Source organism: Procambarus clarkii, chromosome 23, assembly GCF_040958095.1.
Source record: "Procambarus clarkii isolate CNS0578487 chromosome 23, FALCON_Pclarkii_2.0, whole genome shotgun sequence".
Lineage (NCBI taxonomy): Eukaryota > Metazoa > Arthropoda > Malacostraca > Decapoda > Cambaridae > Procambarus > Procambarus clarkii.
The window spans coordinates 31,064,168-31,125,115 of NC_091172.1; the positions used below are offsets into that span (position 1 = coordinate 31,064,168).

A 60,948-nucleotide genomic window follows, 5' to 3' on the forward strand; every position below is an offset into this window, starting at 1 on the left:
GTAAAGGATAATATCCAGAGGTTGAAAATGAGAAACAGATTCACAGAAAATTAAAAAGAAATGCGTGAAACATTAAACAAAAAGTTCCAAAATGTGTTTGTACAAAATGAAATCTTCAGAGAACCAGACACAATAACAATTCCAGAGAACAACAGAGTGTATAGCGGTGCCTTGAGATGGAGTGGAAAATATGCTAAAAAGAGCTCAGTAAGAACAAAGCAGTTGGTCCAGATGGAGTTTCACCATGGGTTCTGAGAGAATGTGCATCTGAGCTCAGCATTCCAATTCACCTGATCTTCCAGGCATCCCTGTGTACAAGAGTCATAGCACAAGTGTAGAAACAGGCTAACATAGTTCCAATCTACAAAAGTGGCAGCAGGGAAGACCCCCCTCAATTATAGACCTGCATCATTGACAAGTGTAATAGTGAAAGTATTGGGAAAAACTAATAAAAACTAAACAGGTAGAACACCTCGAGAGAAATGATATAATTATCAGACAGTATGGTTTTTGATCTGGAAGATCCTGTGTATTGAATTTACTCAGTTTTTATGATCGAGCCACAGAGATTTTACAGGAAAGAGATGGTTGGGTTGACTGCATCTATCTGGACCTAAAAACGGCTTTGGACAGTTCCACATAAGAGGTTGTTCTGGAAACTAGAAAATATTGAAGAGGTGACAGGTAAGCTAACATGGATGAAAATTTTTCCAACTGATAGAAAAATGAGGGCAGTAATCAGAGGCAAAGTATCGGACTGGAGAAATGTCACAAGTGGAGTACCACAGGGTTCAGTTCTGTCACCAGTGATGTTTATTGTCTACATAAATGATCTACCAGTTGGTATACAGAATTATATGAACATGTTTGCTGATGATGCTAAGATAATAGGAAGGATAAGAAACTTAGATGATTGTCATGCCCTTCAAGAAGACCTGGACAAAATAAGTATATGAAGCACCACTTGGCAAATGGAATTTAATGTTAATAAATGCCTTGTTATGGAATGTGGAATAGGAGAACATAGACCCCACACAACCTATAAATTATGTGAGAAATCTTTAAAGAATTCTGATAGAGAGATCTAGGGGGTGGTTCTAGATTGAAAACTATCACCTGAGGACCACAAAGAACGTTGCGCGAGCGGCCTATGCTACCCTAACTAACTTCAGAATAGCTTTTAAATACATGGATGGCGATATACTAAAGAAATTGTTCACGACCTTTGTTAGGCCAAAGCTAGAATATGCAGCAGTTGTGTGGTGCCCATATCTTAAGAAGCACATGAACAAACTGGAAAAGGTGCAAAGACATGCTACTAAGTGGCTCCCAGAAATGAAGGGCAAGAGCTACGAGGAGAGGTTAGAGTCATTAAATATGCCAAAATTAGAAGACAGAAGAAAAAGAGGTGATATGATCACTACGTACAAAATAGTAAGGGAAGATTTCCCGAGACCTGGAACTTCAAGAACAAGGTCAAAGATTTAAGCTAGCTAAACACATGCCAAAAAAATATAAGAAAATTCACTTTCGCAAACAGTGGTAGACGGTTGGAACAAGTTAGGTGAGAAGGTGGAGGAGGCCAAGACCGTCAGTAGTTTCAAAGCATTATATAACAAATAAGCAAAATCAAATCAAAATAAGCACCTTTAGAATGCGCACAATTTGATACCAAAATGAAAGATGTAACAAGAATTTATGGCAGAACACTGGAAAGATATAAATAATTTTGTGATGATGAGCTTCCAGAATTAAAATATTTGTTAAAATTCCAGTTACTGCTCTATTATTATGGGACTAGTTTTAAAATACGCGCCTTTTTATTGCGAACAATTTGATACCAAAATGAAAGACGTAACATGAAAATTGATTTTATCAAACTGAACGAGTATCTACATTAGGTTGCAGTGTACAAATTGGTGCTCGTTAACGGGTAACTTGGCCAACTTTAGGCTTTGCTGTGGGGCAGTCACGCCGGGCTTTTAAACCTTGTATGCATATACCCCTGTAGGGAATTCTATTGCGAACACACACATACCAAAACGAACGACGTAGCACGAGAAATAAAGTGAGAAAACTGAAACGAGTATACACATTTTACTGATTTTGCACGCTCATTTGTAACTTTGCCGACTTTAAGCTTTGCTGTGGGGAGTCACGGCGGGCTTTTGGACCTTATATGCACATACCCCCGTAGGAATTCTATTGTGAACACAATGATACCAAAACGAACGACGTAGCACGAGAATTAAGGCGAGAAAGCTGAAACAAGTATACGCGTTTCGGTACTGCCGTCATGCTCGCCCGCACCGAATGGCACACGACGTCATTTCTGCAGCGCGCCCACACGGATTGCGAGTGTGTTAAGGTCGGCAATTTTCTTATCAAGGACCTCATCAATAGCTTTCAACCCCAGGGGGTTCTCCTAGGAGTGTGCTGTCTTCAGGTTTAGTTATATGGATATTTGGCAGAACGCACACTATTCTCTCTATGATGCCCTGGTTGGAACATATTTCACACGTAGAAGAATTCAGAGTTAGGCCTATAATTGCCCCTTGCTCCTGGATTTATCTGATGTCCTCCAGGAGGGAGTCTTGGTAACCTGCTAGGGTACCATCATCCAAGAACCAGATGTTAAGCTCGCTGGACAGGACTTCTGTGACTTGTTTGATGATTAAGCAGAAAAGGAGAGGAGCAAGCTTTGGAATCAAGTTCCAATCAAAAAATGTTCCAACTATATTAGTCCATACATATTTAAGTTAAAATAGTATAAAAAAAAAACTTTCATCCAAATTTAATGTGAAACATTGTGAAGACAGGATATGAAAGGCTGCAACTAAACCAAGTAAGTAGAATCAAGTCCTAAATAAAAACTTCTTACCTTGCAGGTAGAATCTTTTCAAGCCTAGAAATACGATCAAGTGGGATGTGTGTGGGGAAGTCCACCAAAAACTGCAAGAGCAATCTTCCCTTCTCGAAGGGATTCTTGTACTGTGGCATACCTTCACCTAATACTGCTTTTATTTCTCCATTCTTCACTACCTCACCTGTTGAAAAAAAATGAAAAGTACATTAATGTAAGGCTATATTTTTACAAGGATAACAGAACAACTTGTCCTGTATATTAGGAAAGTAACAATATTGGATATTTAAATATAGACCATTTAAACTTAAGCATAAAATACCTAATGCAGCCTCTTGGCACATGCCAGGCAGCTCTTTTTGTATCCAAAATACAAAATCCACTTAAATTTATACTTTAAATCTCTCTCTCTCCACTAATAAAATTATCCATTTGTATAAATCAATAATGTTTTTCCTTTTTCTACACCTCTAGAGAATGCAAATTTAAGTTTTTTCTGTAGGGGTTGAATGGTGAACCTTTGTAGCCAAGATAGAGCCACACACACATAATGAAGATCATCACCCCACACTGAACATCCTGGAAATCAGCAAAGCAAAACAGACAACTGTAAGGTTCACAGTAAAGAAATGAAGCAGTAAACAACTCTTCAACCCACACAGTAGTTAGATCAACATTCTTCAGCCCATCATTTTATGTCCCAACAGTTTGAACACCAGCCTTCAGATTCAGACTACTTCTAGACGAAGTATTGGCCATCTTTGAGATGCCCTGTGTTGGAAAAGAGGGGGGGGGGGAAGAATTTGCTTGTGTTTGCTTCACATGCACGTGTTTACAAGCCTCACTTGTGTGAACTTTTGTAACCATTACTTCGAGCTGCATGTGGGGTGCCCTTCTCTGTGCCTTTATAATTTTTGTTTGAAGTGTGTGCCACCCCCACTGTGCTGGCTGCTCCTTGAATGGGACCATAATTCTCCTTGTGTGAATGAAGAATTTGTTTTATATAAGAGCCACCACTCCTGATTTCTAAGGTTGAGTGACACTTCGTGCAATCCCAGAACATTAAATAATAATAATTATTATTATTATTATTATTATTAGTATTAATTATTATAAAATACATTAAGATTACTGTACACTTTCACATACAATGCACCCCCGAATCAGCAAAACTCGGTTCGGCAAATCTCCAGCTAGGATGCCAACTTTTCATATCGGATTTATTTGCCGGAAAGCACTAGTGTCTTAAAAAGTATCATTGGTATGGTATCCCTCGTTTAGAAGGTCCACGTTACCCAACCTGTGTGTGGCATCCCTTGTTTGGAAGGTCCTTGTTATCCAGCCTGTGTGTGGCATCCCTTGTTTGGAAGGTCCTTGCTACCCAACCTGTCATTTTTCTTGCAGTCGTGACAACTACTTTATAGTGTTCTGTAAAGGTAAGGTCTTCTGACATGATTACTCCAAGATCCTTTACATTACTTTTTCATTCTACAGTGTGATTTGATTTCGCTTTATATGTGGTTTCCGTTTTTAAATTTTCATGATTTTCCATGGCGCAGGAGCTGGAACTTATTATTACTAATCATATCTGTGGTCCATTGAAAGACCCGGTTTACATCTAATTGGAGGTCTGCCGTGTCCTCTGTGTTGTCTATTCGCATGAAAATACTAGTGTCATTTGCAAATGATGATAGTGCTGTAGTTTGTATCTTTGTCTATGTCTGATGTTAGGATGAGAATAAGTACCGGAACAAGTACGGTACCTTGGGGGACTGAGCTTTTCACAGTAATGATCCGGATTTTACTGTGTTGACTATTACACTCTGCATTCTGTTTGTTACGAAGTTGAAGATCCATCTCAGTACTTTGCCAGTACAATGTAATCTAGATTCGACGTACCTCGATCCGGTGAATCTCCAGCTAGGTCGCACACTTTTCAGGCCAGATTTACTCACCCGGTTCGGTGTACTCTGGTTCGCCAAAGTGGGGGATGTGTGGATTTGCTTACGATGTTGGGACAGTTCACAGAATGATGGAAAACTTTTCTATTCTATCATAGGTTACAACTAATAATTCCTTCATATGACAAGTTGGATCACAAAAGTAGATCACACAAGTGAATCATATGAACCAAACACCAGCCAGAATGGCCCAAACAAATGTGTTTCCATGATTTTCGTTCACCGATTTGTGGCACATGTATCTTTGTAGCTTAATTTAAAGACTGAAGCATGAATAACTAGCTAATATGTTGAAATCCTCTTATATACATTTTTTTATAGATAAAACAAGATGAGTGAGGATGAACAGATAGGGAATACTGTACTGTAAACCTCACTAATTTGTGTCATCATAGTTCAGTGACCCATGACTTTGAAAGTTTCAGATTAATAAATCATTTCTAAAACCGGTGTTTTAACACTTTTGGATCCTTCCAACACCGCTGGCATCTACAATTTTTCTCTCGAGTCAGAGTAGGTGACGCGAGCAGCATCCACATTTTTATTTATTTTTTTAATTTAAATTTTATCCAATCAATCTGGGAGTGGTTTTAAAACGAGCGCTTTTAGAGTGCGCACAATTTGATACCAAAATGAAAGATGTAACATGAAAATTTATGACAGAACACTGGAAAGATTATAAAAACTTTTCTGGTCCAAATTTTTAAAATATTTGTTAAAATTCTGTACTGTACTATATAGAAACAATTTTGTCAAGAAATTTATGTTGGCTCCTTTAAAAAAAATACACTTATAATCAAGTTATATTTTTTCACCCTTTCATTACCTTACATAACCTATAAATGAATCCAGGTAGACTGACCTGGTCAATTTGATTTTTTTTCTAAGTTAAATATTTAAATATATGCATCACTAAAAAACAAACTCCCCAAGATAGGAAACATGCACCTTGGCTCACTTTTGACTGAAATACAACATCTAACCCAAATATAACTCCAACTTACCAGGAATAGTGCTTATTACGATAGTTCTATCATCTAACGTTTTTATTGGTTTCTGGAAGCCACACAAAGCTTCCACTAAGGATATGTGCATCTGCATGGTCAGGTCGTTGTTTACCCGTCTGCAGGGAAGAAACAAACTTACTTTAGAAATTCTACGTGGCAAGTAACATCAAAGTTTTACCAGGAACAGAATTCAATAGCTATAATGTTATATGTAACAATGGTAATTCTAACACTAACAAACATAAAATACAAGTTACTACAACTGCATAATCATTGCTTAGAACAAGCAGTAAACCTCACTCGGAATTATATCGGAAAAACGGAATTAAATGCAAAATACCCAATTAATTTGCTACAAATTTAATAATCCACTGCCCTAATTACTATATTTAATAGACAAAGAGGGATTACTAGAAACATTACTTGCCTAAAAACTGCATGTTCTTTCTCATCCAACACAATGATTATGTCACCAGGTTCCAATCCTGGCTCCTGGTCTCCTTCTCCAGAGAACACCACCTTCTGACCATCTTCCATACCCTTGTCAACATGTACCTCAAGAATTTTCCTGTCTTTAACAACCTGAAATATAAAGTCAGAAAAAGCTGCTTAGCTAAAATCATTTTATATAAATCCATAAGTACTTATACAGTATCCGTGAGCAGAGCTCACAGATATACCTTTCAGTTTAACATTGAATTTGTCACCTGTCAACTTGGACACCCACACATCGGAAATCTCACCTTTTTGCCTTCACAGTTTTTACATCTGTCTCTGGGATTAATACGTTCTCCTTGACCTCTGCACTCGCCACACATGCTCTGAACTTGGGACACCATACCCGGTCCAAGTTGCTGGATTCGCACCTAAGAATTAATAAAATTATTAAGTATGTAAATAACCAATCACATTACTTCAATTTGACATTTGTATGAACTAAAATAATCTGATTAGCAGCAAAATTTCCATCCATTTTCAGCTAATTCTATCAAACAAAATTTTATCCCATTACCAGAAAATGATACAATTACTCAGAATGGGGATTTCCAATTTGAACTAATTATAAACTCAAAAAACTATTTTTAAACAAATAATACAGTATTAGTCACTTTGGAAAATGAAATAGATTTTCATCAATTTGATATGCTAAATTTGGTTTGGTAAATCCTTAAAAAAATTTGTTTAATGTAAACATTATGCATTGGTGTGTGTCTCTCTACCATTCAATGCAAAAAATATTAAATCTTGCAAAACTCAATATTAACAATACCTGTTATATGAAATATGGCCCTGTTAAATGAAATATGGATATACTATATCCACATCCAATAGACATGATTCTCCTGTTTTGTAAATATGTTCCAGTACAACCACATGGATGCACATTCCTCATCACTATGCTATTCATTTAGGATAAAGACATACCTATTCCTTAGAATGCAGTTATACTAATTTGCCGATTCATGGGTAATGCAGTTATCGTCATATGACGATTTAAATTATTGTCAGGGGTTTTACATGCATGAAGCGAATATGGATATAATAGCTCTATGTGGATGTAATGGAGTTTATCCTGACCCACGAAAAAATCCTGGTACTATTTCATGGTTATGTGTACAAGGCGAATGTGGTTATCGTGAATATTACTAGGGGAATGCCACCATCGCCACATGACAATTTAATCAAATTACAGTCTAGATTTCACATGTATGATGCATATATGGATATAATAGCTCTCTGCGAATGTAATGAAGTCTACCTTGACCATGAAAGAAATGCTGCTACCATTTCATGATTACATGTAGGAGGAGGAGCCTGTCATCACGTGTGTCAAATTGGTAGTTTACGCCTTTCTTTCAATCTACACGTCCATATGGTGTCAATTAGGCCATGTGTCATCACCAAGAGCCCAACACCATTGAATATTATAGCTTTTCACTACTCCCTATGGTTGTAATGGAGTATACCAGGTAAACTAATCAACTGAAACACATTATTGAATTATTATTTTTAACTCGAGATAAATAACTTAGAAAATGCAAAATGTTTTAAACATTTCATGCATTTCTGAGCAAGGCCTGCAAGGTTTACAGTCAGTAATGTGCAGAGGATAACAAACTGCCAAAGGGTTAAAAAGCTATTAATGTGACCATACAGCAATTCCAACATTAACTCAACATTATCAAAATTAAAGGAAATTAAATCACATGATGCAATGCAAACTACCTTTTTGGAGGGAGAATGACTTGGTTATCTAGGCAAATAATGTATACGAGAGTAGCGAAGCCAAACAAACCATACCTGCATGCCTGTCCCTCTACAACTGGGACACTTCTCTGGGGGCTTCTTGCCTCCCTGACCGTCACATTTGTTGCAGATTACATGTTTCTGGAGAGCCAGCTTTCTAACAGCACCATTATACAGCTCCTCCAAGGTCACATTCATTTGATGGACTACATCCTTCACCCTGGGTAACAGAAAACGAGTTTTATAATACAATCAAAACTTGTCCAACATATATATATATATATATGTCGTACCTAGTAGCCAGAATGCACTTCTCAGCCTACTATGCAAGGCCCAATTTGCCTAATAAGCCAAGTTTTCCTGAATTAATATATTTTCTCTAATTTTTTTCTTATGAAATGATAAAGCTACCCATTTCATTATGTTTGAGGTCAATTTTTTTTATTGGAGTTAAAATTAACTTAGAACCTAAAATGACCGAACCTAACCAACCCTACCTAACCTAACCTATCTTTATAGGTTAGGTTGCCGAAAAAACATTAATTCATGAAAACTTGGCTTATTAGGCAAATTGGGCCTTGCATAGTAGGCTGAGAAGTGCATTCTGGCTACTAGGTACGACATATATATTTATATTTATATATATATATATATATATATATATATATATATATATATATATATATATATATATATATATATATATATATATATATATATATATATATATATATATACAAGATATCAAAACATTAATGAAGGTATTCATGGTTCCTATGTTGGGCATTTCTATAAACCCATAGTTCAAAATGTAAATGTTTCCTGCATAATTTGATTTCAAAATATGAATAAAAAAGGATAGGGAATGAGTGGGCAAAATATATAGGTGGTAGGGGCAGGTAGGTACATGGAGGTTTTTTGGGTGTGGATGATGTACTATATACATGGGTGATGAGGTGGTTAGAGTCGAATGCATGTTGGATGTGCTTTCTTGTCTATAAATAAAATCTGCTGGTAGGAAAGATTACAGGACATCTTCAGGCCTGCCTCTTCACTTTTATGCACCTGCTTCAACCCATACTCAATTGCATACATACCTGTTATATATATCTAGTCTAACTTAGGTACATAGCACCATGCTGCTACCCTAATCCAATTGAGTAGTGCAGAGTAGAGGCAAAAAGCTATATATATTCATCCAATATTGGCATCTTGCTGGATGGATTGCCATGCAACCCTACACTAACAAACTTGTAGATGATGAGGGTATCTTCTAGTGTACACTAGAAATTTTGGATTAGTAAGCTAAGTCTACACCTTCCTTCAGGTTTTGCCATGTGCTCGCTACTTCTATACTCAAGTAGTATACTCAAGTACTCAAAAACATTTCCCTCAGTACAATCTGCCTTTGCCTACTTTATCGGTAAATTATATTGACACTATGAATCATCATGTCTGGTGTTTGTAGGTTCAGTTCCGAGCCTGTTCACATATCTTTGTGAAACCTATGTCAACTGCATTGCACTTGTTTGCAACCCACACTGTATATTTCATTCACCACACTGTACTTATTTTCACTTAGTATTAAACCGTAGTCATATATATTGACCACGACCTAACCTAACCACCTTAGTTTTTGAAGATAAGAATTTTATTGCTTCTTAATTACAATTAGTACTTAACCTATAGCTATACTGATATTAGTTTTATAAAAAAATAAAACAAAACTAAAATACTCCAGTAAATCAATAAATTATAAAGTAACTCTGATTATTTTCAAATTTTGTATAAGATCTCTATTATTTAATAAAACTGAAAAAGAAATTCCTATTATTTAAAAACTTGTGTATAGCACTTCATCCTAAAATTCTGAGTGTCGTAATAGAAAACGAGGAGAATAAATGGGGAGGTAAATGTAACAGCCCCATAAGTGCAATTATGTACTATGTATGACAGTTAGGAAATGTACTTATTACACTTAGTATTAAACCGTACTGTCAATTCGGAGGATGGGTTGAGAAAACCACGACCACAGACGACCTTGGGACAAGCATGTACATAGCATTTATTGCTTCTTAATTACAATTAGTACCTAACCTATAGCTATTTTGGTATTACAATTTTATAAAACTAATAAAACAAAACTAAAATCTTTCAATTATAAACTCAGGATATTTTCAAATTTGTATAAAATCTATATTGTTAAATAAAACTGAAAAATAAATTCTTTATATTTAAAACTTGTGTATATAGAATTGAACACAAACTTCAACCTAAAATTTTTGAGTATCAACACAAAATTAGGAAATATATGGGGAGGTATATGTAAGGGCACAATTAAGTTTATTTATGTACTATGCAGACAGTCAGAAATATACTTATTACATTTAGTATTAAAAAGAACTGTCTATTCGGAGGAAGGGTTGCACAAGGGTTAAGTAAAAGTTATCCTGAAAGGCTATTGCATATATTTACTTGTACCAAACAATTGGCCAACTGTTGATGTCAATACCCTAGTAAACTACATTAAAAAAATACAAGTAAAACAACAAATATATAAAGCAGTAGAATATTTACTTCTTTTCACGGCCTCGTCTCATGCCGCCTCCGAAGAACATGTCGAAAATGTCCATTGGTGAAGTGAAGGACCCACCTCCAGAGCCCCCTTCCTTAAGTGCCTGCTCACCTCCCTGGTCATAAATTTTTCTCTTCTCCTCATTGCTCAACACTTCGTATGCTTGAGAGATGAGCTTAAACTATTTGGGGGAAAAAAATTAAATCAATATACAAGACAATTTCATAGTGCTATAAACTACATTTCCTACTTTCATAGGATGAGGAGGGAAGCATGAGAAAATAATTAAGTGAAGAAACCAGTAAAGAAAAAATGCATCAAAATGTTCATAACGTATTTTCCAAGGTGAGAATGAGTAAATAACACACATCATAGGGTGTGAGAGAGTGTGACACATGGTAGCAACACTGCACATCCATACAGCCTCCTCCAGGCCTGTCCCAAGTTGGTAAACACCCACGGTCAACCCCCAACGGTCAACACCCCACCTTGTAAGCCCCACCACCATTGAACATAAGTGTTCAACAAAAATGTCTTTGATAAAAACGTGCATAGAATGCAACATGAAGGTAGATTACCAACAGAGCTTTCAATGCCAACTCTGTGCATAAAACCTGTGCATAGAATGCAACATGAAGGTAGATTACCAACAGAGCTTTCAATGCCAACTCTGTTCAGCAGCCACACACAAAAAATGTGCCAACATGACTAATAATCCAAGGAGAAATGGTCTCAGTGAGCACTCTGTGTACTGGCTCTGCAAAAAGGATGATGTAACTTTTTTGAAGATGATCGAAATCCTGGATAAAACTCCTGCTGAAAACATAGAATCACTAATAAATGCCTGCATAGCAATTTCTAATGTCTTCAAACAAACTGTACATGACACCAAGGTACAACCAGACGCGGTGCAGAGCGCGGAGTTGGGGACGCCACAGCAGAGTGGGGTGTCGCGGGCACCGGAGCAGAGCGCGGTGTCGATGGCACCAGAGCAGAGCACAGTGTCGGGGGCGCCGCAGCAGAGTGCGGTCCCTGGCAAAGGGGGAAAAAAAAAAAAAGGGGGGGGGGGGACCCAAAATCTGTTGGTATTACAAATGTAAGTACCTGTAAGCATGGGATATCGGGAAGAACAAATGGAACATGTAAGTACGATCACCCTAGAAAGTGCAGAAACCTCCTCAGTACAGGTAAATGTACCAAAAGCTGCAAATTATTTCACCCAGAAGTTTGCAGGAACTCTTTAGACAGGAAAGTGCTTCAATGCTGAATGTCCAGCTTTTCATAGAGGTACCAGGCAAATAAAACCGAGAGACCGCCACTATGAAAAAAGCCACAACTCCATCAACTGGGATGATTTTTTAGCAAGAGAGAAAAAGGAGAATGGCTAAAAATGACCAGACTCTACCATCATCTAGATCAAATGCTAGAGGACGCAAACACAGTGGCCTCCCTACCAGAGCCAAAGATATTAACACCAAGGAAAGCATCCAGCACTTCCACTAACACTATAACATCATTTATATTTGCCAACATCCATGGTATAAAAACACACAAATCCAACAAAGTTTATTTTATAGATGGTCTCCTATATGAGGCAAATGCAGTGTTTGCAGCCCTAACGGAAATTCACACACAGGACTACCATGGTGAAATATGGATCTCAGAGTACAATTTTTTTCAGATGTGATAGGAAACACCGGATAAAAGGGTGGGGGGAGGGGGGGGGAGGGTGTCAGCCTGTAAATCAGACACACACATCTATACTGAGCTGCTAAACACCTCAAATGATATGGTGGAAATGCTGATAATCAAAATAGAGATCCTAAATGTAGCTATTGTCCTTGTATATAAGTCACCGGAGGCAAACCCTCAGCAGTTTAAAGACCAACTAATGAAAATAGAACACTGCTTGGAAAACCTCACAAATCCAGCTCCGATCATCATCCTGCTTGAGGACTTCAACCTACGGCACCTGAGATGGAAGCACCTGGCTAATACAGTAATATCAAAGAATACCAGGAAGTAGCCTAAATGAACAGGCACGTGCAAATGACCTGCTATGGATGTGCGACAGGTTTGCCTTAAACTAGCAAATAGTAGAACCAACTAGGAAGGAGAACACTCTGGACCTCATTTTCACCAACAATGATGAATTGATCAGGAACAATGATTACAAATACCTGTTACTCAGATCACAACTTAATTGAAGTTCTGACATGCATGGGGAATAGACCTTCAAAACCAGTCCCAATTCCCAGTGGAGGAGATTTCAGCAAATTCAACTTCAATAATACACAGATAAACTGGGAGCAAATAAACCAGGACTTCACAGAAATAAACTGGGAAGAACTGCTAGAAAATACAAACCTGAACCAGTGCCTGGAAAAAATAAGCTCAGAAGCACTAGAAATATGTTCAAACTGCATACACCTAAGAAAAAAAGAGGAAGAGATACAGATTGGAATGGGAACGTCGTTCCCTCTATAGGCGAAGAAAACGAATCGCGGATGCTATGGGCAATGATATAAAACTAATAAATGATATAAAATGCTGTGGGCAATGATATAAAACTAACAAAACCACAAAAACTTGCAAATGTTTAAACGTTTGCTTACCTTCTCACCCTCATTTGGGTTTTTATCAGGATGGTACTTCAGAGCGAGCTTTCGGTATGCTTTTTTCAGTTCATCTGCAGTAGCTGTGGGTTTAACCCCAAGCACATCATAATATCCTGTTTCCTTAACCATCCTGTAGTCTAGAAAGGAAGAGTTTTAACATTTAATAGGATTCTTATTAGTTTCCAAGAAGAATTGAAATGAGAGCATGCATTTACATTGTAACTTATGTCTTGGAAAATTCAAATTTCAATCATCGGCAACTGTGATTTACCACTCGCCTTTATACTGTATTTACAGAAAAGCAGTTTTTGTTATATGGAGTGTCATATGCCCCCTCCCTCACTCCTCCAGTGCTATAGTGTTATTAGTAAAGTTTAATTACGTAGGTGTAGTTACAGGATGCGAGCTATGCTCATGGTGTCCCATCCTCCCAGTACTGTCATGATGCTTTGAAACCACTGACGGTTTTGGCATATACCATCTTCTCACATCTCGCATACTATCGCTCTCTTTGGACATGGCTCGCGTCCAATTTTTTCTCTCTCGAGTCCTAGCTTACGACACGACTCGCATCCACACAAAAATTTGTATAAAATTAATTTTTTATCCAATCGACTTTGGGATAGTTTCAAAATGAGCGCCATAAAATTCCCGTTCTCCTTTAAAGCCTATCGGCCTCATGGGCTGTCGGCACACGGTGTCGACCTCGTGTGTTGTTGACATCCCTCGTGACCTGACTGCTCTCGCCTCGCGTCCACAACGCGTGCAGTTTTGTGCATTTATACCTCTTCTCGTGTGTTCTCCAACCTCTCTATACATTCCACGATGGATCCTGGTCAAGGGCCAAGTAGTTCTATGCCAATAAAAGCGAAGGATTCATACAAAAAGGACAAGATAAGTATGTTGTATAAAAAGTACAATCAAGTGAAGCTTACACCCTCAAAGATACCTGGGTTATGTGATGAGTTATCCGATATTGCGTCTGATGTTGAAGGTGAAGAAGAAGAGAGTGACTCCAATAGTGATAACTTAGATTCTGAAACAGGTAATTACGATGTTTCTACGAGTGAGGAAAGTGACGACAGTGAGGATAGTGAACCAATTGCCCCGCCACCTCGTACCCAAAATTGTACAGGTCCTGAACACACCACACAGCCAGATCCGGCTAGTGCCTGGTCCACCGACAACAATCCACCAATTGTCGATGATTTCACTGCAACACCAGGCCTAACCATTCCGCCACCCATCACTGCATTGCAATTTATTCAACTATTTCTGACTAACGCTCATTGAATATTTTACCTATGAAACTAACCTGTATGCCACACAAATAATGCAGCATGCTACCGAGAGCGTAAGGAGGATGTGGGTGCCAGTCACTGTCAAGGAAATGGCCAGATATATAGGTCTGTGCATGTTGATGGGGGTTTCCAGGCTACCAACCATGAGAATGTACTGGCAGACAAGCAGGCTTTGGCACGCCCGTTTCTTCAATACTTTCATGTCGTCGAAACAGTTTCAGCATATTACAAAGTTTTTTCACTCGTATAATAACAATTCCATGCCCATAAACAGTAAAGACAGGTTGTTAAAAATTCAAGCATTGATGGAATATCTGAAAACGAAATTTGCTACAATCTACGTTCCACAGAAACAATCGAGTCTGGATGAAAGCACGAGGGCATGGCGTAGACGGTTATACCTGGTTGATGGGGTTCTGGGAGTTCTACTTCCCAAGCCCGGCCAGAGGCTAAGCTTAAAGTGAGTTTGATCCACTAGGCTGTTGCTTGAAGCAGCCCACAAACCCACCACAGCCCGGTTGGTCCGGCACTCCTTGGAGGAAACAATCTAGTTTCCTCTGAAGATGTCCACGGTTGTTCCGGCAATATTCCTTATGCTCGCTGGGAAGGTGTTGAACAACCGTGGACCTCTGATGTTTATACAGTGTTCTCTGATTGTGCCTATGGCACCCCTGCTCTTCAATGGTTCTATTCTGCATTTTCTTCCATATCGTTCACTCCAGTACGTTGTTATTTTACTGTGTAGATTTGGTACTTGGCCCTCCTGCCAGTATCTTCCACGTGTATATCATTTGATCTCTCTCTCTCTCTCTCCTTTCTAGTGAGTAAATTTGGAGGGCTTTGAGACGATCCCAATAATTTAGGTGTTCTATCGTGTCTATGTTCTCTGTATTCCCTCTTCTTCAACAACCTCTCCTGCTCTGAAGGGGGAAGTGAGTACTGAGCAATACAAGGACAATTGAAGAGTACAACCATTGTGATGGTGTCCCTGGATTTGAAAGTTCTCGTAATCCATCCGATCATTTTTCTGAATGACGCAATATTTGCTTGGTTATGCTCCCTAAATGTTAGGTCATCAGACATCATTATTCCCAAATCCTTTACATGCTTGTTTCCTACTATGGGCACATTTGATTGTTTTTTGTACCCTGTACAGTATTATGTTTAACTCTTTAACTGCGCAACGCACCTGCACTTAGTACTGATGTGCTCACACCCGGGAATGTTACCCACTATATTTTTTTTAAATGGCATCTGTTTACAGGAATCCTGAGACACAGGACGTAAGGACTGAGTACTCGCAGGAGTTTTAAATCACTCCCTATACCTAAAAATGACACATGGAGCTCTGTGCACCCTCGATCTAGCGCCACAAAGTGCTCTGCGCAGTACAGTGGTTAAAGTGGATGAAAGCATGGTAGCTGCCATTTAATATTGACAAATCCAGGCGTTCTAAGACTAGGCTGCAATCGAGTAACTGCATATAAATACTGAAATTGCCAAATGTAAATGCAAAAAAATATCGGTAATGATTAGGCATTTCAAGCCAAAATATCATTATAGAAATATTTTAAATAGTTAATAGACTGGTTAATTTATACGGGAACTCTATTAATATTTGTGTGTCAGTGTTAAGACACATTTTTATTCTTCAGCTTCATCTTGCCCTCATTGGGCCTCATTTAATATCAAGGCATATAGGGCAGTGTACTTTAGAATGGATAGAAGTTCACACGAGTGTGCAGAGTAGGATGGTCAAATTGATCCCATGAATTAGCTACTACCAATACGGAAAGATTAAGCATACTTTATGCTGTCTAGATAGGCTAAGAACAAGTGAGAAAATTATTGATGTACTTAGATTGATGAGGGAAATATACAGTACCTAGTCTATATTGCTTGCCCAATGTTTAAAAAAATAAAATAAAAAAATAATTTTATCTTTATTTATTTATATATAAGAAGTTACATTGGGGGTTAACAGAGAATATAGAAAATAAGTTGAATTAACATTCTTGTAAAGCCACTAGCACGCATAGCGTTTCGGGCAAGAGAGCAATAATATTGGGTTGGAAATAGGGTTGTTCATTTAGGAACAAATTGCTGGTTAATACGATAGGTATTGGAACTCTAGATGATTCAAGCAGAGGTTAAATACATGTATGTCCAAGTGAGTTTGAATAGGCATAATAATCTTTCTGCAATTTCCTTTGATAGTTTAAAGCTTCCCATGTCCCTTATCCTTAGTACTGACAGTACTGCACTTGGCTATTGCCAGATTTATATCCCCACAGATGTGTTTGTTGAGAGTTCTTGCAAGTTACCTTCTTGTATTAATGTGAACACAGTTTTAAAGCATCCTCGCACATCTATACCAAGTTAACACATCCACGCTCTACACTACTACAGTGGCACAATGGATCAAATACTATCAGACAAATGGTCCAGAGTATAAATGTTACCAAAACAAAAAATAAATAAAAAAAAGTGAAAATGGTGATGGGTTAGCCATCACCATTTTCTAGTAAAATATATCTAATATATTATAATGTTATAAAATATATAAAAAATAGTAAAATATATCTAATATAAAAAATATAGTAAACATATCTAGTAAATTCGGGTAAAATATTGAGGTGCGAGAGAAGAGAAGCGGTGTGGTGTGGTGGGGAGGGGAGGGGGGGGGGCTACGTTACAAAGGATCTGGTGCTCCTGGTCACCTACACCCACTTACACACGCTCAAGACACACAATACACACCTCACAACACTAGCAAGAGCCACACGAGGTGCCGGTGGAGGAAGATGGTGAGGTGGTAGACAATGTTTCCTGGAGGCGAGGCATCGACCAGGCCTCACCATGTTCCTCACCTCACCACCGTCCTCCTGCCTCGCCTCTCTTCCTTTACCCTGCCTCCACTACCTTACCTCTTGCTGCCTGGCTCCCTGCTAATGCTTGTGTGCCGGTAGAGTAGAGGTGGGTGAGAGAAAGGACGGTCGGGCGGGCGCGTCAGGGGAAGCTTCCAGACCACACTGGCCACGACGGGTCGACGCGGGCGCCGCCTGCCGGCCCTTCCACACACCCTCCTACACCACCTCAATATTTTACCCGAATTTACCTAAGGCCCACTATCTTTCTAGTGGCCTTTACGAGGATAGGAAGCCGGTGACACATTATACCAAATTCCAAGTGTACATATGCAATACTACCGTCAATACTATAGTTGCAAAATAATTCATATATTAAACGTGTTGCAATTATAGGTTATTTTAATTAAGACCTGTATTTTGTTATCCTAAAATAATAATAATAATATTATTATATTCATGCAAGAGTACATATATATGATACATGACCAGCGGAGAATTCACAGGTAAGAGAAGTACAATAAATAGTCACTATAATACGCAGAGCGTTTCGGTTCCACATATATTTACCTTTTTTTATTCAATTTGATTTTTTATTCAGGTAAAAGTACATGCATTGAAGATGAGTTACAAACATAATGTTGGATTTAATTATAGAGCTAGTACATACAATACCTAAAGCCACTAGTACACATAGCGTTTCAGGCAAGGGCATTCGGGCATTAATAAACACTTTCGCGCAGTGGTGGCGAGTGAGCGCGTCAAAATTTGTTATCACGTTTCCGCATAAGGGACACGGTCACGAGAAAAAATATTTGTATAAATTCCATTTTCTGTCCGATTTTCTTGGGGATACTTTTATAATAGCCCCTGCCAGATGCAACTATTAGTCTCCTTGATATGATTTACTCAGCCCTTGACAAAAATGAGTTTCCGATTGGACTCTTCATTGACCTGAGAAAGGCCTTTGATACTGTTAATCACAATTACCTCTTACGTAAACTCCATCATTATGGAATCCGAGGCCATACACTGGACTATATCCAATCCTATCTTAGTGATAGATACCAATGTGTAGCCATCAATAATATAACCTCTCCCACTCTACCAATAACCGTTGGAGTGCCACAGGGCAGCATTTTGGGACTTCTCTTATTTCTTATTGTTACGAACCCGGATCCGACGTCCGAGCACGGAGCAGTGACGACCGCGCCATCTGTGGGTCAGCTCCCGAAACCCCCGCCAAACGGACGACGACACCTGGTGAGGACGGCGAATACCGGCCACAAGGGCCAGTTTCCAGTCCCGTGCAGCTCACAACACAGCCGCTGCTGACCTCTGGTGAGGTGCTGCTCAGACACCAGCGCCATCTATGGAGTGGATAGGTGGGCGTTTGTATCTGAGCCTGTAAGTGAGGTGTTTTAGTGTCCCTGTTATTGATGACGTGTCTGCTTAGAGTCGACCTGGGACTGCTGTGTTGGAAGTTGAGTCAGTCTACCCAAGGCAGCCGTCTCCATACCTTGTGCTTTGCTGCAGCAGTTGTGAAGTCGTCTCCCCGGAAGAACACTGTGGTGTGTTACCCTGCCAGTGGAGTGGCAGAAGAAGGATTACCCGGGACCGACTGTTGGAGACGATCATCCACTGGGGTACTGAGGACAGGAGAGTGATTTGTGGTGTCACACGAGGCTCCTGTCTAGGGCGTTCCCCTTATATCATTCGTGGAGTGGCCTGACCAGCCTTGCTGATCCGGAACCTGCCAGCAGACCAGCTGGACGTGTGGTTGACGGCCTCCACGGCGGTGCCCCCAGTGGACCTGTGTTTTGGCTGACCTGTGGCCAGGGTAGACTCAACTTCTTAGAGGATTCGTTGTGTGGCCACGAAAGCACCGAGGACTCGGCACCGAGAGAGTTGAACCAGAGTCTTCAGGAGAAGACGATTGTGCGATTCTTCAGTATGAAGACAATTCCCTTGTACAGTGTTAATACCCCTCCCCCTGTGTACTCTTTTATATATTATTTATTGGTGATGGGAATAATTATAATCTTAAGTTCTTAACTTTATTTCCCTTCCCCTTTAAGTTTCTTGCGTCACGGATCACATCCCTTGAAAGCCACTACTGGCTTGGGGTCGGATACAACTTCCTCTAACATCAGAGTAAGAACCCCGTTGCGTCCCGAGAGGGCCGTAACACTTGTATACATCAATGATCTGCCTAATGTGTCTAACATTCTGAAATCTATTTTGTTTGCTGATGATACTACCCTCATCTACTCTAACCCCAACCCACATACACTAAATAATGTTGTTAATAATGAACTAAAAAAAGTCCACTTATGGATGTCAACCAACAAACTAACACTTAACATAGAAAAGACCTACTACATCCTATTTGGAAGCAAATCTACAAATGCAATTCAGCTTCAGATAGACAATGTAACCATTAGCAATAAAAATGATGGAAAGTTTCATGGCCTATTCCTAGACAAGAGACTCAACTTCAGTACCCACATAGAACACATAACTAAGAAAGTCTCTAAAACAGTTGGTATACTCTCCAAAATCAGATATTATGTACCTAACTCTGCTCTCATCTCTCTATATTATGCACTAATCTATCCCTATCTTAATTATGGTATCTGTGCATGGGGTTCAACCAGTGCAAACCACCTCAAGTCCATCACCCAGCAAAAATCTGCCATCAGAATAACAAATTCTGCTTTCAGACAACACTCAGCCCCCTTGTTTAACTCCCTAAACATGCTAAACATAATCTCACTCCACAAATTCTCTTGTGTCACCTACATTTACAAAACCCTGTTTTTAAATGCAAATCCTGCTCTGAAACTCTCCCTGGACAGATGTAATAGGACCCATTATCACCACACCAGAATTATGGAATTACCAGAATCATTATGGAATCAGAGTTCCCTGCTCAGTTCTATGTTCTCTGTTCTGGTCTGTTCTATTCTACTCAGTTCTTTCCTCTCTTCTGTTCTTGGTTCTCTGTTGTGTTCTTTTGTCTGTTCTCTGTTGTGTTCTTTTGTCTGTTCTCTGTGTTGTTCTTTGCTCTGTTCTGTTACGTTAGGAGAGGAAAATAACATGATATAATGAGGATTGAAGCACGAGTTGGCGTTATTGCGTAAGACACTAGACATAGTTGCTAGTTTTCAATTATTATCATTATTCAAAATAGATATGTTATATAGAGATTGATTGATTGATGAAGATTAAGCCACCCAAAAGGTGGTACGGGTATGAATAGCCCGTAAGCGGTGGCCCTCTGGAGCCATTACCAGTATCAAGAGGCAGTATTGTTTCTACCGCAGAGGGGCCTGGGTTAGGTTCTCAACGAAATCTGCAGAATTTTTTTATTTAGGTATGAGAGACCGTTGTTGCAACATATATATGATATATGATATATATGATACAACATATATGATACATATATATGATACATATGATATATATGCTTCTAACACCAGCGCTTCTAACACCAGTGCTTCTAACACCAGCGCTTCTAACGCCAGTGCTTCTAACGCCACCTTTACTAAAAGGTGGCGTTAACCACCAATTCTAACTAAATTCCACCTTTACGTTTTCTAGCTATTATTAACATTAAGAAAGTACTTCTGTACTATTGCTAGAATTACAGATTCCATAATGTATTAATCTATGTCTGTCATCATTATCACCTTTATATTGTATATCATTTCTAATATTTCTTGAACATTCTCACCTATGTTAGCTTGGCGGAGTAGTGATTTTTTTATATGCATACCGCACGTCCCTATAGTTACCCCTTCAACTTGTGTTCTTTAAACACCCATTCTTATGAATAAAATTATTATAATCGGTGGGCCAGGTTCTGTTGTGTTGGCTGTTTCATCAGAGGAAGATGAACCACCATGCTTAATGGGAAAATTGGTAGAAAATGTCAATGTAAAAAACTGGCAATTGCAACCGAAAAGAGAGATTGTTTTGTCCTATACATTACATAGAAAACATATACAACCCTCTGAACAGCATATTGCTATTCAGTTACTAATTACAAAACAAGATTGTCTGTATTTGTTATAGATTTGAGTGGTGCAATATTTAATTGGAAGGCTTCGTTTATATATTTATTAATGTTGCATAGCCTTTGCTTTTTGAGTGAATATGGAATCACGAAAATTCATTATTTAACAATTGAGTGCAGCGGTGCGTGAAGCGATACGCCAGTCAGAAAACATTTGATTTAATAATACATTTATGACCAAATTAATAAATAAGTTAAATAATATAAATGAAATATTGGAGTGTATACTAAGTATTAAACGACACGTGGTCGAAACAATTTTTTATATAGGGTTGTAGGTTTGATGATGAGTGATCCGATGAGTGATCCTTTCCGATGAGTGTGTTGAAGCTAGGAGAGACAGATTCTATTAGTGCTCCTGTGATCTACCTCACTGAAGAAGCTGGAGGAGGCAGAGATCCTAAGCACTCCTTGCTTTATCTTAGAAACAAACGACTGCTGACTCCTGTTAACAAGCTGAGAGCTTTCCCAACCCATAGCTCATGGTAAGCCTTATCCGCTAGTTTCCCTGAAATACAGCCCGCCAAATCGTTTAACAACTAGGCACCCAGTCTCTGCTGGATGAACAGTGGCGTACAGTTAAGAAATGACGCCTAGTCAATCTTCCCTGTCCAGAATAAAAACATAGCCCAAATAGGAAGCGAGGGACGAGTGTGTTACCATTGTGCCATCGAGGGTCTGTGATCAGAAGCAGCTTGGTGAAGCAGGAAAGATCCCAGTTGATCTTCCTTCTCCACTGTATATGGCAAGTTGGGTGATTAGGCTACCGAAATTCATGGTCCGGCTGGGTCTTAGGAGAATAAACACAACAAGAATAACTAAATGATGTATTATATGCACAACGTCTCGTTCCTGCCTGGAACATCTTCATGTGAGATATGGTGCTGCGCATGTATGGTAAGAGGGATATATACTCGTAAGAGGGCTATATACTCGTAGGAGGGATATATACTCGTAAGAAGGATATATATACTCGGGTAGAATGTGTTTCTGAATTCGGCAATCATGGTAGAAATAAATGCGAGATGTTATTGCAGTTAAAATGTATGTGTACGAAGGTCAATGATTAGCTGGGCAGTCATGATAAGACACACCTGCAGTGGTGAGACTCCTGCTGCAGTGGGCGAGACTCCTGCAGGGGGGCGAGACTCCTGGAGGGGGCGAGACTCCTGCAGTGGGCGAGACTCCTGCAGGGGATGAGACTCCTGCAGGGGGGCGAGACTCCTGCAGGGGGCGAGACTCCTGCAGGGGATGAGACTCCTGCAGGGGGCGAGACTCCTGCAGTGGTGAGACTCCTGCAGGGGGCGAGACTCCTGCAGGGGGCGAGACTCCTGCAGGGGGTGAGACTCCTGCAGGGAGTCCTCTGTCGCAAACAATTTAGGGAATTTTCGCAAAACTCCTCTCAGTGGCTTCCTATCCGCCTGTGTAACATGTTGTAAATCAAGTGCTGAAATTAATTTATCTACCTGTTCTACGTTACGTGCAACATTTCTCGTCTCATACTGTACTTTGGATGGTGTTTTATTTTCTGTCATGTTCAATGCCCTACATTGTGCAGTGACGGTTGGTGTCTCAGCTGACTCATGGTGAAAGATTTCTGTGTCCTCCACCATGGTTCCCTGAGATACCATGGTGGAGGTATCAGGGTGGGTGATACCCTATCACTCGCCCTGAAGCGAAACGTCTTATGTAAAAGATTGACAACTGGGATGAATGCACCTTTATCGAGCACTATAATTAAATGATGAGGAATTAATAAACTATCACATCTCCCAGCCACCTGAAGGGTGGTACCTGGTTGTATGTGACGTCCCACGGCTACTTTAATAAATTTAACAGAATGTGGTGGGCAACTCTGTTTGGTCAATGCATGCAATGCACATGGTCTCTTGACGGTGTCTAGAAGAGACTTAAAAATCAATTTTGGATAGTGCATATTATATTTTTGCTTCCTCTTAATTGAAGCTACGACTGGGGGATGGTCGATCATCTCCACTGGGTAGGAAGTCTGTCCCAACTGCAACCTGCAGTTCCTAGCCCCTTTTAGAGCAGACAAGGAATAATCAAATTGCGACAGAAAATCAGTCCCCATTAAGATGTGACCAGGAAAATCAAGGCTCTCTACGATCGTACAGGTGTGAGGCTGCAATTCCCCACCAATTTCAAAATTAACTGTACCTTGACCCACGATCTCAATCTTTTCCCCATTGACCGCTGTTAATGTCTTTGCGCTATGTTTAAAACGTGCATACTTAAAATCGCTGAAGGCTGACTATTTAACTAGAGTTGCCTGGCTTCTAGTATCAACAAAGGCTGTCAATCTTACACCTTCCACTTTCACTTCAAAAGTAGGCCTACCATCACTAGGGGCCTTGTTTCAATCTTTCGAACTAACAACTGGACAATCCCTCTGTAGGTGTCCACGCTTCCCGCAGGAGTAACACGTCCGCGGTTCCCTGTTGGTACCCCGCGCAGGGTGGCTCGAACGTGCAGCTGTGGTCTGCTTCCCGCCTGACGAACCCGCGCCACAATTATTCGTCTTTTCCCCCTCGCCTTTGCTTAACGCCTCAACGTATGGGGACGACTGTGCCCCAGTCTTCTCCGTGCGCATCTCTATATCTAATACTGTGGCGGCATGTTGGACTAGATCCTTAAAGCTCAACAACGTTCCCTCTGCAGATATAAATGGCCCCATAGCAGGAGGTAACGCTCTGCAGAACAACTGTTTAGCTAATCGCTCTGCCTGACTCTCATTGTACCCCAGCTCCTGGGTAAGATCGTCAACCCTACTCATTATCAATGTCCCGAAATCTTTGATAGTGCTGCAAGCATCCCTCTTAACACTCTGATGCACCCGGTACCCGCGAAAAAACTCTGCGCATTGTGTGCGCGGCGTTTTTTTCTCATGAGCGTAAACACCAAACAGTGTGTAATCTTTTCACTCTCCTGACACCAATTCTCGAGCTACGTATTTCTTTTTGGTATCAATGTGTTGGCAATAAAATTCTCTACAAGATCATATGTATAAAATGTAACCAAAGCATTAGCTATTCCACCACGAAATAAATAAAAACGTAGATCACTTGCCGTCTCGCTGTACGCCCAAACAGCTACAAAATGTTCATACTCTTTTGTTTGTTGTCAGCTCCACATTAGTCCTACAGCGTTAAATTTTATATCACTGAACTCGCAATAAAATTCTCTACACAGACATATGCATATAAATGTAGAACCATGATCGCGGCCAACACAAGAGTGTGTGGAGTGAGCAATTAACCTCGTTGTGTTACCAACTCAATAGTCTCTCCTCTAAGTTACAATACAATGCCGTTTTCTGAAATAGGCACTGTGCCTATTAGAGAAAACGAAAATTTAATGGCAAACATATTCATACAAACCCCAAGTCGATCGCGTAGTATATACCCACTATAACACGGACCGTAAATGTACGTCGTGACCCCACAAGCGCTTAAATAAACCGCCCGTACATCCAAGTGCAGATGGCATGAAAGTGTTTAAGTGACTGGAGGTAAACCTGAACTTCATCTGCCGACACTTTCTCCTTATATCTGTCCCTTATCGCTTGGACAAATTGAGGCCATGTCGTCAGGGGCCGAAAGTCTGTTAACCTCGCCAGTGGACCGGCTACGTCCACGCAAGCCCCCATAGCGAGAGTAATCTTCAGACCATCATTTGGGACAGCCTCCAGCATCGCACTAATCTGCCAAAGCCAGTCTTCCACTCGGCGGTTGCGTTCCACCTTGTTGGACGGCAACTCCGTACCTCTGAGTGTGGGCAAAGTCATCTTGGGAATCAGACTCATAATTCCCTGCGTGTGTGAAGCAAGGCTACTGGAAGTGGGTGGCCCCTGGGGTTGGTATAGGGGTTGAGGCTGGGGTTGGGGCGCCTGGGGTTGAAATAGGTATGGGGTGGTCTGGGGTTGGGGAAGAAGGTTGGGGTAGGGTGTGGGTGGCCTGGGGTTGGGAAAGAAGGTTGGGGTTGGGTGTGGGTGGCCTGGGGTTGGGAAAGAAGGTTGGGGTTGGGTGTGGGTGGCCTGGGGTTGGAGAAGAAGGTTGGGGTTGGGTGTGGGTGGCCTGGGGTTGGAGTAGGTATTGGGTGGCCTGGGGTTGAGGTATGGTGTGGTTGGCTTGGGGTTCGGGTATGAATTGGGTGGCCTGGGGTTGGAGTGGGTATTGGGTGGTCTGGGGTTGGGGAAGAGGTTGGGGTAGAGTGTGGGTGGCCTGGGGTTGGAGTAGGTATTGGGTGACCTGGGGTTGAGGTATGGTGTGGGTGGCTTGGGGTTGGGGTATGAATTGGGTGGCCTGGGGTTGGAGTGGGTATTGGGTGGCCTGGGGTTGGGGAAGAGGTTGGGGTAGGGTGTGGGGTGGCCTGGGGTTGGAGTAGGTATTGGGTGGCCTGGGGTTGAGGTTGGGATTGGGTGGGTTGGGGTTGTTGTAGTGACGGGTCATGTTCCCTACTTAACAGAGTGGGACATCCTACCACGCTAACTGATGCCCCCCCGTCCAGCACTCTGTAGCCCCAGTTGGTATAGGGTCGATGTTGTAGCCGGGACTGCCAAGGGCTAGTCCCGGCTAGTGACGTCACTGATGGTGATTTACTCAGTAATCTGACAATTGAGATTACTCTTGATACTTTAAACAGGAATATGACAAGGGGGGATATTAATAGTCTATTATAAGTATCAACACGAGACAGAACACGAAACAATGGGTATTAATTAGATAAGTTTTAGACGTAGGAAAAACACCTGGGTAAATACTGGTTTGTTAACAGGGGTGAACTCTAAGATACATGTTAGTTCACGCTCTGTGTTGCTCCCCTTTGTTTCATATAAATAGATTTCATTCATGCCTATGCTCAATAAACCATCATCGACCGAACATTAAATATAAAGCTTCCAGATAAGTAAGGGGAAATAAATAGAACCTTCTGAATATTAATGGAGTTACATTATGGATGTGTATAAATGGAGAAAAAAGGGGATATTAATTGGGAATGGACCTACTGAAGTTCATCTAATAGCGACAGTTGGTGTTCTGGTTAACATAGATTGGAAGTAAATAGGAGGTTTAAAATAGACCAGGAATGACGTTATTATACCTTCGGTTTCAGGGTCACTGGGCTAACGCAAAACACACGACTCATAGACCGGCTTTTTAATCCCCTTGAGCGGAATGCTAAGACCTGGAGACGAGTAATCGCTGCGGTAACGAAAATTACCTAGGACTATGCCAGGCAGGGGACCAAACGTCACCGGGGTAACGAAAATTTATGAGGACTATGCCCGGCAGGGAAAAAAGGCAAAATTGTCGGGCATAGTCCTAAATCCCACTACTCGTGTACGTTAGCCGTCCATTCGTGTACGTCAGTCGTTCATTCTTGTGTACATAAATACGGTTCCATGATACATTAACATAATTCTAAACTAGTTTACTTTATCTTTTGATTGCATAGTATTTTTAGTTTAAGAGAGAGAGAGAGAGAGAGAGAGAGAGAGAGAGAGAGAGAGAGAGAGAGAGAGAGACAGAGACAGCAGAGAGAGCGTTAATTTAATCTTCCTCATGCTCCGGTACACAAAACATGACTTAATATACCATTTCAGAAACCTTTGATGTCGTTCGCGTAAATGTTTTATCTCTGGGCTCAGAATACAAGCGTTTGTAAGATCGTAATTTCATTTCTCTTAAATCTCCACAAAAGAAAGATTTTTAATTTTTTACCTTTGATACATATTCATCAGTTTGTGACACGTTTGGACGTTTGTGAGTTGTAGAGTTTAAGCATAAATTCCTCCCTTCTGATTGGTTGATGCAGCCATTCCTCGTCAGTGATTGGTTCTTTTATCACTGGCAGTCGTGTTCATCAAAGTATGTTGTAATCAATATATATGCTTTCATAAATAAAGAGAAAAATTCCTTGTGCTTTATTCAGGCCAAAGTTTAAAGTCTCAAGCCCAGAACATTATATGTTGTGATACTTCTTGCCTCAAAATATGCAATCTTATATTCGTCCTGCCTTCTGAACGAGGTGCCTTCATGAAGGGATTTTATCTCTAACCCCGGTCGTGTTGGTCGAGTGGTTAAGGTGTCCTGTACGCTAGATGCTGAGTGCTCCTAGCAGTATGGGTTCGAGTCACTTCTGGGGTGTGAGTTTTCAGTTGCATATATGCCTGGAGACCGTTCAGACTAGTTCGCATATATATATATATATATATATATATATATATATATATATATATATATTGTGACGGTAACGCGTTGGTGTTCGGCTGTTTAAGGCTAGGGGTATGGCCTCGTCACATAGTTATAAAAAAAAATAGAAAAACTGGAACTTCGTCTGTGGTAAGGTAAGGAGAAGACACACAAAACACAAGTAAACTTTAACAATGAAATTTTAATTACGTTAAATAAATCAAAACATGAAAATAATGCACAAACAAATTCTTATAATAAAATCAATGAATCAAAATAATAAGAATAATTAAATGACACAATGAAAAGTTACGTTAAGGCAAAATAACAAGAAGTGCAATACAACAGTAAATGGGAGGTGCTGGAATATTGGCTTAAAGCCACCACCTCTCTCAGTACACTCTAGAGTCTAGCTGGGAGGTGTGCTGGCTACGAAAGCACGGAACATTCTGAAGACTGATGTTGGGGCGACCCCAGACATCGGGTAGTATTGGGGGGCGAGTGCAGGTGCAGCCAGACCGGCGACCAATCAGCGGAGCCGTAGCGATCAACGGGTAGTTTGGTGATTTGGGTCCGAACAGGTGGCGGGCTGCATACGTTTCTGCTCACCCTTGCAAGCCTTGCTGGTGTTGTTGTCGTTGTTGGACATTTCTTCCATAGTCTTTTTATATAATTGTGAAGACGTAATTTTGGAGGGAAGAGCAGGCTCAATCTCTTGAAGGAGATTATCGTCACAACTCTCCCCCGAAGCCTGCGGTTCTGGAAGAAGTACGTCGTTATGTGGTGGAGTAATGGATGGAGTCGCTTCTACTTCATAAACTCTGGAGAGGGCATCGGCTATGGTGTTGTCAGAACCCTTGATATAGCGGATCTCCAGGTTGAAGTCTTGTAAATACAGAGCCCATCGTAGAAGACGCTGGTTGGTGAATTGGGCTTGATGTAGGAAGCGGAGAGGGTTGTGGTCTGAGAAGATGGTGGTAGACCTGGCGCCTTGTAGGTACGGAGCGAAGTGTTGGAGGTTCAGGACGATGGATAGTAGCTCCTTTTCAATAGTGCTGTAGTTCCTCTGGTGTGGTTTCAGTTTGTAGCTGTAGTAGCTGACAGGTAGAACTTCCTCGCCTCGTTGTTGCATCAGGACACCACCAACGCCGGTACCACTGGCGTCGACATGAAGGACGAAAGGCTTGGTGATATCTGGAGAGGCGAGAATGGGGTTAGAACAGAGGAGGAATTTGAGTTGTTCGAAAGCAACGGTTTGCTGCATGGTCCAATTATACCGTTGCTTGGGACTGGTTAATAGAATTAGAGGTGTGGCGACTGTACTGAAATTCCTCACAAACCTACGGTAGTAAGAGGCAAGACCTAGGAAGCGCAGGAGCTGCTTCCTGGTGGTAGGCTGTGGATACTGTAGGATGGCTTGAGTGTGTGAGTCTAACGGAGCTATGCTGCCACTCCCAATAACATGACCCAGATAACGCACTTTACCTTTCGCGAAAGTGGACTTGCCCAGGTTGATGGTGAGGCCGGCTGTCAGGAGCTTGGAGAACAGACGTCGCAGCTGGAGCAGATGTTCACTCCAGGAGTTGGAGGCTACGACGATATCGTCCAGGTAGGCGTATGTGTTATCCAAGCCCTGGATGACACGGTTGACAGCTCTTTGAAAGGTGGCCGGGGCATTACATAGTCCGAAAGGAAGGCGTTCATATCTGAAAAGTCCAAAAGGAGTGATGAAGGCAGATATCTCTTTAGCGCGCTCCGTTAGACACACTTGATAGTACCCCTTAAGCAAGTCCACTTGGGACAAGTACTGGGCACTACCAATGGCATCAAGGATGTCATCTATCCTTGGCAAGGGGTAAGCATCCTTGACAGTGACAGAGTTCAGTTTTCGATAGTCAGTGCACAACCGCACCTTACCTTGGGGTTTGGGCACCAAGATACAAGGTGAGGCCCAGGGGGACTCACAAGGTGTAGCCAGTCCATGGTCCAAGAGGTACTGCACCTCAGCACGCATGACTTCCTTCTTGCTCGGGCTGATTCGGTAGAAGGGTTGACGAATCGGCCGGGTGTCGGGGAGCAGTTGGATGTCGTGCTGGGTAACATTACACTCTTGGGGATCATCTCTGAACAACTCTTGATGTTCTCTGAAGATCTTGACGAGAGGTGCACTATGATTATCCTGAAAGTATTTGGGAAGATCATTAAGGATTTCGGAATTAGAAAGCGCTGACTCCTTGTCAGTGCTTTCGGGAGGAGAAGCTGGGAAGGTCTCACTGTGGATGTAGGGTTCTGTGAATGTGGAATAGTTAATCAAGACAGTGGGAGGAGTACCATTATATTGCTTCAGGAGGTTGACGTGGCACAGCTGGGTCTTCCGCCGCCTATCTGGAGTCTCTATCACATAATTATTATTATTCCTGCACTCTTTGACGCAGTAGGGTCCTGAAAATCTGTTTTGTAAAGGTGAACCTGGGATAGGGAAATAAGCAAGGACGAAGTCTCCCGGCTTGAATTTTCTTACTTTGCTGGTCTGGTCGTAATGAGTCTTCATTCTCACCTGGGCTTTCAATAGATTATCATGGGCAAAGCGGTGGACTCTCTCTAGAATGTGCTGAAGGTTTTGAAGAAACTGGGGCACATTCTGATGCTCACTGAAGGTGGCATCTCTGAGAGAGTCTTTGAAAGCCTTAAGGGGAGTACGGCACTTACGGCCGTAGAGCATCTCATAAGGAGATACTCCTAGGGACTCATTGGGGAGACTTCTGAAAATACACATTATTAGGTCAATCTGCTTATCCCAATCCTTTGAGGTTTCACTACAAAACTTTTTCAAGAGTGCTTTGATGGTCTGATGACTACGTTCAAGAGAACCCTGTGAAGCAGGATGATAGGGGCTGGACAATACCTGTTTGATGTTGAACTCCTCCAGTGTCCTTTTGAAGAGATCACTGGTGAAGTTGGTGCCACAGTCACTTTGAATCTCCCTGGGAAATCCGTATTGAGTGAAGATCTTCAATAGATGTTTGATAACCGTAGCAGCCGTGATGTTCTTCACTGGAACTGCTATGGGAAATCTGGTGGTAGGACACAGGATGGTTAGGATGTAGGCGTTACCTGAACTGGTCCGAGGTAAAGGACCAACACAGTCTATTATGAGTCTGTGGAAAGGTTCCGCAGGCACCTGTATGGGAATCAGTGGTGCTCTGGGAATGGAGACGTTCGGTTTGCCTGCCATCTGACATGTATGACACTGTTTTACGTACTGTTTGACGTTATTTACCATACCTGGCCAGTAGTAGTCTTGACGAATCCCATGGTAAGTCTTGTTGAAGCCGTAGTGGGAGAATGATCCGTGGGCCAGGTGTAGAATAGTGGGCCGCAGGCTGGTGGGAATCACAAGTTGTTCGGTGTTGGCCCAATCGTCCTCCTCCTTCAGTTTACTGGGTCTATATCTGCGGTAGAGCAAGTCGTTCTCTAGGAAGAACCCAGGAATACTGTCGGGTTGAGTCTCAGCCTGGAAAAACAATGGTGTTAAAGTAAGATCTTCCCTCTGCAACTTACGGAACTCCAACTTGGTCAGATGCGGGGGTAGTTTCTGAGGGTCTTGAGGGACAGCGGTAGCAGTAGAGTCAGCTGGCTTTGGACGTGCGGCTTGTGCACGGGTGGTCACGAGAACCGGAGGAGAAACTTCACTCTCTTGAACCTCTGCTGGAACATACTCAAGAATAGGGTTACTTGGCACAGAGTTACACACCTGGGGTTTGTCCATGACGATCAGGTTGGTTGGTTGCAGGTCTTCTGCCAAGTCGTTGCCTAGGAGAAGTTGCACTCCAGGCATGGGAAAAGGCTTTTCCCTGACGGCGACTTGGACTTCCCCGTTCACGTAGGGACAATCCAGGTGGACTCTGGCGAGAGGGTATGGAGTAGTAGCAGTGAGGTCAGTGATGAAGACCGTTTCCCCGGTGTAGACTATGTTGGGCACAGCCGACTTCAAGATGATCGATTGTAGAGCCGCTGTGTCCCTCAAGATCTTCAATTTGAAACGTCCCTCCGGATTTGAACCGTTGGCAGAGACAGTTCCAGTATACAGGTGGTTACTGAAAAGAGAAAGATCATTAACATCAACACCAACATTCATCACAGGCTTACCGGACTTAGGAGGAGTTGGTTTGGGTCGTTGTTGGTCAGTGGTTCCCTTGTATTGAGACTTACCACACTTGTCTATGGTATGTCCATAGAGTCTACAATATTTGCAGTACAGTTGTGAACCAGCTTGATCGGGGCTCACCTTCTCGTAACTGTACCACGACTTCTTACTGGAGGATGGTTCAGGTGTCAGCCGGTGGATGAGGCTGTAAGTGTCAGCCGACTTAGCACACTTCAGGTAGTCGGTTTCTTCTTTATCTGCTAAGTAGAGGCGGACAGGAGGCGGCACACGTCTCAAGAATTCTTCAACAAGCATCAGGTTGACGAGTTCTGTAAAAGTAGAGACATGTGCTGCTTCCAGCCATTTCATGAAATACCTCCGTTTCGTGTTAGCAAACTCGAGGAAGGTAGTGGTACTTGCCTTCAGGTGGTCACGGAATTTCCTTCTATAACTTTCGGTGGAAAGTAGGTAGGCGTCTAACACTGCTTGTTTCAGAGTGTAGTAGTCATTCTCAGACGCCAAAGTACTGAGTGTGACTGCAGCTCTACCTGTAAGATGGACTCTGAGAAGTGTTGCCCATTGGTCGACAGGCCAACTGAGTTGATTAGCAAGGGTTTCAAAGGTGGTAAAGAACACATCAACTTCTGCTTCTACAAAGGATGGCATTAACTTACTTGCATGTGATATATTAAAACTGACGGGAAGATTTGCAGTAGCTTGCTGGCGTTGAGTGAAGTGTGAAGTTTCCAGGGCGATTTCACGTTGACGACACTCTAGAGCCAGAGTTGCTTGTTGCTTGTCATGTTCGCGTTGTATTTCCAACTCGCGTTGTTTGGTTTCAAGCTGTACTCTTTCACGTTCACGGAGTAATGCGACCTCGCGTTCGTGTTCTTCTCTCCTCAAGGCAGCTTCGCGTTCTTGTTCGTCTCTCCTCAAGGCAGCTTCACGTTCTTGTTCGTCTCTCCTCAAAGCAGCTTCGCGTTCGTGCTCTTCCCTTCGTATGGCAGCTGCTCGTTCTTGTTGTTCGAGGGCTTCCCTTTGCTGCTCACGTTCAATCTTGGCCAGCTCTAGTTTAAGTTTCATCGTTGCCAAGTCAGTTTTATCTGCAATATAGTAAGTTTCATGAGTTTCAGAGTCTATCTTACCTTGCTCTAAATAGTAATCCAGCAACAGGTTGTGTAGGTCATTTTTGTTGGCTTGGTAGGGAACTTCTAGTTGATACTCATGTGCAAGAGTTTGTAGTTCAGTCCTCTTGGCACGACTTAAAGTCCCTATTTCACCTGCTGGATTTGCACGGAAAGTTTGGAGACGAAACATGGTGAAATTAGCAAATAAAGGTACACGAATGTTCAATAATGAAATGTCAGAAACAGGACAACGTGGCAACTGGCACCTATCCTGTGTGATCTTTAACAATTAACGTTAAGTGAAAGATATTAAATGATTAAATTAAATCAAGGGCGCAGGAAATCTTGTACCCGGTACTCATGTAAGAGAATAAGGGCAAGAAAATCCTACTAACAAATGAAACAAAGTTTCGAAAACAAATGAAACAGTTAAATGCTTCAAAAGTAAAATTGGTAGTCCAAGGATGTAGGCATACCTTGCCAAGTCTCTATAGGACATAAAGCAAGTTTTTCCTACTGAATTTAATATGATACTTACAGAATTAGCGAACTTTTGTGCTCTGAAAAAATAAGCTAATTCCCTACCGTTGTATGTATCATCATCTCTGACTGACGTGTAGGGGTGCGAGGTGTCAACTGGTGACGAGAACTGCTGCTGAGGTCCCAATTCAGCAACTAAAGTTCGAGCTAGAGGAACTATGGCCCTCTTTGTCCTCCTACAGTCAGATTGCAGAAGATTGGGTACTCTTGACCCGGGGCAGACCACAGTACCAGGGTACCAATATGATGATCTGTCAGAATGAGAAATATTCAAGGGACATAGATGGTAAATACGAGTAATAACATGGAGGGAGAGATGACCAATTAAGAGTATGACTGCGGCCTACAGTCACCACGTAATCCAAAGTTGTCTCACCTTCACTATATGTTACTCTCGTAATGCACAATACACCGCACCTTATAAAAAATGAAATTGAATGAAAAATAGTAAAGCTACGTTAACAGAGTTAAATACGCTTACCATAAATTACCACTTGGCACCAGTACCTGAGTGAGGCTCCTAGGACAGGCCCCCATATAACTTGTGACGGTAACGCGTTGGTGTTCGGCTGTTTAAGGCTAGGGGTATGGCCTCGTCACATAGTTATAAAAAAAATAGAAAAACTGGAACTTCGTCTGTGGTAAGGTAAGGAGAAGACACACAAAACACAAGTAAAACTTTAACAATGAAATTTTAATTACGTTAAATAAATCAAAACATGAAAATAATGCACAAACAAATATGTATAATAAAATCAATCAATCAAAATAATAAGAATACTTAAATGACACAATGAAAAGTTACGTTAAGGCAAAATAACAAGAAGTGCAATACAACAGTAAGTGGGAGGTGCTGGAATATTGGCTTAAAGCCACCACCTCTCTCAGTACACTCTAGAGTCTAGCTGGGAGGAGTGCTGGCTACGAAAGCACGGAACATTCTGAAGACTGATGTTGGGGCGACCCCAGACATCGGGTAGTATTGGGGGGCGAGTGCAGGTGCAGCCAGACCGGCGACCAATCAGCGGAGCCGTAGCGATCAACGGGTAGTTTGGTGATTTGGGTCCGAACAGGTGGCGGGCTGCATACGTTTCTGCTCACCCTTGCAAGCCTTGCTGGTGTTGTTGTCGTTGTTGGACATTTCTTCCATAGTCTTTTTATATAATTGTGAAGACGTAATTTTGGAGGGAAGAGCAGGCTCAATCTCTTGAAGGAGATTATCGTCACAATATATATATATATATATATTATTAAATATGACCGAAAAAGTAAGATTAATAATTCTAACACGAATTTTCTCAATGTTTCTTACATTTTTCTTCACTGTTGATGGTAACTGAAAAATCAATTCTCCAAAATTCATTCTTATTTCCAGTCTGACGCGACACTTGAGCACGTTTCGTAAAACTTATTACATTTTCAAAGACTTTAGTTTACACACACACAACTAAAACTGAATAGAGCTTAAACATCTTCGATTTTTTATACCTGCATTTGGGTGAGGTGATATTTTACAGCAGTTTTGGATGAGGTGAAAACAAACTTTCTACACAAGACAGAACACGAAACAATGGGTATAATATTTTGTAAGTTAAAGGGAAGAATGGAAGTAACTGCAAAGGACCTATTGGCCCATATTTCTTGATGTTTCTATATTGGTGCGGAGTCTTGAAGTGGGTAGAATATAGTTGTGCATTAATTGGCTGTTGATTGCTGGTGTCGACTTCTTAATGTGTAGTGCCTCGCAGATATCTAGCCGCCTGCTATCGCTGTATCTATCGATGATTTCCGTGTTTTTTGTTAAGACTTCTCTGGTGATGGTCTGGTTGTGGGAAGAGATTATATGTTCCTTAATGGAGCCCTGTTGCTTATGCATCGTTAATCGCCTGGAAAGAGATGTTGTTGTCTTGCCTATATACTGAATTCTTTGAGGCTTACAGTCCCCAAGTGGGCATTTGAAGACATAGACGACATTGGTCTCTTTTAAAGCGTTCTGCTTTGTGTCTGGAGAGTTTCTCATGAGTAGGTTGGCCGTTTTCTTGGTTTTATAGTAGATCGTCAATTGTATCTTCTGATTTTTGTCTGTAGGGATAACGTTTCTATTAACAATATCTTTCAGGACCCTTTCCTCCGTTTTATGAGCTGTGGAAAAGAAGTTCCTGTAAATTAGTCTAATAGGGGGTACAGGTGTTGTGTTAGTTGTCTCTTCAGAGGTTGCTTGGCGTTTCACTTTCCTTCTTATGATGTCTTCAACGAAACCATTGGAGAAGCCGTTGTTGACTAGGACCTGCCTTACCCTACAGAGTTCTTCATCGACTTGCTTCCATCCTGAGCTGTGGCTGAGAGCACGGTCGACATAAGCGTTAACAACACTCCTCTTGTACCTGTCTGGGCAGTCACTGTTGGCATTGAGGCACATTCCTATGTTTGTTTCCTTAGTGTAGACTGCAGTGTTGAAACCTCCGCTCCTTTCCATGACTGTTACATCTAGAAAGGGCAGCTTCCCATCCTTCTCCATCTCGTAAGTGAAACGCAACACAGAATTCCGCTCGAATGCCTCCTTCAACTCCTGCAGATGTCTGACATCAGGTACCTGTGTAAAAATGTCGTCAACATACCTGCAGTATATGGCCGGTTTCAAGTTCATGTCGTCATTTCACATTGTCGGGGCCCAATTATATCGCCAATATTTCTTAAAGCAGGGCATTTGGGTTCACCCAGACTGGCCTGTGTTTCATGTGTGAAAGTTAGATGGGACTATCCCAGAGCGTCTAGTTCCTACTTGAGCAGACAGATATTCGCTTCTATTGAGATCGACAGACTTTTATAGATTTAGTCACCCCTGTTTACCTCTTCCCGTTTCTCTTCTTCCCTCTATCATCTCCCTTTGCCTATCTTCTCCCCTCTCCCCTCTCCCCAACCTCCCCTCCCCCCTCTCCCCCACCAGTTCATCTCCCGTCTCTCTCCCCGCCTTTCTTCTATAACATCAATTATCCATATCACCACTGATCACAGTCGCTTCATCAACAAATAAACATAATTTATATATTTGCCACAACTGGTGAATGGTGCATTAGTCAGGTTTCCGCGACCTGTACACAGTAGCAAGACTTGACAACACGTTAATAATAACACGCGAGAAGTAGCTATCATTTATTATCCGGCAGCATCATAATATAATATACATCAGGGGAGTCTACCCACTCTACAGTCTGAATGAACATTTATTTTTTAGGCAAAACAAATATTTACAAGGATCAAACATATGTACAAAAATCAAAGGAGTATCAACTTCATTAATGGATTTATATTTACATAACATATATGTGTCGTTTGGGAAATGTAAATAACCCAACAACACAAATATGTGTTGTTGGGTTGATTGTGTGGGGACACACTCACGCGTGATGAGTGTGTCTCTCACACGAGTGTGTGTGTGTCTCCATGCACTCATTACTCGGGACTGTTTGGAGACACTGTTTCAGATGAATGTCAGTTTTATTAAGTAGAAGCGAGTAGATTGATACATTAATACACACACCTTGTACACACAGGGGGTGGTGACGGTACACACAGGGAGTGGTGCAGGTACACACAGGGGTGGTGACGGTACACACAGGGAGTGGTGCAGGTACACACAGGGGGTGGTGACGGTACACACAGGGAGTGGTGCAGGTACACACAGGGGTGGTGACGGTACACACAGGGAGTGGTGCAGGTACACACAGGGGTGGTGACGGTACACACAGGGAGTGGTGCAGGTACACACAGGGGGTGGTGACGGTACACACAGGGAGTGGTGCAGGTACACACAGGGGGTGGTGACGGTACACACAGGGAGTGGTGCAGGTACACACAGGGGTGGTGACGGTACACACAGGGAGTGGTGCAGGTACACACAGGGGTGGTGACGGTACACACAGGGAGTGGTGCAGGTACACACAGGGGGTGGTGACGGTACACACAGGGAGTGGTGCAGGTACACACAGGGGGTGGTGACGGTACACACAGGGAGTGGTGCAGGTACACACAGGGGTGGTGACGGTACACACAGGGAGTGGTGCAGGTACACACAGGGGTGGTGACGGTACACACAGGGAGTGGTGCAGGTACACACAGGGAGTGGTGCAGGTACACACAGGGAGTGGTGCAGGTACACACAGGGAGGAGGAGGAGGAGGAGGGGGTAACAGAGGAACACCTCAGAACACATCAACATCACACAAACAATGAAGATCATGACAGCTGATGGACACCTGAGGTCTGGTGGCCTCCGACGCAGACGAAGCATCAACTAATGCCTCCTGACGCGGCGCCGGGAGCCTCTCCCTGTTGAGACTGACGCAGGAGGTGCTGGAGGTGACAGTGGAGGGGTTGTGGAGGGAGCCGAGGCCCCGCGGGCTGGTGGAGGGACTCCCGAAGTGACGGTGGAGGGAAGCTTGATCTGTGAAGAGGAGGGCCGGGAGCTTGACCGTGTTCTTAGCGCTGTTGTACCGTACCACAGCTGACGACCCGCTCCGAGACACGCTGCTGGATAAGGGTACACGGTACACACCGGCCTCCTGTTGACTACCTGTTGTGGTCTACCTGTTTATTGTCTACCTGTTGCAGTGTACCTGTTGTAATGTACCTGTTGTGATGTGCCTATTGTAGTGTACCTATTGTGATGTACCTGTTGTAGTGTACCTGTTGTGATGTACCTGTTGTGATGTGCCTATTGTAGTGTACCTATTGTGATGTACCTGTTGTAGTGTACCTGTTGTGATGCACCTATTATAGTGTACCTGTTGTAGTGAACCTGTTGTAGTGTACCTGTTGCCAGTGCTATGAACGAGAAGATAATACCAGTTCATGCCTGCACTAAACTGGTATTATTTTAACGTTTCATTACTCAGCCTCGCTATGTATAGAGTCATTAAAAAAAAGTCGCAGGTCCCCGCCCACTTATAGTGCTAGTAGATGTCATTATTGTTATGTGTAACATTAATGGGGTTTCTGTATGTTAACAATAATAATAATACTAATAATAATAAAATAATAATAGTAATAATAATAATAATATTAATATTAATAATAACAGAGTACTGCTTACAATTTTTTATTAGAATTATATAAATATTTATATTAATAAACTGTACTTTATTTGTAGCATCAGACACTGGGTTTATATACGTCCTTGTAAAGTCCATGTAAAGTTGTGGGGTTCTTTTTCGCCTCATAAACAATTAATCCAACTTCGAATCCCGGGCAGGGCAAATGGTTGGTCGCATTTTCCTAGCACCTAATGCATCTGTTCACCTAGCAGTAAGCCAGTACGCAGGAGTTCGTCAGCTTGTTGTAGGGGATACATCCTGGGCGGGGGGGGGGGAGGGTGACATGGATAATGAACAGAAACTCGCAGCTTCGTAATAACGAACAGTTCTGAACACGTAAATAAGTTATAGATTTCTAGCGTATTTTTCTTACGGTATCTGAAATAAGTACATGTTGAAACAAGTAAAGAGCATTACGTTACTTGTAACAAGAGAAGATATTTTCTCGCTCTCCTGCCTATATAAAATTGTTTTGTTTTTCGTCCTGGTTTTACTGTGAACCATTGGTATATGCCTTTACTTCCTGACTCTGTAGTCTAGCTTTACTGGTTGACTTTTACTTATTGAATTTACTGTCTGAATTTATCTTCTGATTGTTTATCCAAGATTTCTGCCTGACTTTACATATTGGCACTAATGCCTGGCTTTACTGAACGCCGATAAAAGAATAAAGGGAAGCCCCATCCACCCACCTGGAGTGGAAGGCGCTGTTGACGTTGAAGTAGGTGGGCGCGGGGTTGGCCCTCCAGCAGACGTCCTTCAGCCCCTGCTTCACTCTGAGGTTGAAGCAGCCGTAGAGCACGGGGTTCATCACCGAGTTCACCAGAGCTATCGTCTCCGCCAGCACGATCACCGGCTCTGGGATGTTGTACCTGAGGGAGAGAGGTAGACACAGGTGGCTCGGGGGAGGGAGAGAGGTAGACACAGATGCCTCGGTGAGGGAGAGAGGTAGACACAGGTGACTCGGGGAGGGAGACAGGTAGACACAGGTCTACCTGTGTAGGTAGCTCAAGAGAGCTACCTACCCACCTCCCCATCCCATATATTCCACTCCAACTTCTCAATTTCCAACTTCATTACCTATCCATAAACATACCAACCCAAGCAACCCACCTAACCTATGCACAGAAATCATCGGTATTACATAGATTTAATGTTTGTTAATACGTCTTATTTTTTAGCAGATTGATCGATCTCGTGTAAAATGCAAGTTAGTAGATGAGAGGAGCTCATACTCACTGGTAGTCGGACCAGATCCTGATGTTGTGGACGACGAAGTATGGCGTCCAGCAGGCGACGAAGGTGAGGATGATTGAGAGGGTCATCTTGACGGTCTTAATCTTGGCTCTGGAGATGGACTGGGAGCTGAGGGTCGTCTTGCGAAGAACTGTGTAGCCGTCTGTAAGACCACCAGAGAACAAGCTTTGAGAGGGACCACGGTGAGGAGGGACATGAAGCCTGAAGACCTTATCTAGAGTCACTAGTTGGGTTCCTACTGGACCTCCTTGTCATGTTACTTGAGGACGTTTTGATCATTGTAAAGTCTAATAGTGGTATTTACTGTTGACTTGACTCTTACATGACTGGTTAGATCTCTGCTTGATCTTTGGATTTATTTGTTACGTCATATTTAAACTGCCTTTCCGATTCTCTCTTGACTCTAGCGTATTTTTTCTTGATCCTCCAAATGAGTTCCTGTTTCCCCCAGTCCTACGGTGTCCATGTGTGTCTGCGTGTCTGCCTCTTTGTGTCTGAATGTTTACACCTTTCTGATTGTTTGTTTGTCTGTCTGTCTATATGCCGGTTCTCTCTCTCTCTCTCTCTCTCTCTCTCTCTCTCTCTCTCTCTCTCTCTCTCTCTCTCTCTCTCTCTCTCTCTCTCTCTCTCTCTCTCTCTCTCTCTCTCTCTCTCTCTCTCTCTCTCTCTCTCTCTCTCTCTCTCTCTCTCTCTCTCTCTCTCTCTCTTTCGAATTAATAATAGAAATCACTTAAAGTCTAAAAAAAAAACACGGAAATTAATGTCATAAGAAATTCCCGCCTCAATTCTCCTTGGGAAGAGGATGAACGCATTCAGCAGCCTTCTCTTGGGTAGAGAATACGAGCATTCAACAGTCCACTCTTCACAATAGTCGTCCACTCCGCTAGTCTTTTCAATTGTTCAATATTTCGCTCTTGCGAATGAGTGGGAAAGCCAATCTATTTTTACTTCTGCTTCAGAATTCAGATCCCTACAGTTTTGGCAGACGTATTCAATTGATAACAACCCGTCATCAGACCAACCCCATTCCATCCAGCGGTCAACCCCAAAGACGCATTCATAAATTTTAACATGCTGTTCATTCATTATATGAATTTTCGCAAATATAAATTAATATTGTTATACTAGCAGTACCCGGCCATGCGCTGCTGTGGCTCATGCGTTGCTGAGCCACAGCAATTTTCTCTGTATCCCAGTCCTCCCCACCATTTCTCCCTCACCCGTCTCCTCGGCCTCCCAACCACTCCCCACTCCACCATCCCCTCTTCCTTCCCACCATGTCCCACTCCCCTGTCCCTTTGTCCTCCCCACCATTCTCCATTCCCCCATCCCTCGTCCCCACCGTCCCAAACTCCCCCGTCCCCTCGTCCTTCCCGCCCCCATTACCCCCTCCCTTGTCCCCTCGTCCTCCCTACCATCTCTCACTTCCGTCCCCTCGTCCTCCCCACCATTCCCCACTCCCTCGTCCGATGCCTTCCCAAATGGTCTAATGTTCCCATCAGAAAACTGGGAACATCAAGTGATCTGATGTTCCCATCACTGAAATATAAGAAAAACAGTTAAAAATTTAAATGAAAATATGAAAAAATAAAAAAATAAACTATACTCACAAAATGAACGGTCTGGTAAACAACACAGCTCAATTCCAACGCAATTCACACAAAGTAATTAAGTCAAAATGAAAATAAATCAAAATCTAAGAAAATTCAATTTATCAATGCAATCAGAAACATTGAAAAGGAATTGTAACATATTTAGTATAGCATGTGTGTTGCTCTTACATGCAACAGATGGCGCTGTTTTTTTAAGAAAAGCATAGTTTTACCTGTCACAGGTGTGGCAATCTATACTTATACTTACGAAATGAAAGGTATGGTAAACAACACAGCTCAATTCCAACACAATGTCACACAAAATATATCAATATGAATAAAATAAATCGACATCTATGAAAATAAAATTTATCAATGCAATCGGAAACATTGAAATGGAATTCGTGACATATGTAGTAAAGCGTGCATGTTGCTATTACGTCCAACAGATGGCGCTGTTTTAATAATAGCATCTTTTTTTTCCTGTCACAGGTGAGGCATATATATAGTCGATATATAAAAAGACGCGCATATTCGAATGCAACGTTGTGTCAAAATTTCAAAGCAATGGATGAAGAGCTTTCGGAGATTAGCGGTTATGCACAAACGAATATTTCCATTTTTATATATATATATATAGATATTAACATACTGTGTATATTTAGGCATTGGTTAAGTTAGGTGTTTAGGTTCTGTTGCCGATTATTTGTATTCAACTCGTCCTCGCACTAGGCTGTTGAAAGCAGCATCCTCCCCAGACTCTTTCGTCAATTTTAACATACTGTATATTACAAATTGGTTTGTTCTCATGTATAAATTAATATTATTATACATAAAAATTCTATGTATAGTTAGGCGTAGATTAGGTTAGGTTATGTTGGGGATTATATGTATTTGAAATACGAGGGTGAAGCATTTATAGAATTGTGGTAACGAACAGAGGACGTGAGCGAAGGACTTGTTCCGGAAGTGTTCGGACGTCATCAGTTGTGAATTATGTGTAAACTGTTTTCCATTCATAAACAGGGGGTTTGGTGGGAGCATGGAATGGACTTTAAATTTTGTTTATGATGATGGGCTGCATAAACAAGGGGGGGGGGGCTTAGCAAAGGGATTAATGAGCATGAGGCCTGTGTTGACGAGGACGGGCTGCACAATTGATCTTTAAACATTTCTCGAACACTGCTTCAGTACCTTTGAATCGCACCCCACTAAATTCTTCAGCCCGTCCTCAACAACAAAGGCCAAATGCTAGTTAATCCAACCTCCAAACCTCCTGTTTATGATTGAAAACTGGGTTTACACACACACGAAACACAACAGATGACGTTCGAACACTGCTTCACTGACGACCTCTGTTCGAATCGTAACTCAGTGAATGGTTCTCCCACAGCCCGTCCTCCAAACAAAGACCCAAAGTCAATTCCATGCACCCGTCAACCCACCTGTTTATGAATGAAAAACGGTTTATATACAACCCGTCCTCGACTCAAGTCCATTACATCCAGCGGTCGACTCCACACACGCATTCATAAACTTTTACATGCTGTTCATTCAAAACATAATTTTTTTCAAATATAAATTGATATTGTAATATATTAGCATATTGTGCATATATAGGCATGGGTTAGGTTAGATGTTTAGGTTCTGTTGGCGATTATTTGTATTTGTAGTACGTGGGTGAAGCATTTACAGCGTTGTGGTTCGAACAAAATTCGTCATCGAAGCACTTGTTCCGGAAGTGTTCGGACGTCATCAATTGTGAGTTGTGTGTAAACCGTTTTCATTCATAAAGAGGGGGGGGGGGTGTTTGGCGGGTGCATGGAATGGACTTTGGCCTTTATTTAGAGGACGGGCTGCACCATGCGTGTTCGAAGTAGGTTTTTTTTCGCACTGAGAACACCCTGCCTGTTCTTCGAACAAACACGTATATGCGTCTCGAACCCTTTCTGCCACATTACCCCGACTGACACATCCTCTGATCAAATTACCTTTTGCATGCATAACTCCCGCCGTTATTGGCGTCTTCATATTGGCTCAATGAAGACCTGTCCTTGGTGGGGGTTGTGGGGAGGGGGATGAGGGAGGGGGATGAGGGAGGGAAGGGGTAAGGTGGAGGTGAGCTATGGCTAACTTGAACGTCTGTTCAGCCCACATTTGATCCAGGATTGGTTATCCGTTCCTTTGACAACTCAACCATGACGTGCAATTACCTCTGTGAGTGCACCGCCTCCCTCTCTATCGCTCCTCTGATTCCTCTTAATATCTCTTCTTGTTTCTCTATATTTCTCTTGCCTCTCTTTCTCTCTTCTCTCTCTCTCTCTCTCTAACTCTCATCTCTCCCTTTCTCTTCTTTCCTCTCTTACTTTCTCTCCTGTTTAGCTCTGTCGTCCTTCAGCATCAGTCTTGCCGTTAATCCCTCTAGCACTACACATCAAGAAGTCGACACCAGCAATCAACAGCCAATTAATGCACAACTATATTCTACCCACTTCAAGACTCCGCTCCAATATAGAAGCATCAAGAAATATGGGCCAATAAAATAGGCCTTCTGCAGTTACCTACCTTTAATACCCATTGTTTCGTGTTCTGTCTTGTGTAAAAAGTTTATTTTCACCTCATGCAAAAATATTGTAACATGTCACCTCACCCAAATGTAGGTATAAAAAACTCGAAGATGTTTAAGCTCTATTCAGTTAAAGTTGTGTGTATGTGTGTAAACTAAAGTCTTTGAAAATGTAATAAGTTTTACGAAACGCGCTCAAGTGTCGCGTCAGACTAGAAATAAAAATGAATTTTGGAGAATTGATTTTTGAATTACTATCAACAGTGAAAACAGTGGAAACATCAACAGTGGTTGAGGGCTCCCCAGCCCTCAACCACTGTGGGCCCACGCTCCCCAGGAGGCTCCCCAGCCCTCAACCACTGTGGGCCCACGCTCCCCAGGAGGCTCCCCAGCTCTCAACCACTGTGGGCCCACGCTCCCCCAGGAGGCTCCCCAGCCCTCAACCACTGTGGGCCCACGCTCCCCAGGAGGCTCCCCAGCCCTCAACCACTGTGGGCCCACGCTCCCCCAGGAGGCTCCCCAGCCCTCAACCACTGTGGGCCCACGCTCCCCCAGGAGGCTCCCCAGCCCTCAACCACTGTGGGCCCACGCTTCCCCAGGAGGCTCCCCAGCCCTCAACCACTGTGGGCCCACGCTCCCCCAGGAGGCTCCCCAGCCCTCAACCACTGTGGGCCCACGCTCCCCCAGGAGGCTCCCCAGCCCTCAACCACTGTGGGCCCACGCTCCCCAGGAGGCTCCCCAGCCCTCAACCACTGTGGGCCCACGCTCCCCAGGAGGCTCCCCAGCCCTCAACCACTGTGGGCCCACGTTCCCCCAGGAGGCTCCCCAGCCCTCAACCACTGTGGGCCCACGCTCCCCAGGAGGCTCCCCAGCCCTCAACCACTGTGGGCCCACGCTTCCCCAGGAGGCTCCCCAGCCCTCAACCACTGTGGGCCCACGCTCCCCAGGAGGCTCCCCAGCCCTCAACCACTGTGGGCCCACGTTCCCCCAGGAGGCTCCCCAGCCCTCAACCACTGTGGGCCCACGCTCCCCAGGAGGCTCCCCAGCCCTCAACCACTGTGGGCCCACGCTCCCCAGGAGGCTCCCCAGCCCTCAACCACTGTGGGCCCACGTTCCCCCAGGAGGCTCCCCAGCCCTCAACCACTGTGGGCCCACGCTCCCCAGGAGGCTCCCCAGCCCTCAACCACTGTGGGCCCACGTTCCCCCAGGAGGCTCCCCAGCCCTCAACCAGCGCCTCGTCACCACAATGGAGGTATGCAGATGTAGGAAGACTAAACATCACCAGAAAATAAGGAGACGACGTCGTTTTGGTCCGTCCAGGACCATTATCACAATGGTCTTGATGATGGTCCAGGACGGACCGAAACATCGTTGTCTCCTCATCTTCTGGTGTGTGGTTTAATCTTCATATATTCAGCCACGTTATTGAGAAATCGTCTGCATGTAGATGTAATATTAACACAATATCTCCACGTGGTGGTTCCTCCGTCGGTAGCCGAGTATCTTTGGTATAAGGTAAACAGTGCAGATGACAGTTTCCTCTGACCTGAGACACACGTGAATGTATAATGCAACACAGGTTTACTGGAAGGAAGGCAATTCTGAGGATAAAACGTTAAGCCAGTATGACAATATAGCACATGAAAGGAATATAAGAAGAGGATAGGAGCTGGGATATGGGAAGAGTGGGTGAAAGGATCGAACGCCGACCTGCAAGAAGCAAGGTCGTTGCTGTACCGAGCGGTCCAAGTGACTGGGATGGTTTACTTGAAATCTCACTTCTCAAATACACTTATTTCACGTCAGCACAGCCAAAAACAAACACATTATTTATAGCACTGAATCAAAGGTAGTTTCTCCTTATCAAAGTGAATACAATGAGACGATGATCGTCGCCTCCTCTCTGAACATGGGCAGCCTTACCACTGACAAGGTAATCTTTAACTCCTCAACGTCGTGTTTATCAGGTCTCTCTGTTGCAATATGTAACATGAGAGAGGCACCCAGCGTGGAGAAGTTTAGTTGAGACTTCGTGCAATTGTTGACTTTTAGCACGCGTTCTCTGAACTCTGTTGACGTCAATCACAGCGTTTATCATCCTCGGTGAGGATATCAGTGTTCGCGATGATCTTGATGACATTGTATAAACCTGACAGTCGCTTAGGTGAAGCTAATTTATAATATTTGATTCAATGAACTTTTGAAAAATCAGAATAAAGAGAGCGAGAGATTTGCTTTCAGGCCGTGAAGATCAGCTAGCTAGTCACGCTGGTCCTCCAACTTAGGACCACAAAGAGTAATGTGGTCTTCTAAAGTCACGATTTCAGCCACACGAGTTTAGTCTTTTTTTCTCACATTCCGATAATGGGATTATATCTTCAGGACCGTCCTTCGACGGTGCTCCGTCCCCTGCGTCGTCCTCGGTGTTAACTGTCTCTTGAGGTCACGGACTGTCGTATTGACCAGTTTCCTTTAGATTTTCTGTCCAAGAAATTCTAATCTCCCGGTATGAATGATGAATTAGGAGCAGGAGCACCTCAGCCGCCGTCCTCTCGTGCGATATTACTACGATGTAATCTTCAATGTCTGGACCTTATACGAGCCTTCACTCACGAACTGAATAATCTGGACAGAGCGTTGACGTGACTGGCTGTCAGCTGGAAGCATGAGCACCAGGTGAGCTCCCCTCCGCACATGAGAGACAGCCAGGATACAACCCGCCTCTCTCTAATTGGCTGGTGTTTCTATGCCTGAAATACGTGATCAGTCACAGAGGGCCTCTTGCTTCCTATTGGCTGTAAGAGGTGACGTGATGTGAAGACTTCAAGAAGTCAGAGGAACAGTCTTTTGTTTAGACATTCAAATTACAAATTTTTACCTAAATAGAACTGATTTTTAATGAACAAAATAATAATGCCTTAAATCAAATTAAACAGAGAGAGAGAGAGAGAGAGAGAGAGAGAGAGAGAGAGAGAGAGAGAGAGAGAGAGAGAGAGAGAGAGAGCGAGAGAGATAGAGATAGAGATAGAGATAGAGAGAGAGAGAGAGAGAGAGAGAGAGAGAGAGAGAGAGAGAGAGAGAGAGAGAGAGAGAGAGAGAGAGAGAGAGAGAGAGAGAGAGAGAGAGAGATAGAGAGAGAGAGAGAGAGAGAGAGAGAGAGAGAGAGAGAGAGAGAGAGAGAGAGAGAGAGAGAGAGAGAGAGAGAGAGAGAGAGAGAGAGAGAGAGAGAGAGAGAGAGAGATACCATGGGACAGTATACCATGGGACAGTATACCATGGGACAGTATACCTTGAGACAGTATACCATGGGACAATATAACTTGAGACAGTATACCATGGGACAGTATAACTTGAGACAGTATACCATGGGGTAGTATACCATGGAACAGTATACCTTGAGACAGTATACCATTGGACAATACACCAAGGAACAGCATACCTTGAGACAGTATACCATGGGACAATACACCATGGAACAGCATACCTTGAGACAGTATACCATGGGATAGTATACCTTGAGACAGTATACCTTGATACAGTATACCTTGAGACAGTATACTATGGGACAGTATACCTTGGGACAGTATACCTTGGGACATTATACCAAGGACAGTATACCTTGAGATAGTATACCATGGGGCAGTATACCTTGAGACAGTATACCATGGGACAGTATACCTTGAGACAGTATACCTTGAGACATTATACCACGGGACAGTATACCATGGGGCAGTATACCTTGAGACAGTATACCATGGGACAGTATACCTTGAGACAGTATACCATGGGGCAGTAAACCTTGAGACAGTACACCATGGGACAGTATAACTTGAGACAGTATACCACGGGACAGTATACCTTGAGACAGTACACCATGGGACAGTATACCTTGAGACAGTATATCATGGGACAGTATACCTTGAGACAGTATACCTTGGGACATTATACCACGGGACAGTATACCTTGAGACATTATACCATGGGACAGTATACCTTGAGACAGTATACCATGGGACAGTATACCTTGAGACAGTATACCATGGGACAGTATACCTTGAGACAGTATACCTTGAGACAGTATACCTTGAGACAGTATACCTTGGGACATTATACCATGGGACAGTATACCTTGAGACAGTATACCTTGGGACAGTATACCTTGAGACAGTATACCAAGGGACAGTATACCTTGAGACAGTATACCATGGGACAGTATCAACCCGTCCTTTTAAAAATAACGTCACTTTTGGCTCGTATGCGCGCTATGGCCAAAAGTGGACGTAATTTGAAATGAAATCGGCTCACAAAAGTAACGTACTGTCCCGTTTTCTGTTTGAGTCGTCCGGCTTACTCGGACAGGTTAGGAGAGGAAACTTTCAATTCACGTTTTTCATAACGTTTTGAAACTTTATGAGAATTTCCTGCCCACCTAACCTACCAGAGGACCCTTAACTTACTGTTGTTGAAAAAAATCCCAAATTTATTTACATTTTTTCATTTTCAAATTACGTCCACTTTCGGCCATACTGGTAAACGGCCACAAGCGACGATATTTTTAAGAGGACAGGTTGTTGATACAGTATACCATGGGACAGTATACCATGGGACAGTATACCATGGATCAGTATACCATGGGACAGTATACCATGGATCAGTATACCATGGGACAGTATACTTTGAGACAGTATACTTTGAGACAGTATACCATGGGACAGTATACTTTGAGACAGTATACCATGGGACAGTATACCATAGGACAGTATACTTTGATATAGTATACCATGGGACAGCATACCAAGGGACACATATCAGAGGGAAGATTAGACAAACATTTCCTCATATCAGAAACGTTGGGAAGTTACCCGTAAGTGTGTCACTGATCTGAGAGAGGAGGAGGCAGAGCACTGGATTCCCTATTGGTGTAGCCAAGCGGTGTAATGAAGGGTGCCACATAAGCCCAAGGGCACGAGGAAACTACACCAACAACAGAGCAGAGATAAGAACCAGATAACCAGAGAAACAAGGATGTGAGTGTCAGAGTGAGAGTAGAAATAGAGAGACACTTTGCGAGCCTCATAAAAGACAGACCATGGCTCCATCGAAGTTACTGACCCATTTGACGCAACTATGTGCTGTATTTTGTACTGAAATGTGTAAAAAAATATACCTATTTCAAAATTTTGCATTTTATACAAGGACTAAAAGAGCATGAACATCAGCAGGAAATCTTGTTTCAACCACGAGAGGAGAGTCTGTGACATCCAACCATCCCTTTTCATGTAGATAACGAGTTTACTTTGGTTTACTATAAATCCTGGGATCAGTAGCAAAGGGAACTCTGAACCACATGATGCGTTTAGGAAATAAACCGTTATGCCTGCAGCCTCGCCCATGGAGGCATTATGTTCATAAAAGCCTCCTGCCTCGGCCCTTAAACTTTTTAAACTCTAAATCATATGATGCTGTTTGATCCTTGGAGAGAGAGAGAGAGAGAGAGAGAGAGAGAGAGAGAGAGAGAGAGAGAGAGAGAGAGAGAGAGAGAGAGAGAGAGAGAGAGAGAGAGAGAGAGAGAGAGAGAGAGAGAGAGAGAGAGAGAGAGAGAGAGAGAGAGAGAGAGAGAGGATGTTGTGAAGGTTTGTTTTGATTTTATTGTATTGTTTGTATTGTCTTGATTGTATTGACTTGTCTGGGCTGTATTGTGTTGCCATCACTGTATTGTGTGAACTTGTGTTTTCGTAATTGTATTGTGTTGCTTGTGTAGTATTGACTATGAAAAGGATATCGTTGCAAGACCCAATATAATCGATCACTGATCGTGTAAACTGTGATGTCACGCCCCCACCACACACTCACATGACCTGCAGGCTTCACAAGACCTATCTAGATGCAAACTCGAGTACCTTTGATGCCTCGACATCCGGCTCCACTAACCCCCCCCCCAGCTGGGCCGGACTTAGCTTAGTTTGTATATATAAATTGTGTTAGTGAGTGCATGTTGCTTCGCTAGAGATCTACCGTGCTGTTATCCCTGAACATGTGCATGTCACTATACGCAGGCAGGATACGTAAGAGATAAAAGCTCTTAACATGATATTTAATCATTAATTTGATGTATTATGGATATAATATATAGAGGATGAGATAAATTTAATTTATTAATTTTCATGTGGATTACGGGGAGAATGTTATACCTCAGTGACGTGGCGGTGATTGTAAACTACTCAGTGTCATATATCAGGAGGTTAATGTTTGGGTTTACAAGGGTTTACACTTGAAAGACCTTAGACGAGGCGAAGCACTTCATTATTGAAGGAACTCTTAAGTGCCCGACCTTTTAAGCCGTGAGGTTTGTCTGTCTGTGCAACCCGTTCTCTTGAATAGCACACCGTATTTTGACGTATAATTTCCCCTCAAGGCCAAAAGCTGATGTTCTGAAAATGGCAGCGGCTAGCGGAAGTGACGTGATGTTCCGTTTTCTGTTCGCTGGTCCTCAAGTGGGTTGGGTTCGGGCACTTTAATAGAAGAGTGTAGTCGCGTCGGGTCCCACTCTGGAGGACGGGCTGCTCTGTGACCTGGGGCCATAGTCACCAAGCAGTTACGCAAGCACTTACGAACCTGTACATTTTTTTGTCAATCTTTGGCGGCTTTGTTTGCAATTATTATACAGTCAATGAGCCCCGAAGCACCAGGAGGCTGTTTATAACAGCCTTTCCAATCACTAGTTGATTGGGAAGTTTTCATGCTTGTAAACTGTTTAATATTGTAACCAAAGCCGTCCAAGACTGAGGAAAGATGTACACGTTCGTAAGTACTCGCATAACTGTTTCGTGAATCTGGCCCCTGGCTACTTCTCGTCTCTCTCATGATGGCAGCCAGAGTCACGTGTGTTGTGAGGCGGGTGACCTTCTCTATATACATGTTCCCGTGACGGTGAGGCAGGTGTGGGCTCCATCACCAGGTGTGCTCTCACACCTGTACACCGCTACATAAGACTCGTTGAGATAGTCATATTACTTAACTTCGTTAAGCTAAGATAGTTCGCCAACACACATAATCAACTCTTTTATAAGATACACCAGTGTTCAACGATTATTCTAGATATTCTAGGTTCACTCTGGATGTTCAAGATTCTCTCTGATTGTTCAAGATTTACTCTGGTTGTTCAAGATTCACTCTGGTTGTTCAAGATTCACTCTGGTTGTTCAAGATTCACTCTGGTTGTTCAAGATTCACTCTGGTTGTTCAAGATTCACTCTGGTTGTTCAAGATTCACTCTGGTTGTTCAAGATTTACTCTGGATGTTCAAGATTCACTCTGGTTGTTCAAGATTTACTCTGGATGTTCAAGACTCAGGATGTTCAAGATTCCCAACTGCATAATGAAGATTTACTCTTAATGTTCACAGTTCCACGAAGAGGTCTAAGGTTTAGTTTGGTTGTTCAAGATTCACTCGAGATGTGCAAGATTCACTCTGACTGTCTCTCGCACTCGCCAGTAATCGGCCATAATATTATGTATCTGAAAAAGAGTAGTTAACCATCCAGTCTGAATGAGGTGTGCTAGAGCGATATATATATATATATATATATATATATATATATATATATATATATATATATATATATATATATATATATATAAGGCGTTTTTATTGGCCTGATACTAATATATCGTATTGGTTATACATCTAACGTCCACGTTCCGTTTGATGCATGACTAATTTTGTATATTATATTTTATGACAACTGCAAAGTTGTCATAAATCAGGCGTTTAACCATGTAAAATGAACTTTGTTAAGAGACGCTTGACGGGTTAGGTTTTGTGTTAGTGAAATACGGATTGTGTTGTCCGTAGAGTTAGCGCGTTGAGTGTGTAACCTCATGTATTAAGGACAAGAGTTCAGTTTAATTCGTTAATGTTAACGTAGAGAGTGGAGGAGGAGAGAGGGAGGGAAGTCAGAGATACACTTGTTCCCACAGTCACAACACACACCTGTCACCGATCCTCCAGCGACACCTGTATCCTGCGTCTTTCTGCAAACCTTACGCCTTCTTTGTCTCTCTCTTGAATACCCACCACTTCTGAAACACCAGCCACACCTGTCCAAACACCAGCCACACCTGTCCAAACACCAGCCACACCTGTCCAAACACCAGCCACACCTGTCCAAACGCCAGCCACACCTATCCAAACACCAGCCACACCTGTCCAAACGCCAGCCACACCTATCCAAACATCAGCCACAGGCCTCAACTGTACGAATACCAGCCACACCTGCACGAACACAACTGTTCGAGCACTCACCTGTCACCTGTACGAAGACACTTGTTCGAGCACTCACCTGCCACCTGCAGACGCTGCTCGCTGCTCTGCCGGAAGACGACGCGGACGATGGAGGCGTAGCAGAAGGTGATGACGAGGGAGGGCAGGAGGAGGATGTAGAAGGTGAGCCAGGTGAACATGGCCTTCCTCTGCCACTCCTGCGTGTAGCCCCGGCTCCTGCAGGCGTACACCGGAGCCCCGTCAGGGTGGTAGCCCTCCTGCACCTGCGGCCACACCCTCGTCAGTCCTCACCTGCTGGGGGTACACGCACGCACACTCACACGCACATACACACACACGCGCGCACGCACACACACACACATACACACACACGCGCGCACGCACACACACGTAGAGTCCATACCTAGTTAAACACAAGACGAAGTTAGAGAAGATTCAGAGGTATGCCACCAGACTGGTTCCGGAACTGAGAGGAATGAGTTACGAGGAGCAGGCTAAGGGAGCTGAACCTCACTACCCATGGAAAACAGAAGAGTAAGGGGAGACATGATAACCACCTACAAAATTCTCAGGGTACTTGACAGGGTGGACAAAGACAAACTCTTTAGCGTGGGTGGAACACGAACAAGGGGACACAGATGGAAACTTAGTACCCAGATGAGCCACAGAGACGTTAGAAAGATTTTTTTTAGTGTCAGGGTAGTTAACAAATGGAATGCATTAAGTAGTGTTGTGGTGGAGGCTGACTCCATACACAGTTTCAAATATAAATATGATAGAGCCCAATAGGCTCAGGAATCTGTACACCAGTTGATTGACAGGCGGGACCAAAGAGCCGGAGCTCAACCCCCGCAAACACAATTAGGTGAGTTCACACACACGCGTACCTGTTTGAGTACCTGATTGAAGAAGGGTTATTGAACTCTAGGAGGGATACCGAAAACAAAAGGTTTTCGGTATCCCTTTTTCGGAAAACAAAAGGAAAGACGGCCCAAGACATGATGGACTACATCACGCAGAAGTGCAAGGACGCAGCAAACAAGTTTGTCCCAGTCCAAAAGGAAAACAGTGAAATGAAGATGAGAAACCCATGGTTTAATCAGAGATGTAGGCTAGCTAAGCTGCAAAGTAAAAGGGCATGGAGAAACTATAGGAATAACAGGACACTTGAGAGCAGAGAAAGATACCAGAGTGCCAGGAATGAATATGTCAGGATGAGAAGAGAGGCAGAAGGGCAATACGAAAATGACATGGCAAGCAAGGCAAAGACTCAACCTAAATTGCTGCACAGCCACATCAGGAGAAAAACAACAGTAAAGGAACAGGTTATGAAATTAAGGATAGGGGCAGAAGGATTCACTTCAAACGACGAGGAAGTGTGTGAGGAACTGAATAAGAAATTCCAGGAGATCTTCACCTTAGAGCAAGAAGAAATTCCAGAGATAAGAGAGGGAATAGTTAACCAGGAACCACTGGAAGAGTTCGAGATTACCAGTGGGGAAGTAAGGAAGAGTTTACTAGAGTTGGATGTGACAAAGGCTATAGGCCCAGATGGAATCTCCCCTTGGATACTAAAGGAAGGAGCAGAAGAACTGTGCCTGCCACTCTCCATAGTGTATAAAAAATCACTGGCAACAGGGGAACTGCCAGAAGTTTGGAAAGCAGCTAACGTAGTCCCGATATACAAGAAAGGGGATAGACAGGAGGCACTGAACTACAGGCCAGTGTCCCTAACCTGCATACCATGCAAGCTGATGGAGAAGATTGTGCGAAGAAAGCTAGTGGAACATCTGGAGCGAAAGAACTTTGTAACACAGCATCAACATGGGTTCAGGGATGGCAGGTCCTGCCTCAGAGGGTTACTTGAATTCTACGACCAGGCAACAAAAATCAGGCATGAAAGAGAAGGGTGGGCAGACTGCATATTTTTGGATTGTCAGAAAGCCTTTGATACAGTGCCACACAAGAGGCTAGTGAAAAGCTGGAGATGCAGGCTGGAGTGAAAGGGAAGGTACTCCATTGGATAAAGGAGTACCTAAGCAACAGGAGACAACGAATCAGTGTGAGGGGTGAGGTCTCAGATTGGCAAGACGTTACGAGTGGAGTCCCGCAGGGGTCAGTCCTTGGACCTATACTGTTTCTGATATATGTTAATGATCTCCCAGAGGGTAGAGACTCGTTTGTCACAATGTTTGCTGATGATGCAAAAATTATGAGGAGGATTGAAACAGAAGATGATAGTAGGAGGCTACAAGATGACTTAGACAGACTGAGTGAATGGTCCAACAAATGACTGTTAAAGTTCAACCCGAGTAAATGCAAAGTAATGAAACCAGGCGGTGAAAACAGGAGGCCAGACACAGGATACAGAATAGGAGATGAAGTACTTAATGAAACGGACAGAGAGAAAGATCTAGGAGTTGATATCACACCAAACCTGTCTCCTGAAGCCCACATAAAAAGAATAACGTCTGCGGCATATGCGAGGCTGGCTAACATCAGAACAGCGTTCAGGAACCTGTGTAAGGAATCATTCAGAATCTTGTACACCACATATGTAAGACCAATCCTGGAGTATGCGGCCCCAGCATGGAGCCCGTACCTTGTCAAGCACAAGACGAAGCTGGAAAAAGTTCAAAGGTATGCCACTAGACTAGTCCCAGAACTAAGAGGCATGAGTTACCAGGAAAGGCTACGGGAAATGCACCTTACGACACTGGAAGACAGAAGAGTAAGGGGAGACATGATCACAACCTACAAAATCCTCAGGGGAATCGACCGGGTAAACAAGGATAAACTATTCAACACTGGTGGTACGCGAACAAGGGGACAAAGGTGGAAACTGAGTACCCACATGAGCCACAGGGACGTTAGAAAGAACTTTTTCAGTGTCAGAGTAGTTAACAAATGGAATGCATTAGGCAGTGATGTGGTGGAGGCTGACTCCATACACAGTTTCAAATGTAGATATGATAGAGCCCAGTAGGCTCAGGAACCTGTACACCAGTTGATTGACAGTTGAGAGGCGGGACCAAAGAGCCAGGGCTCAACCCCCACAAGCATGAAAGCAGTAGCAGTAAATAGGTACCTGGGTGTAAGTCAGCTGTCACGGGCTGCTTCCTGGGGGTGGAGGCCTGGTCGAGGACCGGGCCGCGGGGACACTAAAGCCCCGAAATCATCTCAAGATAACCTCAAGATAGCACAAATAGGTGAGTACAAATAGGTGAATAGGTGAGTACACATACACACGCGCGCGCGCGCGCACGAAGGATGCAGCCCGCAGCACTTGTTTGCTACGAGCGATATTTTGAGAGATTTCTCAAAATGTCATATCTGGTCGAGTCTGGTGTGAACTGGTCGACTGGTCTAGGGCGCCTGAGCAGCGCCGGAGGCCCAAACTAGTACTTCCATAAATTAAATACACAGCTTACATTACCTATTATAATTAATTATCCAAAAGAAGGCGCAACACACAAAAGGAATTGTATGCGCCGTCACCACTAAAGTGTCTTCATTGTCATCGTAAGATATTGTAAAATATTGTGAAGAAGCAGCGCCTGGCCTCTGACTCTGGGAAAATTGTAATATAATTTCTCAAATCTTTTGAGCGGGTGAAGGAAGCCGGTATATATATAATGGGTGACAGCTGGCCGAGCGAGACCCACCCGGCCGAGCGAGACCCACCAGACCAAGCGAGACCCACCCGGCCGAGCGAGACCCACCATGCCGAGCGAGACCCACCCGGCCGAGCGAGACCCACCATGCCAAGCGAGACCCACCAGACCAAGCGAGACCCACCCGGCCGAGCGAGACCCACCATGCCGAGCGAGACCCACCAGACCAAGCGAGACCCACCCGGCCGAGCGAGACCCACCAGACCAAGCGAGACCCACCCGGCCGAGCGAGACCCACCATGCCGAGCGAGACCCACCAGACCAAGCGAGACCCACCCGGCCGAGCGAGACTCCCCCGTCCGAGCGAGACCCACCAGACCAAGCGAGACCCACCCGGCCGAGCGAGACCCACCATGCCGAGCGAGACCCACCAGACCAAGCGAGACCTACCCGGCCGAGCGAGACCCACCATGCCGAGCGAGACCCACCAGACCAAGCGAGACCCACCCGGCCGAGCGAGACCCACCATGCCGAGCGAGACCCACCATGCCGAGCGAGACCCACCCGGCCGAGCGAGACTCCCCCGGCCGAGCGAGACTCCACCGGCCGAGCGAGAAGTGTGACGGGGACCCACCTGGACAAAGATAAAGAGATGAGGGACGGCCATAACGAAGGCGGCCAGCCAGGAGCAGCCGATGAGCCTCCGAGCTCTCCGAGCGGAGGAGGCGAAGTCGAGGGGACGGCAGATGGCCTGGTAGCGGTCCCAAGACATCACCATCAGCAGGAAGGTGGTCGAGGAGAGCGTCACTATCTCGGAGTAGATGATGATCTTGCAGGCCGCGGCCCCCAGCACCCACTCCCCGAACACCTGAGGGACACCACAGTGTACAACACCATATTCCAGACGATGGGTCATGATAACGTGGCTGAAGGGAAGACAATGTTTACGGGACGAAGGTAAGAATGGCATGAGGTAAGAATAAGAGGAAACTAAGAGGAAATGTAAGGAAAAGAAAAGATGGTAAGCAAGTGGAGAGTAGGCTTAAGTAAAGATCATGTGTGTACATACTTAAATGCTCCAACCTTCTTAACAGACGTGATCTGAATTAAGCCTACTTCATTTTGTTACCCGTTTTCTTTTTCTTACATTTCCTCTTACCTTCCTCTTATTCTTACCTTTTCCCGTTCTCATTCTCTTCTCTACTCTTAGTTCTCATACTTTCTCTTACCTTCATCCCATTCCTATCTTTCATCCTAATATACTACCTTTTATCTTACTCTTACTTTTTTATCTTACCTACTCCTCATCTGCCACCTTACTCTCTTACCTTATAAATTTTTGCCTGCACAGATCTTAAATATTTGCCTGCACATTCCTCTCTCCCTTCCACAGTTACATCCCCGCTCCAGTGCCAGGTAAGTCCACTACGGGCTCACCATAGCCCGTGCTACTTGCAACCTTTTGTTCCCAGTAGCTGAATCTAAATCAACAACAACCTTTCTTTTATACTGCCATCCTTCTGGTCATGAAAGGTGTCCAGCAGCTGGACACCCTCATAAATACTGTCCAGCAGACTCTTCCCCCCTCGCTAGCGGCCATATAGTAAGTTATTATCCAAGAAGGCACCAATCCGGGAAGGCTATATAAAATAACTAGAGGTTTTAATGCGAGCGCAGCACACAGTATATTCTTTCAAGACCAAAGATCACATTCACTCCAAACAATCCACCACTTACGGGGTATTCATGCCTGTGCCACCTCTTGGGTGGCTTAATCTTCATCAATCAATCAAATCCTCTCTTCTATCACACGACTTGATAATGGTCCACAACGGACCGAAGCGTCGTCGTTTCTCCATTTTCTAATGGAGAAGATGGGGTAGGCTATTTCTATTATATTGGTCTTCCTCTTAGAATTCCAAAAAAAGAAATATTCAGGTTACATGGATAAAGACCAGTCACCCTGCAAAGTTTGGTGAGGCTAGCCCCAAGCATCTGGCCCCATCCTGGAACACAGACATTCTCTCCGGACAGAGTGCCAGGTTGAAGAGCTTTTGTCCTATCGTAGCCAAGTGGGTCAGATCACTAGGTCTGACTAGACAGTGCATTCAGATCACTAGATCTGAATTCAAGTCACCTCATTGCCTCAAATGATGGATATATAATATATAAATACTGTATATATATATATATATATATATATATATATATATATATATATATATATATATATATACAGTATATATATATATATATATATATATATATATATATATATATATATATATATATATATATATATATATATATATATATATATACATATACATTAATATATAATGAATACCCACTTGTAATTTTGTAATTTCCGTCGCATAGCATGGCCACGATCGAGCGTCACCTACGTAGCGTCGCCAGGGGGGTAGCGTTGCCTGGGTAACGTCGCCAGGGCGCTAGCGTTGCCTGGGTAGCGTTGCCTGGGTAGCGTTGCCTGGGTAGCGTCGCCAGGAGGGTAGCGTTGCCTTGGTAGCGTTGCCTGGGTAGCGTTGCCTGGGTAGCGTCGCCAGGGGGGTAGCGTTGCCTGGGTAGCGTTGCCTGGGTAGCGTCGCCAGGGGGGTAGCGTTGCCTGGGTAGCGTTGCCTGGGTAGCGTTGCCTGGGTAGCGTTGCCTGGGTAGCGTCGCCAGGGGGGTAGCGTTGCCTGGGTAGCGTTGCCTGGGTAGCGTTGCCTGGGTAGCGTCGCCAGGGGGGTAGCGTTGCCAGGGTAGCGTTGCCTGGGTAGCGTTGCCTGGGTAGCGTTGCCTGGGTAGCGTCGCCAGGGGGGTAGCGTTGCCTGGGTAGCGTTGCCTGGGTAGCGTTGCCTGGGTAGCGTCGCCAGGGGGGTAGCGTTGCCTGGGTAGCGTTGCCTGGGTAGCGTCGCCAGGGGGGTAGCGTTGCCTGGGTAGCGTTGCCTGGGTAGCGTTGCCTGGGTAGCGTCGCCAGGGGGGGTAGCGTTGCCTGGGTAGCGTCGCCAGGGGGGTAGCGTTGCCTGGGTAGCGTTGCCTGGGTAGCGTCGCCAGGGGGGGGTAGCGTTGCCTGGGTAGCGTCGCCAGGGGGTAGCGTTGCCTGGGTAGCGTTGCCTGGGTAGCGTCGCCAGGGGGTAGCGTTGCCTGGGTAGCGTTGCCTGGGTAGCGTTGCCTGGGTAGCGTCGCCAGGGGGTAGCGTTGCCTGGGTAGCGAAAACAACGACGCCAACGACGCTCAAATTCAGAGTCGTTCGTTCAACTCAATATATTTGGTCCTAATTTGTAACTTGTCTGCCTTTCAAGTACAAAATAACTATCTGAGAACCTCTTGGTGTTGTAACACCAATTAAGGAAAGCGAGGCACAATGACCCAATTAGCGATCCGATCGTGGCTCTTGCAACACCGCGCCGCCTTTACTGCTCTTCTGGCTGTGAGTGGGAGGATGTTCCATAATAGAGAAGGAACTCCTCTGAGCATTCACTAAGCTACTTTTCCTTATAACGCTTGAAAGAAAATGTCTCGAGGGGTGATATTCAGACAACCTTCCTGCCTTCAGCTCCTCCTCCTCCTTGTCCTCCTTGTATTCTTAGCCCTTCTGGCAACTAGTCTCCGGACGAGGCACAACGGTGCGCAAGTCAACGCTAGTTGCATGAAGGAACCTTTGCGCACTCTACTAGGAGTAGCAAGGTCTCACCGCCTACCCACAGTTCACAGAACGATTGGAGACGCCAAGAAGATGATGCGAACGATAAAGAGAACCCCTATAGCAAGATGTGGCCTCCAGTGATTCTTCTTCTCCAGAGCGTCGCTGTGTTCTCACTAAGAAACACTGTGCTCAGAGGCCCGGTCAGGAAAGGTGAAACATTCGGGCAAGAAAACATTCAGAACACCTTTACTACCCTTCAGGAATAAGCCCAGCATCTGGAATACAAGAATCAACTCAAAGTTCTCAAATTGCCCTCGCCTGGTAGGAGAGGCGAGCGGTGTAGCGTAATATACACACGCCAGCCCACACACACATAGTATTAGCGACAGGTATTGACATGGAGTCTGATTTGAGGTCTGTTAGGGCGGAATCTCTCTCTCACTGCTATTGCGTGGAGCAAGTCAGACGAGAACTATATCTTGGCAGCCAATAATGATACCTTGAATGGTAATGATTCGCATATAATTTCTGAATGATAGTCATTCTCCAATCTTTGAATGGTAGATATATTTTTGTTACACAGGCTGGTACAGAAATAGACGAATCTGTTAGCAGGCTGAGAACGTTCCCTTTCCAGAGCTCATGGTAAGCCTTACCCACTAGTTCCCCCCTGGAATACGACCAGCCAATCCTGCAACAACCAGGTACACAATCACAGTTGGGGTGAAGAAGATTGGTGCCTAGTCAATCCTCCCCGACCAGAATACGAACCTAGGCCAAATCACTCGCGAAGCTTCGGGTTATATTTATATATATATCACGTTAGTGTGATTTCTCTGCGTATGTGAAGCTTCGAGCCCACGGTGGATGAACAACGACGCCTCCCACCCCCGAGTGTTTGGGGGTTATATGTAAAAATTTTACTGGTTTCAGTAAGGGCCTCCAGATTGCCTGTGAGTTCAGTAGAAATCCGGTTGTATGACTTTTACCAAGGCAGTCCAGTGGTTAGCGTCAGCGGCTGGGAGTCTCTCGGCCGCAAACTCGAGTCATCTCAAAGCTCCAGCTGATTTTCTCAGTAAATATAGTGCGTAGTTAAGATGGTTACGGTGACGATGCTAGTTAGTGAAGGTGTGGCCTCGGTTACCCGGGCACCGCCGGGTACACGAGCCACTACTCTTATATAGTTAATAAAGTTTCCTCACAGTTCCGCCTTACATTATGTGCTCCGCGTTCCACTAGCAACAAACTTCGTTTGGATTCGATGCTCTCTTTGTGATGTACTTTGTAATCCTGTGTGTAGTAGGCGGGTGGTGCGGTGTAGGAGGCAGGCGGTGCAAGTGTACTACGGTGC

General features: G+C 43.6%; 2 protein-coding genes across 3 annotated transcripts in view; both read right to left on the reverse strand.

Annotated features, from left to right (window-relative positions):
• The window catches only part of Droj2 (DnaJ heat shock protein family (Hsp40) member A4-like), an 18,650-nt gene extending 1,011 nt beyond the window's left edge, over window positions 1–17,639 (reverse strand). The window contains exons 1-8 of one of the 2 annotated variants that reach the window (XM_045751340.2): window positions 17,500–17,639; window positions 13,269–13,408; window positions 10,656–10,834; window positions 8,133–8,298; window positions 6,575–6,697; window positions 6,259–6,413; window positions 5,829–5,947; window positions 2,882–3,047 (exon numbers count right to left, since the gene is read on the reverse strand). In XM_045751340.2, coding sequence (XP_045607296.1) covers window positions 2,882–3,047; window positions 5,829–5,947; window positions 6,259–6,413; window positions 6,575–6,697; window positions 8,133–8,298; window positions 10,656–10,834; window positions 13,269–13,400 — 1,040 coding nt within the window. In that variant the 5' untranslated portion in view covers window positions 13,401–13,408; window positions 17,500–17,639. Of the gene's footprint in view, window positions 1–2,881; window positions 3,048–5,828; window positions 5,948–6,258; window positions 6,414–6,574; window positions 6,698–8,132; window positions 8,299–10,655; window positions 10,835–13,268; window positions 13,409–17,332; window positions 17,472–17,499 lie in introns of those variants that run through there. The other variant, XM_045751341.2, reaches the window with a different exon arrangement.
• Window positions 17,640–36,683: 19,044 nt separating this feature from the next.
• On the reverse strand, window positions 36,684–52,589 carry LOC123763884 (mesotocin receptor). Its single transcript, XM_069329671.1, has 4 exons — window positions 52,393–52,589; window positions 39,875–40,034; window positions 39,328–39,507; window positions 36,684–38,072 (listed from the first exon to the last, which is right to left on the reverse strand). Exons 1-4 carry the CDS (start codon window positions 52,511–52,513, stop codon window positions 37,745–37,747), a joined length of 789 nt encoding a protein of 262 aa, XP_069185772.1. The 5' UTR covers window positions 52,514–52,589; the 3' UTR covers window positions 36,684–37,744.
• Window positions 52,590–60,948: the final 8,359 nt, after the last annotated feature.

What these genes read in the sequence shown, in the direction of transcription:
- LOC123763884 (XM_069329671.1), bottom strand. Translation starts at nt 52,513, where the DNA reads ATGTTCACCTGGCTCACCTTCTACATCCTCCTCCTGCCCTCCCTCGTC. An exon ending in GCAGCGTCTGCAGGTGGCAG is followed by an intron (nt 40,035 to 52,392) that starts GTGAGTGCTCGA and finishes GTGGTCTTACAG; the next exon opens with ACGGCTACACAGTTCTTCGC. An exon ending in AACAGCGCCTTCCACTCCAG is followed by an intron (nt 38,073 to 39,327) that starts GTGGGTGGATGG and finishes ACCCTTATCCAG; the next exon opens with CAGCGTGTCTCGGAGCGGGT.